Source organism: Hyaena hyaena, unplaced genomic scaffold, assembly GCF_003009895.1.
Source record: "Hyaena hyaena isolate Hyena2069 unplaced genomic scaffold, ASM300989v1 scaffold_1065, whole genome shotgun sequence".
NCBI lineage: Eukaryota > Metazoa > Chordata > Mammalia > Carnivora > Hyaenidae > Hyaena > Hyaena hyaena.
Window position 1 is genome coordinate 396991 of NW_024081698.1, and position 72089 is coordinate 469079.

At 37.1% G+C, this 72089-nt stretch overlaps 1 protein-coding gene across 2 annotated transcripts; it reads left to right on the forward strand.

The window, feature by feature from the left end:
• The first annotated feature begins 12856 nt into the window (after positions 1–12856).
• On the forward strand, positions 12857–26461 carry PCDH18 (protocadherin 18). 2 transcript variants are annotated; one of them, XM_039222133.1, is made up of 4 exons: positions 12857–15782; positions 16625–16713; positions 16804–16967; positions 24502–26461. In XM_039222133.1, exons 1-4 carry the CDS (start codon positions 13305–13307, stop codon positions 25167–25169), a joined length of 3399 nt encoding a protein of 1132 aa, XP_039078064.1. In that variant the 5' UTR covers positions 12857–13304; the 3' UTR covers positions 25170–26461. The 2 variants fall into 2 exon arrangements, with proteins under 2 accessions (XP_039078064.1, XP_039078065.1); XM_039222134.1 differs by having other exon boundaries at positions 16628–16713.
• The last annotated feature ends 45628 nt before the right edge of the window (positions 26462–72089 follow it).

A 72089-nucleotide genomic window follows, 5' to 3' on the forward strand; every position in this document is an offset into this window, starting at 1 on the left:
CAGAAATATTATAATTTCTTCCCAACTGTCATCACTGGAACAAAGATTTATTTATTGCAGAAAGATAGCTTTGTAAACTTTCTCTTTCACAACTTATTTCTTTCATAAAAGTACAAATAGAACTTCACAATGTTCACCACATAACACAGCCTCCCCAGCTTTTACCAGCCTAATCATTCTTTTGTTGTTTCAAACAAAGCAGCCTCACTCCATTTGAGCCAGATTGGTTCAATGCTTCTTCTTCAAAATTAAGTTTTATCTTTAAGAGAAGGTACAGTTTTTATATCGCTTAGTAACAAGGAAGGAGGTTTTCTTTTAACCTCTTTGTAGTCTATGTGTCAATAGATGACAGATCTGTGCTGATATTCAAGCTAGAAAAAGTCATACATTATCACCTCGATCTGGCCCAACATAAACTTGTTAATAACTGCAGTTTATGAATATTTATCATGAAACAAGTCGTTAAAGAGACAGTACAGTTTTCATTTTCAGGTAGCATGCCTGATAATTATACAATTTAACACTGATTAATCAGACTGAGTGAGGCTTTGCAAATATGGACATGCCTGATTTTGTCCTATCTTTTGTGCATCTTTCCTTCCTCGCATTTCAAAACACTCTGTCTGATCTCTACTGAAAATGCCTCAAAACCCTTTTGGAGATAGAGTTTTCGTCTTGACCAAAGCTTCTCCAGAATGCAAAATTGGAGCTGGGATCAATGAGAATAGTTGAAACAACTGTTGTTAACTAATCATAGTTCCTTAACAGAAAATATTAGATCAAACATAGGCCTTTGAAATAGGATGCAGTCTTCAAAGATGTGACATGCCATTAGGATGTGAAATAAAAGTCCACATTCCAGAACCTCACTTCCTTCCAGGTGTCAGTTTAAGTCCTCAGACATTTTTCTCTCCTTCGCTCTCCATTCCTAACGCTTTCCTGTGTGTGATCTATTTTTCTGAGAAAGCCTTCCAGTGAGCTGAAAGCCTGAGAACTCTTAAGTTCAGATGAATGATAATGAGCATCGTCAAAGAGGCGGTAAAATTGAGTCCTTGGTTCTGGCTGCTGAGCCGAGAGCCACAGGAGTTAATTGTGTGAATGGTAATGAGACCAGGGAGGCAGCAGATGCTTGCGCGTGCCTTTACAATCCAAATCCCACCAACAAATTCCTCCCACAGAAACTTTGAGGGACATCTTGGCACCCTGGAGATGGAGAGAGACCCAGCCATAGCCACATGCCACCTGCTAGACCTATTGTTAAAAAAAAAAAAAAAAAAAAAAAAAGAGCCCATTACAATAACCAAGTTGTTTGCTGTCTTTTGCAATGACTTTATGGCCCTGGTTTTACCATGCTAGAGGAATGGAAGGAAAAGGAGCATCTGATTCTTTACAGAGAAACATTTGCACCCAAAACAGTTCACGACTTACACAGAAAGACTGATGTTCAGTATATGGTGCATATTCTTCTGATACACCGTGACCTACCTTCCCTTGTAACTCCTTACCTAGGATGTTTCTTCTATGGCAGATTTATAAGGCCACGTGGTTTTGGATGACATGAAGGAAAGGAGCTATTTTTGTCCCTACAGAAAAATCAAAAGAAAACAAAAAAGCTTAGGATGTAGAATTTTTATAAATATTCATTTCTTAATAAAATCGAAAGCTCCTGACCTCTTTGAACAGCCTTCGCCAAAATGTTCTGTTTCTGTCGAGTGCGAGTTGTCGCTCACCAATCATGCAGTAATTTTAATTTGTTAGATATCTAAGACCAGGAGGGCTAGTATGTCTTGGCTTGGGGAAGTAAATTATCAGAACGGAGGCAAGCACAATTAGAAGTGATTCTCACATCCTGAGCATTTTAGGGTTGTGTGGCAGTATTTTCCACGTGGCAGGTTAGAATTCCCCATGAGAAAAGCAGCACAGCATGTAACAGCAAGAAACTCTATTTTATGTTGGTTATTTTCAGTGTTGAGGATATATAGACTTGCTTTGTGAAAATATTGGTCGGATATTCCTTGTAGGAAAAAGTGGGCTGATTTTCAGTTGTGGGATATAGAGCCTCTTTCAATGGTGGTTGCATTTTGAGTAAGATTTGTCACGTTTACACGGCGGGAAGAGGGAGGCTCAAAGTCTCTGTGGAGGTTTAACAAAAGCTGCTTAGGTTCTCACTTTCTGTTCACTGGTTGACCCTCACTATTATGAAAGCAGTTAGTTAGGCTGGAATTTCTGAATTCACTGTGGACAACCTTTGATGGTCTTGCATTAGCAATACAGATTTTAGATTGAAATATTTACATGCCCTGTACATTCGTATCATTATTATCGGTTCAAGATTTGGCCATATAAACTCCATGCTGTTGGATTGTTCTGTTTGTAAAAACCCAAGATTCTATAGTAAATAATAAAAAAAACCTGTGTTCTTTTCATAATAATAAAATATGTGCTTCTGACTTACTGAGAAGTCAGATATGGAAGCATGTGGGAACAATATGTAAATGCCAAGCAAGCTGTTTATACTGGGATATGCTCCTGCATAATAATCATAATCCAATTCCAGCAGAAACCTTTTGAATTTAAAACATTGTAGAGTTACAGCAAAACACAAAGAACCACAGCAAATGGTGTAGTTGCTGGCTATTTGTGAAAAAGCTCAAATATGTTTACTGTTTTTGCACATCAGGGGTTTCAGTAAGTTTAACGCTATCCAGAAAAATCACTTTCAAACAATTTCATTGTGCTTTGGTAAACTAGGCTGGATAAACATGGGGGGAGGCGAGATTTGGTTTTCCATATTCCTATTGCTAGAAGAATCCATTAAACCAGAAATGAACAGCCATTTTGTCTAAGAGTTTGTATTGGGGGTCGTGAAGAAAGTGTATATTATTTTATTATTTCATTAAGTTAATGTTGGAAGTTCAGAAATTTGATGTGCAGGCTTGATGTGCAGACTGTATTTGCTTCTTAAAATGTAAAGACAGATTTTTTTATTGTTATTTATTTGGATGGTTAAATGCAATACTTTTGGCAAAGCAATATACAGCACATTTGCTTGTTTTAAATTATGTTATTTTCTTTGCCAGGAATGTTAGTGTCTTTCATTTACCCTCACAACAGAAAGCAGAGTTTCTAGAAAAGTTTGTCAAAATAAATAATATACTCTTGAGTACTCAATGTGAGCAGGATATCCAGGTGCGCTGTTTATGTCTTCCTCCCAAATTCAGGATTCATTACTTTATACAAAAAAGTATGTTTGTGGAGGGTGACTTATCATGGGAAGGCTGGAGATAGTATGAACAATGATGGAACATCAAAGAGCTGTTGAGTGGGAAGTGGGTTTCTTTGATCTCAGGTCAGTATCTCTTGCACTGCATTATGCTACTCCCTTGTGTCAGTCCTCCGGTTAGCTTTTGCTCAAACACTGGAATGTTTCTGATTATAACATACGTATAAATCTGAATGTCTACTCTCCTTTTCTCAGTGTCCCGGGCTATTTAATTTGCACTTTTTAATGTACAGATAATTCACTTATGTTTCCTTCTAGATGAGCCTTAGAGAAATACCACATGGTAGATGAAGATGTCTTATGGGATCTGAGATTTTTAGAATCAGGAAAATATCACCTTCACCTTTGCCTCCTCTGTTTTCCCCAGCCCTGCCTGAGAATCACTTCAATTCATCTTGTAGCATTGATAATTTCCAAGAATACTATCCAAAGGACAAAGTAGTTGATAATATTTTTCGTTGGATGGGTTGCAATACTTTTCCATGAGACAATTTACCTTGATGTGTACTGGTATCTTTTCCCATAGCTCCATAGTTTTGAAAACAAAGAATTTAAAAATGGGACAGGCTTTTTCAATTAGTACCTAATAAAACAAGTAGTTATGAGTTTATGGGAAGATTTTAGAGGCAAGTATAGATATACAACTCAATATCAACTTTATATTAATTGTGTGAAAGTTTATGTAAACTTGTGAGCCTTAGTTTCTTTACCATAAAATTGTTCTAGGATTAATGTGGCAAAAATACTTGCTCCACTCTCCACTCAATGTCCACTGTCCACTGTACTTTGTTAACTGAGCCTTGATATTTTAGCACTTTGTAGGAAGTGCAGGAGCTATTTCTATAACCCAGGTCTAAAACCTTATTAATCTAGGCTAATCACAGCAATTCCACTCTCCTTGCTAGAAATGAAAGAAGGGTCATGTGACCTAAATCTGACCAACGAGATTTAAAAGGGTATCAGTGGAAGATTCCTGGAATATTTTTTTCTTATTTTTAAATTTGAGTATATTGACAAATAATGTTATGTTAGTTTCAAGTGTACAACTTAATGATTTGACAAATTTATACATTATGGTATGTTCACCACAAGTCTAGCTACCATCGCTATTACAGTATCATTGACTATATTCCTTACACTATGCCTTTACAATAAGTATTCTCGTGACTTATTCATTCCATAACTTGAATCCTGTATTTCCCTTTCCCCTTTACCCATTTTGCCCAACCATCCATCTCCCTCCCCTCTGGCAACCATCAGTTTGTTCTCTGTATTTATAGGTCTGGTTCTGCTTTTTGTTTATCGTTTTTTTTTTAAAAATTCCATTTATGAGTGAAATCCTATGCTATTTGCCTTTCTCAGTCTGACTTATTTCATTTAACATAATACCTTCTAGGTCTATACTTTTCTCTGGATGAAAGAGGATCTAGAAAAGAAATACTGCCTTTTCATGACTCTATTCAGCTGAGTGGGGAGATATTTCCTGGAATTATAATGACCATCTTGGAAAAAGGTAAAGGAACCCATGCAAGAAGGCTAAGAAGGATGAGGCAGCACAATGAAGATGAACAAGCAGAAGGTAAGGAGAAACCCGATTCATGATGGCATCACTGAGCCGCTTAATTATCCCACGTCAGGAATGTCCAATCTCTGTGTATTTTGTGTTTTGAGATAATAAACTCCCTGTTGACACTTTGGGTCCTATTACTTGTATTACATACATTTCTAGTAATTATAAGCATTTCATTATTCAGATTATAGTGAAAATTAAATACGGAAATATAAGCAAAGCACTTGGCACATAATGGTGTTCAGTAACTATTGCCTTTACTGTTACTGTGTTCCAAGATACTAACACTTAATTACTATGTGAAATGTGACTTTTTTTCTATGGTACTTTTTATGAGTAACTCAACCTAAATGCATACTCTTAAATTTTCCCTCTCAATTACATTTTGGAGTAGATTTTTCTAAAATGTTTTATTGCCTTGGTGGCAGTTTTTTTCTAAAATGCTTTCTTTTTTAAATGAGAATCTTGTTTGGAAATTAAAGTCCTGTAAATAGAGAATATCCACCATAATTGATTAGTTTATTATAAATAATTAACTCCTCTAAATTCAAAACAGGTATTAGTTGATAATAAATGCACTATGTTGTCACAAATGGTAGTCCGCTATGTGCCTTATAGGAAATAGACGTTATTTTCAAAGAAGACTTCACAACTCCCCTCGGTTTTATTCCAATGGAAACATTTTCTGTAGTATAATTAATACACATTCAGACATTTATTATGGGAAAACTGCATGAAGGCTGTTCATTTTCTTCCTAGGTTGGTAATGGAGTAGGAAGTATACACATTTCAGAGGCCAGCTAGGTATCTAGATATCTATGCTCCAAATCTATAAATCATGTGTTTCCTTGATCTTGTAAAATCTGAATTATTCTTTATTAAAGTTGCTATTTAAGAGAATACCTTTAATCTTTTCTTTTCCTTGTAATACAAAGCAGCCCACGATGTGATAACATTGCTCTTACTGCACTACAAATCCTAGATTCCTCCTCATTGAAAGTGGTTCACCTGGTGGATAATAACCATGAACTAAATTTCCCACAACTTCTAAGTAAACAAGTAGTTGAATGATGAAGTCACATTTAACCTAGCTGAATTTACTAGTAGTAAATTTTTGCACATAACTGATACTAATACTCAATAGACATTTATTTAAGCTTGTTATGCTATATTAAAGCCTCCTTTCAAAAAGTTGTCATCTAATCTATTTAAATAATCCAAAATAGCATTCATTTGGTTTACGGCACTTAAATGAGTGCTCATTGTTCTATGTCATATTACTTACCCTTTATACTTACAGAAGTGTTATCTCAAGAGTAGAAATCAGTCTATAGACAGTAGGATGCTCCTAGTTGGAAAAAAGAAATTAGATACATTAGGTATTTATTGGAGATATCCAGAATTATTGTACATGAAATGGAAGCATTGAAAAGAAATTTTTGTCATGCTTCAATTTCTTTTCTTAATCCTTAGCTGGATATACTCAAGGATAAATAAGCAGTGTACCAAGATTTACTTTCCCACACCATTGAATGGTGAAGAAATACTGGCATGATGAAAACATAAGGTAAACTTATCATTTATATATACTTGGTAGATGCAGAAACACACAGCCAGGGGTTCCTAAGCATATACAGGTATACAAATACACATGTATGTAATGACATTGGAAATATTTTTACCTTCAGGAACAACTCTTCACAAAAAATTGCATCTTTTTTCCTAAGTATTTCTCTCCCTAATGCAAAGTGTACTGCCTAAATGGTTGTGGACAGGGTGCTAAGTGGTACAAAACGTTGGATCCAGAGGAAAGTTTTATTTCCCTACTCTATGAATTTAGCCAAATCAAGAAGTTTTCTTCTATCACCTCTAAGCATATTCTTGAATGAATGGTATCTAACCCCTGGCCCTCTCTGTGGCAATTTTTACCATATGTCAAGGGTTTAAATTCCTTGGAGCAGCCAAATCTCACAACACATAACATGTGAGTACCATCTTGTACTTCAGGATTTCTACCGCTTCAGACAATGGAGCACTCTTTGAAACAATGTGTCTCGAAATTTAATGTGCATAGGGATCAATGGAGGATCTTATTAAGATGCAGAATCTGTGTGAGTAGGTCTGGGGTGCTGTCTGAGATTCTGCATTTCTAACAAACTTCCAAATAATGCCCACGCTGCTGCTCTCTGGACCCTACACTTGTGTTACAATGCTTTAAACTAAGAACTGAGACTCAGCTCAGTGAAGGGCCCTGCAAAGTCCCTCACATCCCCTCAGCAGCAGATTTTGGAGAAAAAAAACTAATAGGCTTAGTTTTCTGCCTCAGGATTCTACCTTGAAGAGAAGGCATTTAAGGGACTATAGTAGGTCACAGGATTAATTCTAAAATCAACCTTGATGCCATCTAGTTTAACTTTGTGATCTAGTCTCGGTTTTGACTTGGCTCCCAGTACGTGCTCATTTTCAGAATACTGGCTCTGAGGTGCCTGTCTTATTCTTTCATTTTAATCTCTAATTTCATAACCTGTCTGGCTGGGAAGACCTAAAGTCCTGAAATAAGCCGCAGCTCACCTCCATGGCTCACACCTGCTGCCAGACCCTAAGTCACTCGCTGGAACTTGGCATGCTACCTTTGGCAGGACCTCCCAAGTACTGATTGTCCACTCAGACAAAATTGACCTAGCATCTGTCACTGCATTTCATGGGCTCCAGCTCTTCCTGGTCCTCTATTGATGGCTCGCTCTTGGCACTTGCAGAGCTCTGCCTCCAGGTATGTGGCCCTCCCGTGGGCATTTAATCTCTTCAGTTTTCATTAGAAACTACAAAGTCCACTTCTATTCTACAAGTCTAATCTTAGCTTAGGACCCATTTTCATTTACCAACCCTTGATCTTAGGTTGATAACTTTGTTCCAATAAAGAGTTTATATTGTTTGGTGATTTTTCTTATATTATTGAATAGATTAATAAATGGAATACAGGGAATGACATAAAGAGATGTAATATGATTGAGAGAAGGTCTAATAGTGCCTTCTAAATGAAAATCTTGGGGTGCCTGGGTGGCTTAGTCGGTTAAGCGTCTGACTTTCGCTTAGGTCATGATCCCGCGGTTCGTGGGTTTGAGCCCCGCGTCCGGCTCTGTGCTGACTGCCAGCTCAGAGCCTAGAGCCTGTTTCAGTCTGTGACTCCCTCTATCTCTGACCCTCCCCTGCTCACGCTGTCTCTCTCTCTCTCCTAGAAATAAATAAAACATTAAAAAAATTAAAAAAAATAAAATAAATGAAAATCTTATTTGACAAGTTTTATCTTTCCTTGTCATTTCCAAGATATCATATCCAATTATATATTTTTGCCTTCTCACTAGAGTGTGACGTGATTCTTTTTTAAACTGTTCATTTCAAACTCTTTGAGAACAGGCAAATATTAGATGTGTGTCCTACCAAATAAAAGAGATAATTAAGCACCTGATGGACTTCTGTTAACTGTATTAGATATATTTCTATAGTCAGCGTCTGGAGGTATACTTAGATATATTTGATAGATCTTTTAGAATTTTCATCAGTGAGCCAGCACGTTTTCAAAAACGTCATAGATCAGTACTATTAGTTTTGTCGATTATGTTTCAAAGGTGACATTCATAAATCAAAAATGGAGAGACTTTCATCTTTCCAGCATAAAATTATACAAACATCTAAACCAAAAGTTTGAAAAGCAACAAGGATGGCAAATATAATCAATTTTTTTTTCTTCAATACATGTTAGGAAGAAAACAGACACAGGGTCTAAGAAAAGAAGCTAATCTTGGTTGTATTTTACTCTTGGCCAGCCTCTGTGGGAAGCTCTAGTTATTTAATTCTTACAAGAATTCTTTATGGTATCTTATTATTACTCCCAGAGGATTAGACAGACTCAGGGAAGTTAATAATTTGTTCAGGGTCACACAGCTACCCACTGGTAGTACCTGCATTCGTACTTACATTCGGCTCATATAAAAGACAAACTCTTTATCTTAAGCAGTTCCAAGGTATTGTAGTTCTTTAATTATACCAACTTTTTTCCGGTAAAACTTTTGCTTTTATCTAATTTCCCAAGATACACAGTAGAGTAATTATTTAGGCTTGTTATGGACATGTGGTATCATGCAGGACCTCAGGAATTCCTCCTACAAAACATTTCACAACAAATGCTAGCAGGAAAGATTATAATGTTATCTTAATCTTCAAGAAAATTGTGAGATTTGCATTATGCTTTTGATGATGGGGAAGATATGATATGCTCAGATGGCAGTGAATATTTATTTCTCTACCCATTCTTTTGCATTTTACATGCTCTAGTAAAATACAAATAACAAGATTTTTTTTTTTTTTAAACTCCACGTCTCCTGGGCGCCTGGGTGGCTCTGTCAGTCAAGCATCTGACTGTTGATTTTTGTTCAGGTCACGATCTCACAATTCATGAGACTGAGCCCATGGCTATGCTGGCAGCACAGAGCATGCTTGAGATTCTCTCTCTCTCTCTCTCTCTCTCTCTCTCTCTGCCCCTCCCCCCTCAAATGAATAAACATTTAGAAAGAAACCCTCCACATCTGCTCATAAGAAATTTTAGTGACTTTAATTGTGTGTTTATTACCAGGAAATACACTATCCATGTAATGGAGAGACGTCTGAGTCTTACATTCCCCTTCCTCTTCAGTAGCAAAGAAAACATTACAGATTTAGAATTATAAAAGCTTCATTTTCTTTAAAGCAAAAGTAATCAAAAATAAATGACATGATAAAACTGTTATTCAAAATGACAGAATGTATTGCAAATGTCAGCTGATATCTTTTCTCTAGCTTAGCAATTTTCAGCAAACTTGGGCTGAAGTGGTGAAAGGAACATTGGAGACAAGCTATACGCAAGAGGATGGAAATAACCAACATTCTCCAGGAGTTAGGAGCCCTTTGCCCTCATGCCTGACATCACTCAGAATTTCTCCAGAAGTGGAGCAGTCTCTTTCCTTTGTCAACGAAGGCTACCATGGGGAAAGTGGATGGACCTCAAGGAACAGTCAATCTCCCTCCGGTGGGTATCTGAGATGTGAGTTTAGAGGGTCTCAACTTCACGACTACTTATCCATGACTTCGTGAAATGCTAGAAGACAGAGAAAGTTCAATCGAATTGCCATTAGATGACAACCAGCAGACGTTTATCAATGTTTCTCCCTAATACAAACTGTTTCACAAATAGCAAATGACATGAGACCAGGGTTTTTGTTGTTGTTGTTGTTTTGTTTGTTTGTTTTGGTACTTTCTTTTTTTTTAATTTTTAATGTTTTTATTTATTTCTGAGAGAGAGAGACACAGAGTGAGCAGAGGAGGGTCAGAGAGAGAGAGAGAGAAACAGAATCAGAAGCAGGCTCCAGGCTCTGAGCTGGCAGTCAGCACAGATGCCCATGCAGGGCTCGAACCCATGAACTGCGAGATCAGGACCTGAGCCGAAGTCGGACGCTTAACAGACTGAGCCACCCAGGCGCCCCTGTTTGGGTACTTTCTTCTCTGAGCTACCCAATAAGGACATTTTGGACTGCTGGAGCTAATAAAAAGCGCTAGATTTATCTTCTATTTTGTACTTTTTGCAAACAGGTTTAAAAACAGACTAGTATGTACTAAGGGGACTTAGCCCAGGACTATCAAGTAGGTATATATGCCTTCTCAGGAACAGATTGACAGACTGAAAATGAAATGGTGCTCGATGAGGTGCACAAGTGGAAAAAAAAAAACAAAAACCATCCTCCATGAAAGAAAACCATGACTTGCTCATAGAACAAGCACAGTCTTTATGAGTACAGTATATATTAATTTACAACCTATTCTAGCTATTTCAGCGTGGTAATCTGAAGCTGTTTTGACCATGATTAATTCTGTTCAAACTCTTTGCCAGAAATAAAAAAAAAAAAAAAAAGATTTTTAAATTTATTTTTCCTTGTTAAGTGTTAGGAAAAAATATCTTCTACGTTAAGGTAATCAAATCCATTGCTCTTAGACGTTTTGGGGGTAGACTTACCAAATCCACAAAGAAAACTCTCCTAGAACTAATGGAATTAGATTACCTTTGAATTTTCACCCCAACTTTAAATAGTCACTAATTCCTTTCTTTGCTCTTTTGGTGTTTGCAAAGGGGTTCGCTAAAGCCTGAATTGATATAATTATTGGCTCAGATTGTTAGAGATCTAGGCCAGATGGCTATGGGTTTCTAAAGTCCCAGTTGCTTGTGGTAGTTTTCCTAGTTTGCCTATAGGGTTTGGGGATCAGCAATTTGAAAGGGCTACAACCTTGTAAAACAGTATTATTCATGGGGGCAGAATGTTCATCAGCGTGACCCAGTACTAAATACATTCATTATAGGCATTCCTATTCTGCACAATTTGCCACACAGCGCTGGTTTCTGGAGGGGGAAAAGACAATGGCTTATAAAATGCTTTTGAATGCCTAAAAAGAAGGAGAGTTCACGCTGAGAGTCCTCTGCTTTCTTTCTTGGAAGGAACCTTCTTAGTGACTTTAGTTGAGCTCTGCTGAGAGTAAGCAAAGTGGAAAAATCAGAAAATTACCTTTTTTATATGTTTCTGGGGGGCAAAATAGAGAGTGGGAGAAAATAAATGGAAAAAGTGACAGTGAGATTATGCGAAACAGCAAATATGCAAGTGGATGAAGACAGCTGAGGAATAATGTAAGAGGCACACAAAAAAAAAAAAAAAAAGAAAAAGAAAGAAAGAAGCAGCAATAGAGCCGTGATGATAAACTTAAAAGAAATTGTGGAGCAGAAAGAATATCATAAATAATCATATTTTCAAATAAGAATACCGTATCAGTTTCTGTGACCTGGATAAAGCACAACCCTCCCATGATATTCTTAGCATTTTGATGCACACAAAATGGAATTTTCAGCTCAGGCATTTTATTCCTCAGTGTAAACAAGCTTTGGGTTCTTAAAATACATATCTGAAAAGTGCTTTCATAAATAATGCATATATTATAAAAATTTGACTTGTAAACTATTGAGTCCATGTGCCCCTAGTCCTCATTGTGAAGACTCACCATGTACAGAGAAAACCTTTTGGTAGAAACTGGCATGCTAAAGCATGAAATGTGTTTTTACTGGCGGCAAATAGGATTTTTTGAAGTACAAGACAAAGAAATATCATAGCCCATTTTGCCCCAACTCAAAGAAAGAAGTGATAGATGGTAGAACTAGATTGGTAATTAGTTTCAAATCCTAAGGTGTTCCTTTAAATCTTGCTAATTAAGAGAATTCAAGAGTGGAAAATAGCCCTTTTCTTATCTTCAAAGAATAAAGATGAAAGAAAAACAGAAAATGAAACCTCCTTACTTGTTCTGTTCTTTAAAACAGAGCCCCAAGAAAATCTGCCTGTGCTCACAGGAGAAAAGACCTAAGTATTTACAGAGGGGGAGGGGAAGGGGGCGGTCAGAGAAGCATAATTAGAAGCAAGTTTTCAAATTTTATTAAATTCCTTCACCAACAAAATGCACTTAGAGGTATTTCAAGTTAAACCAGTACTTAAAGACTATGAAAAGCACGATGATTACATGTTTGTGGAAGAAGAAAGGGCAATTAAGAAAACCAGAACAATTTAAGATGCCATCTAAATAAAGGCGACCAGAAGTTGATTTAAAGTTTTTCTTCTGTAATTTGTCTCCCCTTTGTCGTGGCACGCTCAGAGAAAGTGAATGCAGTAGACTGGAAGGAGGAGGGGGAGTGGGGAGCAGGAAGGGAGGAGCAGAGTGAAGGAGCGGCTTCCACCCTCCTCCCGCAGCCCCCAAGCGGCCCTCCTCCCTGCTCTCCCCGTCGCGCCCCCAGCCACCGCCTTCCTCCCCGCCGGTCTCTCTCCCTCTCCACCCGCCACTCCCGACTACCGCCCTCGCTTTGGGGACACCATCAGCTTTTGATTTGGAAGCGCGGTGATTGGCTGGAAGCGATTCAACACACGCCGGGCAAGAGAGCTTTGTCTGAGTTGAAGTGAAGTTGTACAGATTTTAGACTGGAGTCAGCAATCACGGGTGTTTAGTCTGCAGCCGCGCGCAGAGAAAGGGAGAAAGAATCGCTGGAGAAAGATTCACTGCAGGCTCTGCCGGCACCCTGCAATCGATGGATTCCGACTACACTCGGGGGGAAGCGCGGAGGTGACACTCTTCTGCCTGCAGAGAGGACACACGGCCAGACAAATGCAAGGATCAGACTCCGCGCCGATGATAAGAGCTGGAAGTCGTGACACGGTGTGTATAACCCAAAAGTTTGCGAGCTGTTAATTGCTGTGCTGTGTGATTAAGAGACGCTTTCAAGTGGCAAGTACCAAATGTAGCTTAGCTTTAAGTTGCCAAAGGAAGTTGAGGGAATTGCTTTGCTGTTTTAACTTGGTCTGGGTGAGGAATCTCCTAAACTGACCGAGGTGCCAAATGAATGCTAAAATGCACTTTAGATTTGTTTTTGCACTCCTGACGGTATCTTTCAACTGCGATGTGCTGGGCAAGAATTTGAAATACAGGATTTATGAGGAGCAGAGGGTTGGATCCGTGATTGCAAGACTATCAGAGGATGTGGCTGATGTTTTAGTTAAGCTACCTAATCCTTCCACCGTGCGTTTCCGAGCCATGCAAAGGGGGAATTCTCCTCTCCTTGTAGTAAATGAGGATAATGGAGAAATCAGCATAGGGGCTAAAATCGACCGCGAGCAACTATGCCAGAAAAACTTGAACTGTTCCATAGAGTTTGACGTGATCACTCTACCCACTGAGCATCTGCAGCTTTTCCATATTGAAGTTGAAGTGCTGGATATTAATGACAATGCTCCCCAGTTCTCAAGATCTGTCATTCCTATAGAGATATCTGAGAGTGCGGCGGTGGGGACGCGCATCCCCCTGGACAGTGCATTTGATCCAGATGTTGGGGAAAATTCCCTAAACACCTACTCTCTCTCTGCCAATGATTTTTTTAACATTGAGGTTCGGACCAGGACGGATGGAGCCAAGTATGCAGAACTCATAGTGGTCAGAGAGCTGGATCGGGAGCTGAAGTCAAGCTATGAGCTTCAGCTCACTGCCTCAGACATGGGGGTGCCTCAGAGGTCTGGCTCATCCATACTAAAAATAAGCATTTCCGACTCCAATGACAACAGCCCTGCTTTTGAGCAGCAGTCTTATATAATACAACTCTTAGAAAACTCCCCCATTGGCACTTTGCTCCTTGATCTGAATGCCACAGATCCAGATGAGGGCGCTAATGGGAAAATTGTATATTCCTTCAGCAGTCATGTGTCTCCCAAAATTATAGAGACTTTTAAAATTGACTCAGAAAAAGGACATTTGACTCTTTTCAAGCAAGTGGATTATGAAATCACCAAATCCTACGAGATTGAAGTTCAGGCTCAAGATTTGGGTCCAAATTCAATCCCAGCTCACTGCAAAATTATAATCAAGGTTGTGGATGTTAATGACAATAAACCTGAAATTAACATAAACCTCATGTCCCCTGGAAAAGAAGAAATTTCTTATATTTTTGAGGGGGATCCTATTGACACATTTGTTGCCTTGGTCAGGGTTCAGGACAAGGATTCTGGGCTGAATGGAGAAATAGTTTGTAAGCTTCATGGACATGGTCACTTTAAACTTCAGAAGACTTATGAAAACAATTATTTAATCTTGACGAATGCCACACTGGATAGAGAAAAGAGATCTGAATACAGTTTGACTGTAATCGCTGAGGACAAGGGGACACCCAGTCTTTCTACAGTAAAACATTTTACTGTTCAGATCAATGATATAAATGACAATCCACCCCACTTCCAGAGAAGTCGATATGAATTTGCAATCTCAGAGAATAACTCGCCAGGGGCCTATATTACCACCGTTACGGCCACAGATCCTGATCTTGGAGAAAATGGGCAAGTTACATACACCATTTTGGAGAGTTTTATCCTGGGTAGTTCCATAACTACATATGTCACCATTGACCCATCTAATGGAGCCATTTATGCCCTCAGAATCTTTGATCATGAGGAAGTGAGTCAGATCACTTTTGTGGTTGAAGCAAGAGACGGAGGAAGCCCAAAGCAACTAGTAAGCAATACCACAGTTGTGCTCACCATCATTGATGAAAATGACAACGTCCCTGTGGTTATAGGGCCTGCTCTGCGCAATAATACTGCAGAAATCTCCATACCCAAAGGGGCTGAAAGTGGCTTTCATGTTACAAGAATAAGGGCAATTGACAGAGACTCTGGTGTGAATGCCGAACTCAGCTGCTCCATAATAGCGGGCAACGAGGAGAATATCTTTATAATCGATCCACGATCATGTGACATACATACCAACGTAAGCATGGAGTCTGTTTCCTACACAGAGTGGGAGCTCTCAGTCATCATCCAGGACAAAGGCAATCCTCAGCTGCATACCAAAGTCCTTCTGAAGTGTACGATCTTTGAATATGCAGAGTCCGTGACAAGTACAGCAATGACCTCAGTAAGCCAGGCCTCTTTGGACGTCTCCATGGTTATAATTATTTCCTTAGGAGCCATTTGTGCAGTGTTGTTGGTTATTATGGTGCTGTTTGCAACTAGGTGTAACCGAGAAAAGAAAGACACGAGATCCTACAACTGCAGGGTAGCAGAGTCAACTTACCAGCACCACCCAAAAAGGCCGTCCAGGCAGATTCACAAAGGGGACATTACCTTGGTGCCTACGATGAATGGCACTCTGCCCATCAGATCTCATCACAGGTCGTCTCCGTCTTCATCCCCCACCTTGGAAAGAGGGCAGATGGGCAGCCGGCAGAGTCACCACAGTCACCAGTCCCTCAACAGTTTGGTGACAATCTCATCCAACCACGTGCCAGAGAATTTCTCATTAGAACTCACCCATGCCACCCCTGCTGTTGAGGTAAGATCGTACTCTGCGCCAACTCACTGACACAGTCAGCTGCTAGTGTGCAGAAGTTGTGTCTGTGCTAGTTCTTAAGTGTTTCCTTTAAGAAGTAAACAATACTAACAATATCCAAATTAAATTGGATACCAGGTACATTGCCTGTATGCAGCAAGTGTACATACCTTAGCATGCTGTTTCGTTTTTTTTTTTTTTTTTTAAAGAATGGGCTTGCATGTATGATGTGTAGTATTAAAAAATAAATGTGAAGCTCTTCAAGGACTATCTGATTGGAATACCCTTACTTCCCAGATTAAGATATTGGAAGCCAAAAACAAAAGGGCTTGTTTTATTCTCACAGTTGTGGCTACTATTAAAAAAAAAAAAAAAAAGGCAAAAAATAACAACAGTAACAACAGCAAAAACCCGAGGCCTCCAGAATCCCATCTGAATGCATGTTGTATTGGTTCAACTTTCAAAATTTTTCTGACATTATTTTAACTGCATGTGCTAGATTGCTGCATCTTACAGCATTTTCCATGTATTTGTATAGCTGATTGCTTTAATCTGAACTAAAACATAAAGGAAATCAGTCTGTTATTTCTAAAGGAGTTCTCAGTGTATGAGAAAGAGAAAGGCAGTGTATGAGATCATGCAAGCCTCTCCGGGATGGATCCAGTTATGTGTGGAGCCTGGCTGCATCGTCTGCCACAGTCCAGCATGTGTAAATCTTTAAAACAGAGATAACAGGTTCATTTAATTAGGATGAAAAGCAGTGAGCAACTGTTTTTCCTTGCTTAAAGCTCACGAGTATTTGGGAGTTTGTTTCCAGAAATCAGTTCTGTGTGTTTGGTTTCCAGCAGGTCTCTCAGCTTCTTTCAATGCTTCACCAGGGGCAATATCAGCCAAGGCCAAGTTTTCGAGGAAACAAATATTCCAGGAGCTATAGGTATGAATTATCCCCCTGTTACCTATTGAGTCTCTAATGCCATGAATGCTGAAGAGTAAAAACCATACTTTCCCTGATTTATTCTTCTAGATATGCCCTCCAAGACATGGACAAATTTAGCTTGAAAGACAGTGGCCGTGGTGACAGTGAAGCAGGAGACAGTGATTATGATTTGGGGCGAGATTCACCAATAGACAGGCTGCTGGGTGAAGGATTCAGTGACCTGTTCCTTACAGATGGAAGAATTCCAGCAGGTAAGAGGGTGGTGATGGATGATAAAAATCCTTATTTTCAGATCTGCTACACACCCACAGAGTGCAGAGTTTCTCCCATGCTTAAACATTTTTCTTTGTCCTTTGCACCGACGTTATCTGTAGTCTGTACACGATTGGCAAGGAACATGACCCGGAACACCTCAGAGTTATTTTCTTAAAATGCATATAAGGCAGTTGGTGGAGAAGGGGTGAGCACGAGAGCTGAGCAGGACAAGAAGGAAGGAGTGGGGAGAGGGGGATAGAGAGCCACACTATTTCTTTCCTCTCTCTGCCCCATCCAGTGCTGCCACGGGACATCGTGAGCAACTCTTTATGAAATTACTGGGTGGTTGTTGTTTTGGTGCATAGTGGCGAGCTGGACTATAATTTGGAGGACACAAATTTCCTGTGATGGGAACCAACTCACAGAATCAGAGATTAAAATACACCAGGGAATGGTACACTTCAGTCACCCAAAATAGGACAAAGAATGCAGCTTTGTAGGTGGTAAGCACAGAATATTTTTGCCACCCTTCATTTTCTATCTGCACTGTAGTGGAAGACACAGGCATTTAAGAGTGAAATGTTAAGTACCTAGCCAGATGGAGGAGATCCTGGTAAGTTATGAGCCACGTTTTCCTGAGAGTCCCCCCACTCTCTGTGCAGTGGAACATCTCTGAACCAACTGGGTAAATACATCATTGTAGCAACCCGGTGACTAGAGACTGTCATATTAAATTGACTCTTGGGAACATATAAAAATGGTGCCTTGGCTACTTATGTCTCTAAATCCCACTGAATTTAGTCAACTAAATGTTGACCCAATGCCTGCCATTTGATAAATAAAAGAAAGACAGAGCAAAACTACTTCCTGTCTGACTTCCATCCAAGATCTATTTTCTAAGTATAGAAATAAGTAAGAGAGTTTAATAGTCGTAAGGGAGCCTCAGAGAGCCACAGAAATGCAGGCGAAATCGCCACACAGAAAGGTGTAGTGGTGGTGGTGGTAGTTGCACCAAGAGTAACCAATGATGTCCCGGCACTTACCTGGGGCCCCCGAGGACTTCCGTACCTGCTTTCTGTCTCCTAACACTTCCACACAGGAATGTGGAAGGAAGTGGGGTGGGATTGTGGCAAGAGTAGTGCTCCTATTTTTTCTTTTTTCTTTTTTTTTTTTTTAAATGTTTTATTTATTTCTAGGAGAGAGAGAGAGAGAGACAGCGTGAGCAGGGGAGGGTCAGAGAGAGAGGGAGTCACAGACTGAAACAGGCTCCAGGCTCTGAGCTGGCAGTCAGCACAGAGCCCGACGCGGGGCTCGAACCCACGAACCGCGAGATCATGACCCGAGCGAAAGTCGGACGCTTAACCAACTACGCCACCCGGGCGCCCCTATTTTTTCTTTTTTCTTTTGAAAATCGAAGCTTATAAAGGTTAAAACAATGTATCCCAAATCAGGCAATTTGTCCATGTTAGAGGTGAGATTTGAATCAATCCCATACTCATAAATACCAACCTATCAAGAGTAATATGAAGTAACAGGCTTTAAAAAATAAGGTTAGTAATGCATTTGTCCTTATATTCTTAAGTCTTACTACCCTCGATGAAGTGATTTAATGCTCCCCATTTCATTATGTTATTACAGTCCTATAGATACTGCATCTGTGGCAGGATGAATGTGTGGAAAGGACTTCTGCTGGCATTAGAGCCACAATGTACATAAGAACCAATATTTGCACAGTCATGTCTTTGTTTCTTTGTTTTAGTCAGAGACTCCCTATTTAAAGGAAGAAAATAAATCTCTGAAAATCCGGTAGAACACATACAGCCTCAGAAAACCTGCTCAAAGAGAACCAGTTTTACTATTTTGATCAATGAAAGGAAAGAGCTGGTCTATGGTTCAACATGCTGATGGAACCCCAATTTTGAATATCGGTCCCCAATTTTGAATAATGTGATTTCCCAAACAGAAAAGTAGTAAAGTGGGCATAGCATAAGTATTTCATTATGTAAGTTCTTTTTAAATTGTGTGAAGTCTGTTCATTGAAATTAAAAAAAAAAAAAATTTAACGGTTTATTTATTTGAGAGACAGAGAGAGGCAAAGAGAGAGGGAGACACAGAATCTGAAGTAGGCTCCAGGACTGATGTGGGGCTCGAACCCACAAACCGTGGGATCATGACCTGAGCCGAAGTCAGATACTTACCCAACTGAGACCCCAGGTGCCCCTGGAGTTTTAATTTATTGGCACAGTTAAAAGGAAAATAACTTTCTCTACTGAGATAACTTTTCTATTTGTGGGCCTAAACAGATACCTAAAGTCCTTTTTAATTCTGAAATTGTATAATCGCATTAGCCGACCTGTTTTAGAAAAAGACAAGACTTCTCTTTCATTCTTTCAAAGTTACCAACACCAGATATGTTCATGGCAGGAGAATTATCTAATGCTTGCATTAAAAAGTAAAAATGCATGTTAATAAAGACATTAAGGAAACAATGGGTAGATACAGTCTAGGTAATAGTGAGTCTTATTTAGTGAGTGGCCTTAGGCTCCTTCTAAGTTCACATTTCTTTCAAAGATAGAGTTTCACTTTTATTTTATCAGTAATGATACCACTTAATATACAGACAGTCCTTTCCAACAGTTCCACATTTACACAGTCATACTGACTCAAGGTGTGTGTGGGGAGACCTATATTGCTGGTGTTGGTGTTGTTTCACAGTAGATAAATGCTTTTCTTACTAGCTACCTGCCCCATGTGGTGAAAGAATGCTGGTGGCAGAGAGCACCAGGATATTCCCAAGGGCTTATAAAATATTTTAAGCTTTATTCATGTCTGGCTGGTGTAGGAAGTTATGTGTCTACTGAGTATCTATGCAGAGATACTTTAATTATGACCATCCTTCTGATGGTACTTCGCCCGTTTTCTGGTTTATTATTCATTTTGGCAGCTCATGCTTTGTAAACTTATATTCCCAGGAAATAGGCCAAGTTAGGGGGAAAAAAAAAAGTAAGTCCACATCTGAATGCCATTAACAGAAATCAGTGCAGTTTTTGAAAGCATGTATATTTTTAGGACTTAAGTGTCTTATTCCAACTGTTTTTCTGCATTAAACTGTGATCAAATATAGATTATGTTATGTTGCATTGCCTGCCAACAAGGTCATTTCTGGTCATTCATTCTATTAATTCCCACAGAAATATCCTGCATTCTGAGCAGTAAAATCACCAAGCATTCTTGTCCGTTAGCTCATGTTTGTCAACATGCTTTCTTCCTTACTCATTTAACTTTGAACTACAGCACAAAATCTTGAACTACTTGCAAAATCTCCATTTTCCCAGCGTATCAGCGGCACCAGCGTGATTTACAAAGGCTTTTGATTTTGTTTCTTGTGAAACTCCTTTACTGAGCTCATTCCACTTTTCATTAATCGCCACTGGTGATTACTTACCCCCAACATTTCTTTTTAATTCCAACTTCTGTCCATTGTCATGCTGGTATCCGGGTCCTGGCCTTTCTTCCCGGGTCCCTTTACTGTCCTAGTGTACAAGCTGAGGTTCACTCTCTAGCACCTCCTCCCCTTGTCAAATATTTCTTTTATGCAGCTTGAACAACTTTCTCAGAACGTTTTAATTGAAAATTATTTGGTTTAAAATCAGTAATTGACTTTTGTTGCCCAGCAACACCTAATAAAACTACTTCCCTCAGCATTCCAAGGCCAATAAAATCCACTCCTAACTTATTAACTCTCATTTTGGGCATTTTTGTGTGTTTTGCAATAGGCAATACCATCTCTCCACACCAATCCTTTGTTTATGTGGCCTTTCTACCTGAGAACACTGGCTTCCCTTCACTGTGTCTATCTGAATCCTGTACATCTCTCGTGATTTGTTTAACTACTTCGGCCTCCGCTTTGCCTCTTTTTTCTTTTCTTGACCTGCCTTCAGTCTCACATACCCTGGCACTTAAACTGGGCATTTAGGGCCTCATTGTTACACTTGACTCAGAACTAGATCTGAAGCCATTTGAGGACAGGGATCTATCCTGGCACTTCACATATGGTAGGCTCTGAATAGATAACTGGTTACTCAGTACCTCATGGCTTGATGGAAGTTAGACACATACTTTTCATTTCTTCTTCTTACATTAGGTCCTATCTAAAAAGCATAGTAAGTCACAAAATTGATAGTCATATAGTGGGAAAGAAGAGTTCTCTGCTCCTTCATGTCTTCCCTTTCCCAGAGGAAATTTAACCACCTGGCAGCTTTCAAGGAGAGACAGAAAGATTAGCCACATGCACCACTTGCCAATAAGTTCTAACTTACTAGATGTGGTATGAAACATCTGTGGCCCTGACGTATATGTACACTGAGCATGTTTTTAAATAGTTGAGTCTCCAGGGAAAAGGTTGAGAATATCAATGAAACAGAAATGACCTATCCTGTGCCACTGCCTTCTCACCTCTATTATTTTTGCCCATCTTCTCTCCATTAGCCTTTCTTCATCAATTCTACCTATTTTCTGAATTAAAATTTTATGTTAATTTATTATTTAATAGTTAGGGTTCCACTTATTTAATGTGCAGTTGTAAAATAGCATTCTCTGTTTTAAAAATTCCTGTAACCAAAATTACCTGTGAACATGCACCATCATTTGAATCATCCAGATTGTATTTCTGGTTGCATGTTCATTAGATTCGGGTCTCTAGAAAGTTGATCGGACTCGGGATTCTTAGAAGCCTATGTAATTTTTCCATTCCCAGTGCCCCCCGGTCTCATTAAATATTAAAGGAAAACAAAGCAAATCCAATGATCAATCAGTTAAGTCCTTCCCCCAGAGTCCAAGGCCAGAAAACAAATGAAAGATGTCATCAGGCCTGTTTCCCGTCCTTCCAACAGGATGTGCGTAAGACAAGAGACACAGAGCTCCCTCCCATTTTCAGAGGCCCAGGGAATTCTGGAAAACACTTCAATACCACTTCGATAGCTGTTTCACTGCTGAGAAAACCTCATTACTATTAAGACATTCCAGTTACTTTCAACTCCTTTTGCTTTTGTCCACAATAAATGAATGATGAGCAATAGTCAGTAAATATGTCGCCGCAGTAAAAATGCACGAAGTCAGTACATCCAAACTTGCTGTTATTCTTAAGTCATCTATCTTTATTTAAATTTAACCTTTCTTCATAGCAAAATTACACAAGGACTCTCAGTGTTTGCCCTTCCTCTTACCCATACTTCTGCTATTTCTGCATTTTCCCTACTTTCTTTGTATTTCTAGTTTTCTTACCAATCAGAATTTTTTTCTCCCTCAGAACACTTTTTTTTTTTCCATTTTTGTCCCACAGATTATCCCTTCTCTATTAAGCACTGAGGTCAAGAATTGATGAGGTATAAGATGGAATTATCTCAAAGGTTTTAGTGATGAGGAGAAGTGACTTCCACCCCTGTTAACAAAGTCCTTTATTTCTCTTTTTTTCTGAGAGGAAAAATTTACCCTTCACCTTTCTTTTTCTGCATATACATCTTTTTGAAAATTTTATTTTATTGCATAAGAACAGTTAACATGAGATATATCCTCTTAAAAATGTTTAATTGTAGAATACAGCATTGTTAACTATAGGTACAATGTTGTATAGCAGATCTCTAGAAGTTTTTCATTAAGGTTAACCCAAATGTTATGCCCATGGTTTGCCAGTTGCCCATTTTCTCACCCCCTGCATATACACCTTTTAGCAGATACCATTCCACTCTTGGATTCTGTAAATTTGTTCATTTTAGATACCCTATATTCATGGAATCATGCACTATTTGTCCTATAACCGGCTTCTTTCGCTAAGTAGAATGTCCTCAAGGTTCATCCATGATTTTGTATATTGTAGAAATGTCCTTCTTTTTTCAAGGCTTAATAATATTCTATTGTATGCATACACATTTTCTTTATCCATTCATTTGCTGGTAGGCATCCAGGTAGGTATTCAGGCTGTCTTCCCACCTTGGTTATTGTGAATAGTGTTGCAGTGAACAAGGGAGTTCAATGTATGAACAAGGGAGTTCATAGCACTTTGAGATCCCGAGTTCAATTCTTTTGGAATCCAGAAGTGGGTCTTCTGGATAATACAATAGTTATATTTTTAATTTTTTGAAGAACTTCCATATTGTTTTCTGTAGTGACTGTATCATTTTGTGTTCTTAGCAACGATGTACAAGTATTCTAATTTCTCCACATCCTTGCCAACACTTGTTATATTTTTTATAGCAGTTATCCTGACAGATTTCAAGTGATATCTTTTTGTGGTTTGGATTGGTATTTCCCTGATGATTAGAAAAAACATATTGAATTCTTATTCTATGCCTACACTTTACCTGGTGCTGGGGATACAACAATAAGCACAAGAGACTACTTGCTTCTCCTGATAAGGGATTTGACACTGTTCAAGAGTCATCCTTTTTAGCAAAAATTTGGAAAGAAGAGAACCTTGCTTAAGTAGCCAGGTTCAAAGAATAAATTCTGAATAGATAGCTAAGGTTGATTATCAATCCACTTTTCATTCAATTATAAGATAATTACTTTGCATTTTCTGCATTCTGTCACTTGCTCTAAAGTAAAATCATGACATAAGTGTCACTGAGAGATGATTTATGATGTATACTTTATATTTTTACATTCCTTCATTATTATTATTATTGTTGTAGTTTAGTTATTGCATTTGTCAAATTTAGAAATTTTTTCTCCTCTTTATTTTCTGCTTTTCTAATACCATCTTTTATTTTCTATGAGTGTGGCTATTCAAATTCCAATCAGACATTATAACAACTGGAAGAGCTAACCAATAGATTTTTTTTATATTCTTCAGCTTTTGATGACTTTTCCATCTATTTGAATTCTAAAGCTTTAGAAGAAAACTTCTGAACAGAATAACTACAGTTGTTGGGTAGTTGAGGATAATTTGCATTGCTATTTTAAGTAACAAATCAATAAATAATCCAGAATACCTTCAGGAGAAATTACTATATATAATGGCCCGATAGCTTATTATATTCCCAATGCCTCCATTAAAAGTAAAGTTGGTCAAAGAGACCCCAATATCCAGAAAGCTACTCATAGGTAGTACTCAAAAATTAATCGGGGGGGGGGGGAGCATTCTAAAATTATAGATTTCACCTTACAGCTCTGGGTTTCTTAGAATTTATGTTCAGCAAATATCCCATCACCCATACATACCTTTGCTCCTTTTCAGTCATGCTCATGTGTAAGCTATAAATCCATTTTCTCACTTGAGTAGCAGAAATAATATTCCTGAGAAGTATTTAAATCATAATCGTCTTTTCCTTCTTTGATAAACAAGGAAGAAAAAAAGAGGTCCACTAAACTGATATTCAAATTAAAGACGTAATTGTCGCCCATTTAATGTGTAAAATATGGTAGTAGTTTAAAACTGTGTCCTATTTTTTAAGACTAAAATTACAATTTTTCCTATCATTTTGAGTTATGCTAAGCATGACGATGAATCCCCATTGTCTTCCTTGAGTGTAGCTATGAGGCTTTGCACGGAGGAATGCAGGGTCCTGGGCCACTCTGACCAGTGCTGGATGCCACCGCTGCCCTCGCCGTCCTCTGACTATAGGAGTAACATGTTCATTCCGGGGGAGGAATTCCCAGCGCAACCTCAGCAGCAGCACCCGCATCCGAGTCTTGAGGACGATGCACAGCCTGCAGATTCTGGTGAGAAGAAGAAGAGCTTTTCCACCTTTGGGAAGGACTCCCCAAACGACGAGGACTCTGGAGACACAAGCACATCCTCCCTGCTCTCGGAAATGAGCAGTGTGTTCCAACGCCTCTTACCCCCTTCCCTGGACACCTACCCTGAGTGCCCGGAGGTGGATCGGTCCAACTCTCTGGAACGCCGGAAGGCGCCGTTGCCAGCCAAGACTGCGGGTTACCCGCAAGGCGTGGCCGCCTGGGCAGCTAGTACACACTTCCAGAATCCCACCAACAACTCTGGGCCTCCACTTGGGACTCACTCCAGTGTGCAGCCTTCTTCCAAGTGGCTGCCGGCCATGGAGGAGATCCCCGAAAACTATGAAGAAGATGATTTTGATAATGTGCTCAACCATCTCAACGACGGGAAACACGAACTCATGGATGCCAGTGAGCTGGTGGCTGAGATTAACAAACTGCTTCAGGATGTTCGCCAGAGCTAGGAGAGGTCAGCGAAGCATTTTTGTTTCCATGTGTATGGAAAGCGGGGACAGAGAAAACCCTGAAGGAACTGGCATTGCCAAATAGTTGCATTTATCATAAATGTGTCTGTGTATATTGAATATTAAATACTGTATTTTCGTATGTACACAATGCAAGTGTGATTATTTTAATCTGTATTTTAAAAATACATTTGTACCTTATATTTATGTGTAATTTAACAGACAAATTTTATTTTTTTACTCCCATGACAAACATGTCTTTCCTAATCATGTAGAAAGTAGCCACTGTTCAAATATGATATACTCTTCAACCACAAAGTGTAAAGGCACTGTGTAGATTAGTTCTGTTGGGGAAGAACTTGCTCTTGCTGTAAAAACAACCCCACTGAAGCGTTATACGATTCTTAGTTTTGTTAAGTGATCCAGCCTCTTTTTTCGATACTTTTTAAAAAATGAAGCATCAGTAATAACGGTAAACCATTTTATTATTATCTTTATTTTTACTGCTCTTTGCTAGTTCTGATGGTTCAGGTTCAGCAAAATTGAGGCATAAGGTAAAACATCATTTTAGGACTACAAAGTATCTTTCACAGACCATGATGAAAAAACATAGGGCTAGAGTCAATGCTTCCTAGCCCCCTTGGCCCCCTACTATTACTCGGCCTCACACTGGCCGGTACTTGAGAATATTTCTCCTGAAGTATTAGTGTCTATTTGTAATCAAGGGAAACAATGAATTTCATTCCATCCTTGTAACAGTAGACATGCTCCAGGGAAATGGAATTTGTCCCTTAAATGGGTAACGGTATGTATTCTAACAGCCTAAAGTATTCGTGGACAAAGACCCCGATGTCAGTGTCCCTCCTATGCTAGTAAATATAATTGATTTAGTCTGAAACTCTTGTTTGAATCTTCCCCTGTCCTCTCACAATACTTGAACATTTTTATGTTTTGCAATGTTTTTGCTATTAACTATTCACTTTTAGCTTTTGTCTCCAGTGCATGATCTCATATTTTTTGCTTTTATTTTTAGTATAAGAACATTTTTAAAAGTTATGATTTTGTTATTGCAATTCTTTTGTATCTGTTGTGTGAGAAACGACAAATTCTTTAATTATTGTGCTGTTATCTCTCTGTGTGGAATGCCTTGGTAAAGGAGATTGTTATTATGACTGTTCTCATTTATGACCAACCTTCTGTTGATGTTATTTCTATGAATACACTATCTTGATTGTACTCTCCAGAAAATTTTGCTGTCAATGAAAATAAAAGGAAAATTAAAGTAAAGCTTACGAACTGTCCATAAATCAGAATCCTGTTCCTACATATACGTTCAAAAGTTTTGCGTGAAGCATGTCCTTCATGAGAAGATAATTCAGTGTTGAGTTTTGAATGATAAAGAGGGTACATTCAGCTGGCTTGGCGAACAAGAGAAATACAATGCAAAAGGAATGATTTGAGACCTGTGATGGGAATGAAAGTAGTCTACCACTTTCCCAGTAGATTAAAGAATTTAAATGCATTTGAAGCACAAAGAAAAGAGAATAATCAAATAGTAACTGCATGAACATTTTTCAAGTGGAAAAAAAAACCTTTCTCAGAACATTTTGTATAAAGTTGCATCCAAGGAAAAAAAAAAGTACCTTACATAAATGTTTCCAAGAGGTGAAAATATTATCCTCCTTGGTTTACTAGCAGGAAATTGAAATACGAAGAAAGTCAAATAGCCTAAAAGAGGCTAAACTCAGATATTTTAAATCTCAAATGAGTACCACATCAAATAGATGTGTTATGTCTTCTGAAAGGCACATTTTCCTTTATAGGAGGGATTGCAGTTACAAGGGAAATTTCAGTTTATTTTCAGTAGATTACACACACAAATGCTAACCGCATTTAAAACTTATTTTTTTTCAAATTCATTTCCTTTCAATATGTATTATCCTTAAGATTTTCATAACTTCGGTGTTCTTAATTTAAAGCAGCAAGCGTAATTTAGGAAGCAGTGCTGGAAATCAATGTTTAAATAATGTGAAGTAAATAAAATGTGATATTATATTAAACACAAAACCTTTGCATATTGTCTGTATAGCAAGCATTCCGTGTTTCAGACTCTTTGCTTCTCCAGTCTTCTCCACTTATTGTGGCTTTCCAGATCCACAGGTAAAGGGGATATTAGTGCAAGATTGTCACTTTTCACTCCTGTTCCTTTTACAGGTAATATAATCTCAGTGAAGCACGATTGTCTAGTGCTGTCATAGCAATTTAACATCTCAAGTTTATATTTCCTCTTCTCTGATACCATGCCCCTCTTCAGACTGAAGCAACCAAAAGCTCTTAAACCAAGGAGGTTCTTATAAACAATCATGATTTCTTAATCCCTTTGTCCCTATTTGATTCCTTTAATGTTCTTCAGTGATAACCTTTTATTAATGGAATCATCTTCCAAAAATTTCATTCAAAACTAAATTTGTGGCTTAATAAATCTTCCTTTTAAATGCTTATTTATAGGAAGATTAGCATTGGCTTTCTTCAAATTCTTACAGGTTATTCACATTCTTACTCATTTATCGTTTACTTCTTTCTTGGTATATGGCAGAGGAGACTTATAACTGTATTGGTCATTTAAATTCTGTCTCTTCCTGTCGCACAAGTATCCAATTTGCCACTTACCAATAGATAACTAGTCAGGTAAAACATGGTGAAGTTATTCTTATTGGAGTCCCTAAAGAAGTTTCATTTCTGAAAGTCAACTTAACATCCTTGTTTCATTCTTTTGGTGCTTACTAAAATGTCATAAAATACTCAAAACGGAGTTTGAGGATTGACGCATTAAAATTCAAACAGTTATGAGTTTGTTTAAAAATTAGTTGTATGGGTGAAAAGGTATTGCCTGGCATAGTAACTTCCAGTCATACGTGAACTCAGAACTGGTCCAACAGAATTCAAGCAATTTGCCAAACCATCGAAAAGGTTTTGATGTTCCTGTTTGAATTCAATATATCTTGAATGTATCATCACAGTATCAAAGGTTGGGAATGTGCTCAACTCTGAAAAGCAATAAATATTGCTATGTAAAATTAAATTCAAACCACATGAAAGCCTTGAAGATTTATGTTGAGTTTTAAGAAGAATAAAAAGAGAGGCGCTTGGGTGGCTTAGTCAGTTAAGCATCCGACTTTCGCTTAGGTCATGACCTCGCCGTTCGTGGGTTCGAGACCCGCATCGGGCTCTGTGCTGACTGCCAGCTCAGAGCCTGGAGCCTGTTTCAGTCTGTGACTCCCTCTCTCTCTGACCCTCCCCTGCTCACGCTGTCTCTCTCTCTTTCTCCTAGAAATAAATAAAAAAGCATTAAAAAAAAAAGGAGAATAAAAACAGTATAGGCATGTTAAAAGTCCCAGCATATTAACTTCCTTTATTGCAGTTTAGATTCATAAAACAAAGCTATCTTATGTTTAAGAAGCTACCTTCCATATTGTGAAAATATTAATCGCTTTATTGATTGTAACCATTTTTAATGTATTTGGATGTCTCCAACTGTGAATGATAGACACAATTTGATGTGGTTATATAATGTTTTAATTTGAGAAATTAAGCTATTTGAGTCATGGAAGATTCATCTTACCCAGTTTTGTCACCAGAACAAATAATAAATCACTTTTTTGAAATAAGTAAATGATACCTAAAGTACTACATTGCAACTGAAACCGCCCAAGTTGAAGTTCAGTGTTCATCTGTGTGAGTAGAGCCATAGTCAAGTATGTACATTCTGTATACTAGATCAAGCATATATAATCTGTACACCAGAAACAATAGGACCTTTAATATACTCCAAACCAAAAAAAAAACAAAACAAAAACAAAAACAACAAAAAAACTACTGCATAGGTCGACACTGTATAACAGACCTGAAAGTGACCGTATATGCTTCTCATTAATTTATATTTTTATTATACTCTAACCTATACGACTTGTGGAACCGTTAAAATAATTTTATGAGGAGCTGGCATTGCAAAAATTGCTGCCAAAATTTACATACTTCTTGACTTTTAAAATTGCAATAACATCCTTGTCTGGCACTTTAAAATAATAGTTTTCTATTTCCTTTTATGACTTCTGTAAGTTGGTCCTAATTCTTGTTTGCTTTTTCAGACTTTATCTTTTCAATGTATTTATTTTATGGTTCTCTTCCTTGATAATTTATCCTACTGTCCACGTTTTATAGCAATCTTCTCCAGATTTTTGCATGTATATAGTTCTTTATATAACCACTTAGATTTTATCATTTTTCTCACATCTTTTCTTTGTTATTCATACAATAGGGATCATATTTTTGAGATATGAAACTAATTCCTTTTCATTCCCAATAAACCTTGCTCCTTTGATTCACTAGTCTAATGGAAGGGTAAATGTATACAGTTAAGAACAAAGGGTCATTTCTGTTGTTCTGTTTTATTTATTTTATTTTATTTTATTTTTTTATTTTTTAATGCTTATTTATTTTTGAGACCGAGAGAGACAGAGCATGAGCTGGGGAGGGGCAGAGAGAAAGGGAGACACAGAATCTGAAACAGGCTCCAGGTTTTGAGCTGCGCTGTCAGCACAGAGCCTGACTCGGGGCTTGAACCCATGAACTATGAGATCATGACCTGAGCCGAAGTTGGACGCTTAACCGACTGAGCCACCGAGGTGCTCCTGTTGTTCTATTTTAAATTAAATGTTTTTGAGTGCCCAGGGACACATAGTGTGTGTCACTATGTGTCATAGTGTGTGTCACTATAAAAACAACTTATTGAGGGGAGACTTTTTTTTTCTAAAAATAAAACACTTCTCTTTATGTATTCAGGATAGGGCTAGGAAAGATATGCTTGAAATTTTAGTTTAAGTCACAGTTAAGTGCAAGGAAATACATGTTAAAGTAAAAAAGATTGATTGTCACAGAAGAGAAAGGTACCTTAGGCAATTGTTGACATTATAGACCCTAAACGTGAATAAATTCAGAAGGGTAAAATCTCAGATATTAGTATCTTCTTTATTCTCACCTTCCATGATCTTTAGAAGAAACTGTAGAACAAAAGCACTGCTTCTGGGGAAGATGTTTGTTGTTTCCCTGACTCTCCATGCATAGGAGTGCAGACATGAAAAAAGCCCCGGCACCGAGGTGTGTGTGCCTCTGGCATAGCCTCTTACCTTCTCCCTGCCTATGGATGGCCAGTAGGAGATGCAAATTTTCTTTCCTGTCCAAAGGGGGGAGGGGCTGATAGTATAAACTGTAATCTGTTATAAAATGCTTTTATCTAAATGAAGGGAAGCTTTCTAAAAGCCCAGGTACCTTCTTGCTTTATTAAAAGGCACAATCTGCAGCTTAAAATAACTAACCACAAAATATTCTAAACAGAAGAAGCATAGCCTTCTTCTTTGGAAGTACATCTTTGTGTTAGCCAGAGTCTTAGGTTCCAAATAATCAACACGACTTTCCAGTAAATCTTGTTACATAAGATGCAACATCCCAAAAAATGCAAGTGAGAATATTTTGTGAATTCTAATCAGAGAAATATTTTGCCAGTCCCTGACTTGTGATTTGGGTCTCTTCTGCAAATTTATGCGTGGCGGATGTCTGTGTGGGTTGCATGAACTGATTTCGATCTTCACTGCATTTCTTTCATTTTTTTCCTCCTCACTTTCTCCTTGGATGGCAACTGAGTAGAGGGGTCGCATATAAATCATCCCTTTAATCAGCAGGTATTCATTGTGCATGTACTATGTATCAGACACTGTTTTAGGTGTTTGAAATATGTTGATAAAAAAAAAAAAGACGAGAGAGAGAGACAGAGAGAGAGAAACTGCTACACAGCTACTAGAAAGGCCAAAATCCAGAACATTGACAATACCAAATGTTGGCAAGGATGTGGACCTACAGGAACTCTTCATACACTACTGATGAGAATGCAAAATGGTGCAGCCACTTCGGAAGAGAGTTTGGAGATTTAAAAAAATAAAATAAACGTATTTGTACCATATGATCCAGCAACCATGCTTCTTGGTTTTTACCCAAGGGCTTTAAAAACATGTCCACACAAAAACCTGCACAGAGATGTTTACAATAGCTTTAAGGGCATCAGGGTGGCTCAGTCGGTTAAGCCTCTGACTTCAGCTCAGGTCATGATCTCATGGTCCATGAGTTGGAGCCCTGCATCAGGCTCTGTGTTTACAGTTCAGAGCCTGGAGCCTGCTTCGGATTCTGTGTTTTCCTCTCTCTCTTCCCCTCCTTTGCTTTTCCCCTCTGTCTCTCTCTCTCTCACTCTCTCTCTCTCTCAAAAATAAACATTAAAAAATTTTTAAATGTTAAATGGCTACTGCCATTTATTTAAAACATAGATTTATTTATAGTTGGCAATACTTGGAAACAACTGAAATGTCTCAGTCAGTGAATGAATAAACATGTACTGTGTGCCATCTAGATAATGGGATATTATTTAGCACTAAGAGAAATGAGCTATCAAGCTATAGAAAGATACAGAGGAATCTTAAATGCATATTACTAAGTGAAAGAAGCCAATCTGGAAAGGCTACATACTGTATGATTCCAACTGTAGCACATTTTGTGCTACAGAAATGGCAAAATAATGAAGAAAATAAGAAAGATCAGTAGTAGTCAGGGATCAGGCAGTGATGGGGAGAGGGGAGAATAGGCAGAGCACAGAGAATTTTTAGGGCAGAGAAAATCATACTCTGTATGATACCTAATGATGCACATTACACATTTGTCTATATCCTTAGACTGTAAAACACAGAGAGTGAGCAATAATGTAAACAATAGGCGTTGGGTAATTACGATGTGTCAGTGTGGGTTCATTAGTTACAATAAATGTACCCCTCTGGTGAAGGCTATTGCTAATGGGGGAGATTTTGCATGTATGAGTTCAGGGAGTATATGGGAAATCTCTGTGTTTTCCTCTCATTTTTGCTGTCAATCTAAAATTGCTCTAAAATAATCAAGTCTTTAAAAGAGGGAGGGAGGGAGAGAGGGAGATATGAAGAGCAGAGGCTGTAGGCTGATAGTTCACATCCGGTGAATAAGCAAGAGGAGGGGGAACCCACCAGAGGATCTGCTTTGTTTACCCTACATCTCCAGGGCCTAAAACAGTGCCTGGCCCATTACAGATGCTCAATAAATAGGGTTGATTGTTTCTTCTGAACCCAAATGCTACCCAGAGAGAAAGACTGAAAAAATGTTGCATTATTGCCATAAAGATCTGAGTTATTACCCCAAAATGCTTAGGCATTAAGCCTTAAAAACTTAGCATAAAATAAAATAAAATCTAGTGCTTTCTGCCAGCAGCAGAAACTGGAAATCAAGAAAAATTGACACTATGTATGACTGTATATGTCTATTTATTTTGCACTTTTCTCAAGTACCATTTAGGTACTTTGGAATATTTTTCCCTTTTCTTTGGGCATTTTTTTCTGGATCAGGTGGTACAGTCAAAAGCTCAAAGTTGATGTTCCAGAATGACATCTTTCTGGAAGAATGACTTAAAGTAAGTCACATAGCAAGTGAATTATTGGTTTATCAGGCTTGTACTACAATGTTAATAATAATAACAACACTATTCACCTCAAATGAAACAAATAATAATGAACTTTAGATGAGAAAAACACAGAAGAATTTAAACCAGGAACAATTTTCGTGAGTCATTTTTCTATAGAAAAGCTGGTCACCTCAGGGGCAGATAAGGAGAATTAAGTAAGTTTCTTCCCTATAGATAATTTTACTGGATGGATTTAAAGGAAAAATAATTTCATATGAGAAAGAGAAACTATAGTTTACATTGTAACTTTCTGTTGAAGAAGGCTAACAGTTATAAAAATAAAGTCAAAGTGAATAACCTTTCAAGTATAATAGAAGTTTCTTCTTATAAAACAGTCTTAAGTGAAGTTGATTTGAACACCAGTCTCATGGAGGCTCTATCATTAACCCATTATTTTCAGGGTTACTTTGGGAAGGATCTCCTTTCCAGCCAGAAACAAAGGAAATAGCCATGGAATAGTACAATGAGGAGGTCTAGGGACCAAGCCCGAAAGGGTCACATATCCATTCTACTGATAGACCATTGGCTAGAAACAGTTATATGGCCACATATTAAGGCTACTAAATGATGCCTACTATATTAGGTGAGCAGCAAAGTCCCTACCACACAATCTTTAGGAATCCCTGAACTCTCAAAATGTTACTTCTAGCCATTCATATAATTTTTACTGTAATTTTCAGTTTATTCCTCCAGTGCCTGCACTGTAATCTTGACACTTTGACATAGGGAGTGTAGATTTTTATTTCTTATTTTTGTGTTTCCAGAGACTAGTATAGTTACCAGTTATCAAGGTAATCAATCTAAGAATCAGTAATAAAATGAAATAAAATAAAGATAGCTTTTAAAATATTACACAGTAATGCTTAATAGGTAGGGATGGGGGAGGGCAGGGAGTATGATGGGTAGGGTTAGTGGTTATAGTTATTAACAGAATCAACCTCCAAAATTATTTCTTCAGAATAAATAGGAACTCATCCTCAAATTTTGATAGAGATCAAAAAACTACTTCACTGATTGTGGGGGTAGGAGGTGGAGTGGGTGGATATTGCCTACAAAGCAAAGTGAGGGAAATCTTTGTAGTAATGAAAATGTTCTCTATCCTGAAAGGGGGTGGTAGATTACATTTGTCAACACTCATCTAAATGTATATTTAACATCTGTGCATTTTATTGTTTTCAAATTATACCTCAATAAAACTGAAAAAAATTACAATTAAAAATATGGCTAAGAAGCAAAAATTAAGAAGAATGAATCCAATCAAATCTTCTCCAATTCAGTAAGTCAATTTGGAGAAAGTCTGCAGCTAGAAATGCTATACAGTTTTGCCTTGGCAGGGACTCAGTTCTATGACCTAGCTGCTTGTGTTTTGTTATAACCTAAGGCTTCTTAGGGTAGAGAGGATCTACTTAGAGCTAATCATCTTAATCTCTCTCCTATCAGCTGTGACAAGGGAGCAGTGCTGAAGAAACAATCAGGAACATTGAAGATCAAACTTCATTTCAGGGCCCTCCCATATTTAGGAAAAACCTATACTTTTGTATTGCTTTGTTTGGACAGAAACCCAGATTGTGACACAAGGAGAAATCTATGTGCATCACCAGGGTAGCATGTTGAAGAAAAGTAGATATTTTTTCCCCAAAGTATATCACGTATGTGTGTGTATAGTATAATATGCACAATGTATTTAACAGATAGGATTCTTACCAAGTTCTCTGAAAGTACATTTGGAACATTTCATGTCAGCTATAATATAAGAGAAACTGGAGACTTACCCAGAACTATCACATGAAGATTGTAGCAGCAAGCAACAAGATTGTTGCTCCAAAATTATAACAATGAAGCAGCCGGAAAAGCTGTCAGAATGAGCAGTAGACCCAGCCTGTCAGTTTAGAGCTCACACCATGTATTAGGCATCCAACCAGCCCACATCATATTAGGGGATACACATGAAATTAACGATGATGCCATTCACCACAGAACGGTATTTGCAGAGTCCTTCCTCTCCTATTGAGTAAGTCAGTGTTGAAGGTTTGTGATTCACAGCGTTAGCTCTTTTATGACAACAAACAAGCAAATAACAAATGGCAAAACAAAATAAAAGCACAATCTTTCCCATATTCCTCATTTTTATCATAATGCATGCATTCTGATAAAAGCAAAGACATGCCATCCATTAAACTAATGTTCAGGATGAAGGAACATATACTGTGACAGATTTACAGAGTGTCTGGCCTTCAATAGAAAGAATCTCTCAATTACATGATTTCTTTTAATGTGAAGGAATGCTTTCTGCTCACTTAGCGTGAAAAATCTCCACTGGTATTTAACTCTGAATCTCAGTGAAAATATCCAAATTCATTAATTGCACATATTTCTGATGGTGGTTTTGAATATAACTCAGAATAATCCAGGTTAGTCCAGGATAGAACAACTTTTCTTAAATTAATTTTTATTCTGAGTGCTTTTCAATTTTCTTTTTCTGCTCACATGCCTTCAGAAAGTTACCCATCATTCAAGATGTCATAGCCTGAATATCACCCCCTTCTAGGAAAAGAAAATTTGATTTAATCCTATCTCTCCTTGACTCTTCATACTTTCCTCATTTTATTTGGTTCTAGTTCAGGCAAAAAGCTACTGCTGATAAATATTCTCTTCAGTTTGTATAGTATATTTTTTTTTAGCATGCTCTCAACTGTAGTTTTCATTTAAACAATTTTTTGACTAAAAACTCATAGAAAATGAATCATATGATGGTGAGCAGTTGATTAATTTCAGAATTAAAAAAATAGTAACAATAACATAAAAATATCAATACTTGTAGGGCTTAACCATACAGAAATTGCCTTTCTATTCAGTATCATGTTGTTTTCATTATTGTGGGTTTAAAATGATAGAGATAGAGAAGTAGAATCTCTCTCTGCTCTTTCTCTTTCTGTCTCACTATTTTTAGGACATTTCTGACAATTTTATTCCTATTTTAAATCTGGGATCAATTTGTCTAGTTTCTGGAAATATGCTGTTGGTATTCTCACTAGGATAGCATTAAATGCATAGGTTAATTTCAGGGACAACTGATGTTTTTGTGATGTCCCATAATCTTCTCTGAGAATGTGTCTTTTCTTATGCTAAAGCCTTCATTTCTGTATAAAAAAGATTTTATGTTTCTTGTCAAGTTTCATATTTTATCATCTTATGGTGTTTTGCTCTTATACCTAGTTATTGTCCATGAGAGAATCCCATTTATTCCTATGTATCAATTTTGTACTGACCCCTGTAACTGCTTTGTCTTATTATTTGTAATAGTATAAGACAATTATTATATACATTAGTGTTCCAATTGATCCTTTTAGATTTTTCAAGGAAAAAATATATTATTCTCAAGTAATTATAATTTGATATTCTACTTCCAGTTTTGTTTCTAAATTTATCCCTCAGTGTATTCTCCAGTATCATTGGCTAATGCCTCCAGAAAAATTTATAATAAAAATATTGATAACAAATTTTGTTGCTTTAATATTAATTTTAAAGAGAATGTTTCCTCAATTAGCACATATATTGCTATTTTTGCATATACATATAAACAGCATCATAAAGAAATTATCCTATATTATTATGATTTTTAAATCAGCACTAAATGTTGGATTTTACTAAAAAGCTTTACATCTTCTGAGATTCGTATGACTCTTTTGACTTACTAAATATGTTGATTTATATTTATAGCTATCCTAATAATTAACCACAAGAACATTCCAGGAATAAACTGGATTTGCTTTACTATTTATTAAGCAAACAGCTGAATTTTGCTACTTATTTTTAAAATGTTTTTATTTTAACATGTTCAAATGTTCTGTGGTTTTCTTCTGTGTATCTTTAATGAGATTTTGGTATCAATGTGATGCACACATTCTAAAAGAAATTTTCTTTTCTCCTCCTATGTTCAGAACAATTGAAGTTTAACTGCAATTATTTATTACTTGAAGTTTTGGGGAAATTGCCTTGTGAAACCATGTGGATAATGGCGATTAGGCAACTGCATTTCCTGAGTGGTAAATTATGTATGGACTTATCCAGAGCCATTTTCTCTGGTCAGTTTTGGTAGGTTATATTCTCCCCCCCCCCAAAAAAAAGCGTTCATTTCACTCATGTTGTTGAATAAATGTGAAGAGATTTGAAAATAATTGTTGTTTAGAATCCTACTTATTTCTACAATGTCTGTTGTTATCTTTTTATTGTCACTGATAGGTAAGGCTAGAAAACTGCTCATTTTATTCACGAGAAGGGGCAGTAAGCTTTATTTATTGGTTCTAACATTTAACTACTTAAACTTAATTTTTGCTCTTATTTTATTATTCACTTCTTTCCTTAAATTGTTTTGTCTTTTTTCAAACATTCAAAATTGATTGCATGTTATTTTTGATATTATATGTTTCTTCAGTGCGCTATTTTACCTGTCTTTCATAGTTTTAGAAATAATGTATTTTAGGGGCACCTGGGTGGCTCAGTTGGTTAAGTGTCTGACTTCAGCTCAGGTTATGATCTCACATTTCATTAGTTTGAGCCCTGCGACCAGCTCTGTTCTGACAGCTCAGAGCCTGGAGCCTGCTTCAGATTCTGTGTCTTCCTCTCTCTCTGCCCCTCTTCCCCCTTAAAAATAAATAAACATTAAAAACATTTTAGAAATAATGTATTTTAATTTACATAATTTTCTAAATCATTTCCTTCTTTTAAACATTTAAAAAAATGTTTAATGTTTATTTATTTTTGAAGGAGAGAGACAGAGCACAAGTGGGAGAGGAGTCAAGAGACAGAGGAAGAGGCAGAACTGGAAGCAGGATTCAGGTTCTGAGCTGTCAGCACAGAGACTGATGCGTGGCTGAAACTCTCAAGCTGTGAGATCATGACCTGAGCCCAAGTCGGCTGCTTAACCAACTGAGCCACCCAGGTGCCCCTTAATCGTTTTGTATTTTAGTTTGATTCCCATTTTATATTAGAAAAATGTAAGAAAAATTTTACATTTTCTGGTAGATCATTCCTCCGTTCCAGCTGTTGTTTGCTATTTTATAGTATTGTGATTATGTTATTTTTATTCTTTGGAATTTATTAAGGGGGTCAATAAATGATAAATTTATGAATATTATTTAGGAATTTGGAAAGAATATATATTCTTATCTTTTGGAAATATGCATACACGTACAGATATATTTACACATAATTTAGTAAAGTTATACTAATGTTTCTAATACAGAGATGTGACTCTTAAGGTTTACTACTATTGGGGCACCTGAGTGGCGCAGTGGGTTAAGTATCCGACTTCAGCTCACATCATAATCTCACGGTTCATGTGATCGAGCTCTACATTGACATGCTGACAGCATGGAGCCTGTTTGGGATTATCTCTCTTTCCCTCTCTGTCCCGCTCCTATTCATGCTTTCTCTCTCTCTCTCTCTCAAAAAAAAAAAAAAAAAAAAAAGGTTTACAACTACTACTTGTGTCTATCTTTATCTTATTGTTTTTCTTTGTTTTTCTCTGTAAACTCTGCTCCATCAATGCTGAAACTATGTTTTTTGTAGTTGATTGTGGTTTTTATTTTGTTTTGTTTTGTTTTGTTTTTGGTGCATAGGTAATTGGTGAGTGTGTCTTTACCTATTTATTAATTTTTACTCAATATAAATGTCTTTGTGTTGAGAATGCTTATTACAGCATATTGTGCATATTGTATTTTGTAGGCCAACACAAAATGTTATTCCTTTAAATTTATTTATTTTTTGAAAGAGAAAGAGACAGGGGAGCCTGGGTGGCTTAGTCGGTTAAGCGTCCGACTTTTGCTTAGGTCATGATCTCACGGTACGTGGGTTCGAGCCCCGCGTCGGGCTCTGTGCTGACTGCCAGCTCAGAGCCTGGGGCCTGTTTCAGTCTGTGACTCCCTCTCTCTCTGACCCTCCCCTGTTCACGCTGTCTCTCTCTCTCTCTCTCCTAGAAATAAATAAAAAACATTTAAAAAAAAAAAAAAGAAAGAAAGAGAAAGAGACAGACAGACAGACAGACAGACAATCACAAAAAGGCTCCACACTGTAAGCACAGAGCCTAATATGGGACTTGAAATCATGAACCATGAGATCATGACCAAAGCTGAAACCAAGAGTCTGATGCTGAACCAATTGAGCCATCCAGGCACCCCTAAGAATATTATTCTTTTAATAAGTAAGTATAGTCCATTTACATTTAGGTCTGACATATGTTTTTGCTGTGGCTTTTCAAATTATATGTTTAGATTATCCTATTTATATTTCCTTTTGTGATTTTGGTATTGAGTTTCATTTTTTTCTTATTGCTTTCTGTTTTTTTTCTTTTTTTCATAATTTTAATCTCCTTTTTAGACAATGTCTATTGACTTCCTTCTATGGGCAATGACAATATTCAGATTTTCTATTGCATTTACTCTCTCTTTTGACTCCATATCTTTCCCTATCTTGTCATTGATCTTTATACATTAAAATATACACATAACTTTATTTATATCACTAAATGCTTCCATTTAATTTGTATTTATGAAAGATGAAACATTCATGCTATTTACCATAGTTCTCATTGTTTTCCTTCTACTATAATTTTAGCCATGCCATTCCTACATTTTCAGGGCATATAATGTTTTCATTTTATGTATAATCATATTCTCTCCAATTGTTTTTATCCTAGTTGGTCAGGTGAATTAATTTATTGCACATTGTTAGTTCTTTTGCCATAGCACACTTGATGCTTAAATGTATTGACATAGAATATTTAGATTATCCAATCCAACTCTGAAAGCTATGTACACATTGCTCTCCTGATTCCAGTATTAGATGAGGAAGCAAGGAATCAGAACCCAGAATAATGTTGTTCCCCTTCTAGCTGACTTGATGACTTTTGCTTGGATCTCTATAAGATTTTTTTTTGTTGATTCAAAGTGCAGTAAAATTTTCAGGATTTATGTGATGATTGTTCTTTGTCAGTTTCTCTTGTGATAAGTGTCTTTTCTTAGTCTATATATTCACGTCTTTGATTTTTGGGAAGTTTATATTATTTAATTTTATTTCAGAAAGTTTTGCTTTATTTTATCTTAGAATAATTTTACTGATTTCTTGTCTAATGATTATTTCATATCCTTTTAGGACACCAATTTTGAAAATGAAATACCATTTGCTTTTCTTTCTTATCATTCATTGTTCTCTATTGTTTTAAAACTTTTGTCTTAATTTTATCATTCATCTACATTTTTTGTTCCAATGCTATGTTGGTTATTGTGTTTTCAGCAGTGTCTGATTCATTAGTTGCTATATACAATGAGGATTTGTTTCCTTGATGGTTTTTGTATGCCTGTGGACCTATGCTCATAGACTTCCTTACTGTACTTTCCCTGTTCATACGTTATTTCCTTCTGAATTCTCACTATAAGTCCTTGAACTTTCCAAACTATACTTTATGGTTTTCTTTTTTATGAGTTTATTGAAGTTTGAGAATGCTTCATTGCAGACACAGCTTGTCTGTGACTCTTCTTTCAGGCCTGTCTTGCATGAATCCCAAGGTCTTTTTCCCAAAGCAGTTCCTCTAAGGTTTAGCTGTTGAACCAAGTCTCTAAACTATTGTTTGATTGGTCAGTTGTTTACAGAGCAGGCCATTCTTTGGCTTTGGTTCTTTCCTGAATTCTAAAATTGAGAGAATTTGTATTGGTCTCTTGAGGCTGCATGACAATTCCTACAAACTGGCTGACGTAAAACAACCAAAATGTATTATTTCAGAGCACAGTGGGTGAGAAGTGTGAAATCCAAGTGTCAGCAGGGCCATGCTTCCTCTGGTGGCTTTTGAGGAGAACCTTTTTTTGCCTCTTCCAGCTTCAGTGGGTCCTGCAAAGGGAGGGAACTTCTCCTTTTTGTCTTTTCTCCTTCATTAGATTTACATATCGTTTGAGATCCTGAATTTAATTACATCTTCAAAGATTCTTCTAAATAAGGTCAAATTTACGGGATCTGAATGAACATATTGTTTTGAGGCCCACTATTCAATCAACCATAAGATCTTAGTGTGTTTCTATCTGCTTCTCTGATTTTGCCAAAGGTGGTCATTCTCTCTTCATAATTTATGGTTTGAGGATATAAACATTTCTACATTTTCTCAAAACATGAGTTTTACTTTACTACTTTTTTCAAGTTTTACTGTTATAATCGACATATAACAATGTTTAAGTTTAAGGTATACAAGGTGTTGATTTGTTGTAAGTATATATTGCAAAACGATTACCACCACAACATAAACACCTCCATTTCATTATATAATTACCATTTATTTTCTGAGTTGTGAACACTTAAGATATACTCTCAGCAACAGTCAGGTATTCACTATGCTATGGTTACCTATAATCACTATTCTGTACATTAGACCACCAGTTAAAATAATTATTGATAGGTAGGGATTTATTAATGCCATTTTTGGATTGTTTTCCAGCTGTTCTGTAGTTCCTTTGTTCCTTTTTTTCTTCTTTTGCTATCTTTCTTTGTGACTTGATGATTCCGTAATGATATGCCTAGATTTTTTAATCTTTTGTGTATCTACTGTAGATTGTGTGTGTGTGGGGGGGGGGGGTTACCATGAGGCTTACATAAAACATAGAAATACAGTTTACTTTAAGCTGGTAACAACTTAAATTTATTATATGTAAAGCTGTACCCTTTCATTCCCTCCCCTCCACATTTTATGCTATTGATATCACAAATTGCCTCCTTTTATATCGGATATCCATTAACATTATTGTATCTATAGCTATGTTTAATACATTTGTCCTTTAACCTTTACATTAGAGTTAGGTTGATTAACATACAGTACTGGGATAGTCTGAATTTGATATATCCTTATCTTTACCATATATTTTCATGTTACTAATTAGCCTCCTTTCATTTCGCCTTGAAGAACTCCTTTCAGCACTTCTTGTAAGGCATGTGCAGTGGCGGTGAATGCCCTCAGTTTCTGTTTCTCCAGGAAAATATTTATCTCTTCATTTCTGAAGGACAAATTTGCAGGGGAGGTATTCATGGTTGGCAGTTTGTTTCTTTTAGCACTTTGAATATATCAACCCAGGCTTTCCTGATCAGCAAGATTTCTGCGGAGAAAACTAATGATAGCCTTATAGGGGTTCCTTCATAAATGATCAACTTCTTTTATCTTTCTGCTCTCAAGATTTTCACTTTATCTTTGATTTTTTACAGTTTTGTTATCATATGCCTTGAGGAAAATCTCTTTGCATTGAATTTGGGGGACACATGAGCTTCATGAACTTGGCTGTAAGGGCTGTTAATGTACTCATTGGTGCCTCAGGTCAGGGCGAGGGGCCAGAGTGGGCAGCAGCGGTGGTTGGAGCTGATGGAATTACACACTCTGTTGTGGATGCTGGCTGCAGGTGCCTGTGTGGTGGCAGCGAGGCCACTGCGGGCACAAGTTCATCAGTAAGGGATGGGGCCAGCAGCAGAGACAGAGACCAGCTGGGGGTATGACAGCAGCCGTGGGAGCCTTAGATGTCAGTGTGAACTTGCATGATTACAGGAGCTAGCTACAGGTGCAGATATGTTAGTGGGGGCAGGGATAGGAGTCAGGGTGAGCAGCATGCAAGTTTGTAGCTCTGGGGGCTAGCTGCTGGTGCATGTGCTGGTTGCAGGCTAGTGACAGGAACTAGTGCTAGGTAGCTGTGTGGGCCTGAGTTGTTGACATATGCATCTATAGCAGTGGGTATTAGCCATGGGTGTGCACATGGCCGTGGGGGCCAGTGATAGGACACGGGGCTAGATCCACACCCACAGCAGCCATTGGGGCCTTGGCCATAGACATGCAATCACACAACTGTAAGTGCTGGCCTTGGGTGCACGCATGACAATGGAGGTCAGTTGTTAGGTGCCCCGAGCTGGCATCTTGCATGCTCAGTTGCAGAGGCTGGGGCTGGCTGCTGGTGCTGATTCCAGACTCTGTGTGAGGCAGCAGAGGGAACAGGAAGGGACAAAGGCAGGTGGTGTTTGCAAACAAAAGGAAACTCCTGAAGCAAAAATCTCAGTGGTGAAATCTGCAAAGGTCTGGGGTGGCTGCGGTAGCCATTGTTTGCTCAGTGGGGAAAGCTGCTGGGGTCCTCTGTGGAACTGTCAGCTGTGGTCCACAGCAAGATCCTCAGTGAGGAAAGGGGAAGGGGGGAGGTCTACAGTGTTGGCAAAGGCTGTTAAGGTCCGCAGCAGGGTAGACTGTTGGGGTCATCTGCCGAGCAGGCCTGTGGCTCCTGCTCCAGAGCTGATAGGGGTCGTCTGCCCTTCTTTGTTAGGGGCTGTGTCTAGAGGGCTCAGCTTTTCTGGCCTCTGGGATGTGGTGAAAGTGAATTGGGGTTTAGTGCAGTGTCCTGAAAGACTGGGAAGGCTGGTTGCTTGTGAGGTTCTCCTTCTCCCAGTCAAGGGAAGTCTCTTGTGCCAGAACTACTTCCATCTTGCTTCTGGGGAGTGCTGGCTTGGGGGATGGGATAATGCAGGCATCTTTAAACTATTCTTCTGACCTTGTTGCTGCAGCTCCTCTTGGGTTTTTGCTCCGCTATGTTGCCAAAGCTTCTGAGATGGACTCCTGAGCTCTCTCAGAGCTGTTTTCATTTGTGGATCATTGTCTAATTGCTCTTTGTGGGACAGTGGAGGCTAGGGTCTCCCACCCTACCATCTTGGTGACACTACTATTTTGCCTATTGTTTTTTGATGCTTTTGAGGTCATAGGCAGAAAAGGGAAAGACTTCTGTTGTTAAGCCACTATTTAAAAATTCCTAGTCTCTTTTTTTTTAAACATGTAGTTCAACTTTACGGAGGTAATATCAATCAGAGAGACACACTTTAACTTTTTGCATGCAAATCTATCTCTAGCTGCGACAGTAATCTATATTCCCTTTATATTAAGAATGAATAAATGTATATAGATGGGTCACTGCCACTTTTCTACAATATTCCCTTCCCAGGAATATTGCCACATTTTCCTCCTGGTGTTTTCAGACCCTTATTTTTCCTCTTATTTTCCACATGTCAAACCCTACATTAATAGCATATTCTCTTGTGTGTGTTTCATCTTATTTTTTCAATGCTTATTTATCTTTGAGAGAAAGAGAAGCAGAGTGTGAGTGGGGGAGGGGCAGAGAGAGAGGGAGACACAGAATCCGAAGCAGGATCCGGGCTCCAAGTCATCAGCACAGAGCCCAATGCACAGCTCGAACCCATGAGCAGCAAGATCATGACCTGACTGAGCCACCAAGTCACTGCTCTCTTGTGTATTTAATCTTAAATAACCTCCTCTGGAACACAGGCACTACTCCAATTATCACACCTTTTTTCCCTTCTCCCCCCTATATTCTGTAACCAAATTTCTTAAATACATTTTTTGACTCACTAGCCAGTTTCTAATTCCTAGTTCTCGATGGTCTTCTACCTTCCATTCCCTTTTTTTTTCATCAAACAGCTCTGACCTAAGCTATAAATAGCTTCCAACCTGATAAAGTCAGTGGACATTTTGGTCCTCCTTTTATATGACCTTATACTACATTTCTTATTGTCTAGTATACTATCTCTCTTTAAATCTTGTTATTCCCTCAGTTTTTATGTTAATTATATATGTCACAACTTACATGAAAACTTAGTGACTTAGAGCTACAAACATTTATAATCTCACAGTTTCTATGGGTTGTGAACTTGGGAGTGGAACAGACATTGTTTCTGACTCGGCATCATTCATGAAGTTGCAGTCAGGATGTTAGTTAGCAGGGGTCACCGTCATCTGAAAGCGTAATTAGGGCTAGATGATTTGCTTCCAAGATGGCTTACTTCCATGGTTATTGGATGGAGGCCACACTTCCTTACTCTGTGGACATCTTCTTATAATATGGCAGGCTGCCTTCAGAGTGAGTGGCCCAGGAAAGGCTGATGGACTAGGGAGCCATAGTACCTTTTATGATCTAGTCTCTCAAATCATAGTGCTTTATTCTAGTCATTAGAAGTGAATCATTGATTCCAGCTACTTATGAGGAAGGTAATTAGGTTCTACCTCTTCCATCAGAGAATTTTTGGGACTTATTTTAAAATCACTGCAATCTTCTAAGCATAAGGTTCTAAGAACTCTTTTACAGATTCTCTGGGTGTTCCTTTTCCACATGCAACTTTTCCTCACTTCTTCTTTTCTACGTACTAGTGGAGGCTGAAGTACCTCAGAGCTTTGCTCCAGGTTCTCGTTGACTATCTGTCCGTTCCACAGAATCCATCCAGGTATTACAATATATAGACATCTAAATGGAAGAAAACGTGAATTATCACTGTGGTTTAGATGTGTCTACCTAAAATGAGAAACCCAGCCGAACAGTGTCGTTAAAGTAACACTCATCTTGGGCATCAGATTGGAATGGACAGGGAGACTAGGAGGAACACAACATGTCTTTGATTTAACAAAAAAACATGTGTAGGTGTGAAAGCTTCCTCCCACCATTCATTTCCTTTGTCTGTCTGTTTGTTTGTTTGTAGTCACAGTATTTATTCTAATTAGAAATCTCAAAGCATTATAAGAGACAACTAAGTTTTCTTTCTAATTTCTTTTGACTGTTTTTCAAAATGAGACATGGACTAGAACAGTTTGAAAAGCACACACTTAAAGAATGTTGCTTGCTGAGGCTAATTGCTTTTTGAGAATGCTACACATTATTTAACCGGCAATATTTGGAAGGAAATAATAACAAAACATAATGCATATTCCTATTTTTTGCTTAAAGAAAATGGGTAGACCTTAATGAATTTACCCTTTAGAATGGGCCAGGAAACATCTGAAGAATACAAATTGTCTAACAGTAGAGAAAAGGGTAGTTAGCAATTATTGTTAGAACCTTTGCCTCCATGCTCTCGTACTTTAATGTTAAGGCATCTGAGAAATTTAACCTTTTCCCCTCAGGCAATATTTTGTCTTGCTATTCTAGATCCCTGAAACTTTGTGAAAAGATCACTATCCATTTATCTCTTTTCAATGCATTTTCAAAGGACACAAGCCTCAAATTTATACTCCAAACCAGCCCTGGGTCATCAGTTCTCTGGGTTTCACACTTCTAATCTGCTATACTTCAACACTCAAACCAAAGATTCTGCATTACTTACTTGAAAATTTCTTTGTTTTCTAAGTGGGTTTCTTTTTTTCTGGCACATACCAAGGCAATCATGTTGACGCTGTGCACTGATGGTTATTTTTAACTTTCTCCAGTTAAAAGAAATAGTATAAATATATGCCAAAGTAACTCTAGCAAAAAAAACCCATAAACTCTCCTTCAGTCAGCTTAGTAATGTATGTTTAATGCATTTTCTTTCCATTTGCAAGATCCTCCATGGGAATTTTTTATTTTCTTCCAGGTATAGAGCAAAAATGGCAAGAGGTTATTTCAGGGCAAATTTTTGGAGAATAATTTGAATTAACATAAAGTTAACATTTCCTAAATGGTTATTTCAGAAACTAGACCATTAACCTTTAGAAAAGACAAAAAAAAAAAAAAAGAAATATATTGTAACTTTGTTCTAGTATTATTGGCTTCAGACAGAACTTGGAATAAGAAGCATAGCTCTTGGACCAACTAAAAACAGTGTTATTCATCAGAAACTAATACAACTTCATACAAAATACTCCTACCTATAACATAACCCCATTCAATAGAATGCCTTAAAAAGTGTTATCTGAAGCTATGAAATAAAATGCCATGAAAAAGTAAAGATAGGTATTTTTCAAGTTAAGTTAGAACATTGCTTTTAGAAGAAATTGAGAAGTCTGACAGAAGGAATAGAACTTAAAGAAAAAGTATGATATTTGGGTGATTAACAATTTTATAGAAGAATGATAAAAATGAAAATAAAATATTCTTCTGTAAAAATAATAGATAGAAGAATATAGATCACATGGAGCCTTCTACACATGAACCAAATAACCCGTATTTTAAACTGAACTCAGACTCCGGTGCGTCAGTGAGAATACCAACACTGAGTTTTAACGAACATGGGTTGAAGAGGTAAGGGTTGCAGATAGGGTAAGGAAACACAGTGGCCATCCTTTAGAATCCGGAGTGTTGTCTAAATGTTAAGAATGAACTTGTTCAAGGGGGAATTTGCCTCGTGCAGAATATCTGGGCACTGAAATCTATTCCATAGATGGTGAAGCCAGCTCTAGACTTAAGTGCTAAGATAACAGATTCTAACAAAGTGCTGAAGTGATCACTTACAGCTGGAAGCCACTGGGACAGCCATTCACACAGCTGCAAGTTCAAGGCTTGGATGCCGCTCCTGAGCAAGCTGGTGGAAGTCTTTGTGCTTCCTCAATCTGAAGCCAGAGAAGCCTTCAGCCCCGAGGACTGGGTCTGCCTTCCAGAATCTGAATCCTTGCTTCACCATGTACAGACTTGGAGTGTGATCAGCAACAAGGTAACTGTGTACTTGCTGCTTCTGTCCCTTTCTTTCCCCAGTAATATTGTTTCAGGTCCAATGTGCTTATTTGCTAGCCAATCAGCCTTCTTTGCTTAATAGTCTTTTTGGATAAGTAAGGTGATATGCTTGTACTGTTCACCTCTTCAAAAATTATATCCATTAGGTGTAGCCCAAGAATGAAACGAGACTGTGTTAATATAGAAGATACAATTATTAAGAAATTACAACACTTACTACTTATTGTCATATTTTCATTAGTAGATTTTGAACTCTTAGAACAATGAAATTATTCATTTTTACATTATGCCACCACATAAACTTTTGGAGTATACAGATTCTAAGGTGGTCCCCAATTATTCCTACTTTCTGTTGTTCTTGCTTTTGTATGATCCCCTCTCCTTGAGTGTAAGACCTGTGATCTGTCACTAAACAATAGAATATGATAAAGATCTGGGGTGCCTGGGTGGCTCAGTCGGTTAAGCATCTGACTTCAGCTCAGGTCATGAGCTGATCTCACAATCTGTGGGTTTGAGCCCCACACTGGGTTCTGTGCTGACAGCTGAGAGCCTGTAGCCTGCTTCAGATTCTATCTTCCTCTCTCTCTGTCCCTCCTCCAATCACACTCTGTCACTCTCTCTCTCTTTCTCAAAAATAAATTAACACTAAAATAAAAAATATATATATATAATAAAGATCATGGGATGTTATTTCCATGATTATGTTCCCTAAGGTTATGTCTTTCATTTTGCTAGAAGGCACTTTCTCTTGGCTCTTGTTGTGGAGTAATCCGCCTAATTGTCAAGCCCAAGTGTCAAAAAACTGAGGGAACCTCTAGGTGGCAGCAAGAAGGGAGATGAAGTACTCGATTGGACAGAATGCAACAGAATCCTGCCAAAAACCACTTAAGCTTAGAAATCAACCGTTCCTCACGTGAGCCTTGGATGAGGCCCCAGCCCTGGGGGGTACTTCGACTGCAGCTTTGTGAGAGAACCTGAATGAAGCAAAGGACCCAGGCAAGCCATGCCTAGATTCTGGACTCACAAGACAGGTGCTGATTTATAATGTAGCAATGGATAACTAATACACGTATATTTATTTAGTCACACTTAGCTCTATGTGCTTAGTTTTATGAAATGACTGATTTTTTTTTAAATATTTTTATTTATTTCTAGGAGAGAGAGAGAGAGAGACAGTGTGAGCAGGGGAGGGTCAGAGAGAGAGGGAGATACAGACTCTGAAATAGGCTCCAGGCTCTGAGCTGGCGTCAGCACAGAGCCCGATGCGGGGCTCGAACCCACAAACCACGAGATCATGACCTAAGTGAAAGTTGGACGCTCAACCAACTAAGCCACCCAGGCGCCCCTGAAATGACTGATTTTTATTAATACCACCTTTTAAACTTATTATATGGAAATAATAGGCAAATAAGAATATTGGTTATTCAACAAGATCTGACATGAAGACTTTTTCATTCATTTAAACCTAATGAAGAGCAAAGAACATGGGTTCAGCCCTTTGTTGGAAAATAAAATGGAAATGAATTACCTAATATTAGCACTAAGCCTGGTTCTTTTTACCATACTACCGGAACTGTTTGAAGTCTGTGAAAATCACTATATGTACCTTTTCAATGTTCTATAATTAATCATTACCTCTCAGTTCAAACCTGTGTTGACATTTAGAAACTATTCTCCATCAAAATAAGTACATAAATGCATAAAATACAGTTTTGGATCCCTGTCTCCTTTACCCAGGTGGGCAGATGTAAAAGAGGAAGTCATTGGCTCTGCCTGCAGTGGATAGAGACGTAAATCATTCCTCCTCTGCCTGCCCCATGTCTCTCTGACTGTAGGCAGGTAAGGGAGGAACTGTATTTTCACCAAATTAGAATGAAAAACTCTTTAATAGAAGGGATTTTGACTGTCTCCTTTATCACCATATCATAAAAGGCTATTAAAGTCCTGTTATATAAGAGATGCTAAATAAGTATTTCTTGAATGCATTAAAGACTATCCATTTGAAAACTTGACACATGAAAAAAAATAAGTTAAAAAACAAGCTAATATGTAATATAGAAAAAGGGAAGGGGAACCAGGGCGGCTCAGTCAGTTAAGAGTCTGACTTTTGCTCAGGTCATGATCTTGTGGTCTGTGAGTTTGAGCCTGGCTTTGGGCTCTGTGCTGATAGCTCAGAACCTGGAGCCTATTTTGGATTCTCTATCTCTCTCTCTCTCTCTTTCCTTCCTGTCTCTCTCTCTCAAAAATAAATAAACATTTAAAAAATTTTTTAAAAAGGAAAAGGTCATGATGACATATTCTTCTACATTATCTAATGCTGTGTAAAAAATGACTCCAAAACTTAGTAGTATAAATAATTATTTTTATTACTTCTCATGGTTCTGTGGCTTAGCAACTTAGAGTGTGTGTCTGGGGCTTCAGTGAGAAAATGCAGACTTGGAGCTGGTGTTATCTAAACGTTAACACACTACCATGGCTGACAGTTGATGGAGGCTGCCAGCTAAGGACCGGGCAGGGGCTATCAATTTGAACGAACACACAGAGTCCCTATATGTGGCTGGGGCTACCTCAAATATAGTGTGTGTACCCCAACAGCAAATATCTCAAGAGAGACAACCAGGGTGGGGGGAGAGAGTGCTAGTGGAAGCTATGTTGGCTTTTATGATTTAGTCTCAAAAACCACATGGCATCACTTCAGCCACATTGGTTGAGACAGGTGCAAGTTCCACTTAGGTTCAGGGAAGTTAACATAGAACCTCAGCTCTCGATGGGAAATATTAATGTCACATTGTACATTTAAGAGCATGGAATGAGATACATATTGGTGCCCCAATCTCTGGGGCAAAAATGACCTGCCACATTCCCTCTAACTATAAAAAGTAATTTTACATATTTGTTTCTTTAGCAAATATAGGGAGAAAAAAAATGCTGGCTTGTAAGTCACACAAGAGATTAGCTTCCTCTTCTCATATTCCTAATTTACTCTGTAAAGTTAATTAACTTAGGGTGCTACTTTTGTTAAACTTTTTTTCTCTATCTGTGATAAAATGATGCCTGGAGCTCTGAATTCTAATATTTTTCATTATAAGTGGTTGAAATATACTAGCTAATTCTCAAAGTAAAGTTAAATAAACACTTTTATGGCTTTTGGAAATATGGGTATTGTAGTCTCACACTTTTATGGCTTTTGGAAATATAGGTATAGAAAGTTTCTTAAAGAGGGATAAGGTTGTTTTTTCTGGATAATCTTCAAATTATATTCCATGAGAGGTTGCAAAATACAGATGTTAATTTATAAATAAGGCTTCTGAAGTCATCCTGCTTGGATTCAAATCCCAGTTTCTTCACCTCTGTAAACTGGAGAAATCACTTTGCCTTCTTTTTTTTTTAAATATTTATTCATTTAGTTTTAGAGAGAGATAGTGCATAAATGGGGCTAACAGCAGAGGGAGAGAGAGAGGGAGAGAGAGAGAGAGAGAGAGAATCCCAAGGAGGCTTCACACTCAGCATAGAGTCTGTTGCAGGGTTTGATCTCATGACCATGGGATCATGACCTGAGCTGATATCAAGATTCAGACATTTAAATGACTGAGCCACCCAGGTGCCCCTCACTTTGCATTTCTATGTTTTTGCTTTCTGTTCTGTAAAATTAGCATAATGATACTTTATGAAGCTGATGTGAGAAGTAAATAAGTTAAAAAGCAATGTCTTGAGCATAATAAAATTCAATATGCATTAACTGTCATAGTTATGATGACTATCATTGAATAGTTTAGTTTGTTGCATACCACTGTATTGGAAAAGACAGGTAGGTAGTCATTACAAAGGAAAATAGAACATAACCATTATTAATAAATAGCATAACATAGCAGCATAACCAGTGATAGTTGAATTGGGTTGAATTGTGGTTCCCCAAAAGATATAGCCATGTGAATGTTACCTTGTTAATCGGTCTTTGCCCATGTAATTAAGGATTTTGTTATGAGATCATCTTGGATTACTTAGGCAGACCCTAAATCCAATGAGAAGTGTCCTTATAAGACATAAGAAAGAAGACACTTAGAAGACCAGAAAGCCATGTGAAGACAGAGGCAGAGATTGGCGTGCTACATCTAAAAGCTAGTGAACACCTGGAGGCACCAGAAGCCAGAAGATGCAAGGAAGAATCTTCGGCCAGAGCTTTTGGAGGGAGGACAGCCTTGTGGACACCTTGATTCTGGACTCCTGGTCTTCAAAACTATAAGAGAACAAATTTTTGTGGATTTAAGCCACTAAGATAGCTACAGCTGCCTTAAGAAACTAATACAGTTGCAGATCTGATGGTTCTTCATCTTAGTACACAGGGTATGTTCCTTTTTGTTAAGTTTTCTTGAGAACAGGCTACAGCTAACAGTCAATTTCACAGACTAACGTCTGCTAAATGTTTGTGATTAAACTGCCATGTTTCGCTATTATTGGCCCCAACTTAAAAACTAGAACTTGGGATGTCTGTTCAGCCCACAACACAATCTCTAAGTTGTTATTGGTTTACTAAGTCAACCATAACTGGGTGTGGGTGTCCACATGTTAGTGACAAAGGCAGGTCACTATGAATGTGATCTACTTAAGACAATTTAATACCTCTGAGAGAAATGCTGCTTTGGTTAACAGATTTTTATTTTCCCATAAGAAAGCCAAACGTTTGTAAATATATGTCCAAACGCTTTCCTTCCCAAAATAAATTGTTCTGCTAAAAATGCACGACATCTTTAGTTTGAAATTAGCTACTAATGTTGCTAGAAAATGTGTTTCAGGAGCCCAACTGAATGGATGTTATGAATTAGATGTTTTTAACTCATCATCATTCATATTAATACTCTTAATACATGTATACATATATATATGAATATTCACATTTAGAGGAAAAATCGATATATACCTCTTCTTTTCTACACTCATACAAGTTGTAGTTGAATTTACCTAGATGCATTATTTACAGAGGTTATTAGTAGAGTTAGGAACTCTGTTTCCTACAGACCTGATCAATTTGCCTTTACATAAAAATAAAGGTAGAATGTCAACATGACTACAGAAAGCCAATCTGTAAAAATGGATGCCAAGGCATTACGGTAGTTCCCAATGCCATCTTATATCTTAAAAGCTACTTTCTGGAACAGACTGTAGAAGAGAAATTTTCCAACTCATGTCTCTGACTGACCAATGTTATTGGAGAAAGTGTCTACATGTAATCCTGTGAAAGCATCCTAAATCATATTTAGAAATATATGTGCTGCCATAAAGTCCTTAGGGTTGCTTTCAATTCATTACCATAAATTGTAAACTAATGCTCAATCCATTCTATTTACATCCATATTTTGTGTGCTATATAAACAATAAAGAGAATGGAAATGTTATTTTGCAATAATTACAGTACAAAGACACATCATATGTTTCCATAAATATTTCTTAAATAAATGTTAAAAAGAATCCCTGTATCTGTAGAGCTTTAAGTAATTCAACATAAGTATATAAATATTAATTGTAATCTTTGGCTTAACCTATGAGGTTACCAGAAAAGTTGAGATACAATTTTTATGTAGGACATAATATTTTTTAATCATAACAACATCCCCTGAAAGTAAGCATAATTTTAGATGGTATGGATAAGCTATGTTTTTCTTTTCTTCCCACTTGCATTCATTTGGTATAATTATATTCTATAATTATTTTTATTAATGAAGATTTTTTTGTTTGTTTTTAAATAAGAATCCATTCTGTAATTCAATTAGATTGGATAGTAAATATATATACAACTTTACAAAGTAAAGAAGTAGGATAACAACTTTTTAATCATATCAATGGAATATTCATGTTAATCGCTTAGGCTTTTCAAATTAGTATACTCTCACCTTTCTTAAAAAAATTTCTTTTTAATGCTTACTTATTTTGAGAAAGAAAGAGACAGACAGAGTGTGAGCAGGGGAGGGACAGAAAGCAAGAGAGACACAGAATCCAAAGCGGGTCAAGGCTCTGAGCTGTCAGCACAGAGCTTGACGTGGGGCTAGAACTCACAAACTGTCAGATTATGACCTGAACTGAAGTCGGAAACTCACCTGATTGAGCCACCCGGGTGCCCCTCTCACCTTTGTTTTTTAATCAAAGGATTACATTCTCTTAAGACCATAGTCATATTTCTGGAATGCCTGGGTGGCTCAGTCAGTTAAGCATCTGGCTCAGGTCATGATCTCACATCTTTGTGGATCTGAGCCATACATTGGGCTCTGCACTGTCAGTGTAGAACCTGCTTGAGATTCTCTCTCTTTTTTTCTTTCTCTCTTTCTCTCCCCTTTTTTTCTCTCTCTCTCTCTGCCTTTCTCCACTCATGCTGTCTCTGTCTCTCTCAAAATAAATACCTAAACAAAAAAACCCCACAACATGGTCATATTTCTTACTTAACGTAACCCTCCAAAATTTATGTTTATCATTAAATTATTTTGAATTGAAGTAAAGTTAAAAGTTTTTTAATAAGTGTTCATGTTGAGCCAACTCATAACACAGTTTCAGATGTAATTCATGCCCAGGAATACATTTTTATTTGGAGAGAAGATGTACAGTCAAATGAGTTAGGAAGGCACTGCCTTAACTAAAACAATAGAGTCCATTTTTTTTCCATACATAAAATTGGGAATGTAACCAACGTGTTTTGGACAAAAAGTTTTAAACATGGAGAGTGGTGACAGTTGTAGAACAGTGTGAGTGTGCTTAGTGTCACGGAACTGTAGACTTAAAAATGATTAAAATAGTAAAATATTATGTATATGTTATAGTATAAAAAAGCATATCTCTCTCCTTTTATTCATCAGTAAGAAGAAAAATCACTATCAATAGTAGCTGCAGTTTCTTCTTAATGGACCACTGTTAGATTGCCCTCAGGGTGTTATATTGTATTAACAACATAGAATGAATGGAAAAGAGCAGAGTCTTACAAAATTACCACAATTAGGTTTCCTTGCTTTGTTGAAACATACGTTCTCTGGAATTATGATGCAATTTAAGATCATATTCTCAGAAAACTGCACAAGTTCATAAACTCTTAACTTAATATTCAAATTCAATATTCAACTTTAATTAACAGATGACCTAATATGTGACAGATCTATGAGCAAAGGAGGCACTTTGAGACCTAACTGTGAATGTTTGTGCTAAGAATTCCCTCCAAAGGAGACAAAATATATCTAGTCCAGTAAAATGTGATTGCTATATGATTGTGTATGTTGTATTTGGAACCCTACAGCAAAGGTGCTAATCAACCTGAGATTGTAATGAAAAGTGAATCACCTAGGAAATATTAACCAAAGCAAGGAAATCACCAAAAGAAACTACTGTAACTAAAAAATTCCATCTCCCTTTCATGGTGATGTATGCATGAGGTATTCTTAAACTGATATCATAAAACATTTTATTGTGTAAACAACTTCACTTTTGCTCTGGGGATCTATATTCAACAAGAAAATTCCCAATTTTGAGCAGGTTTTTCATGAAGGCTGTTTGCATACCACTAATGTTCTTGCCGGATGATGTAACCAATTTCATTCTCTTGGAAATTTATTGTTCTGGAAGTCTTATGGATAGTTCTTGCCAGCCTTGTAACACAGAGATTAAACAAGATTTATTTCAGATTACAGGTTAAAGTGATGTTTTTTCCAAACCACCTTTAAGCTTCTTTGTCACCCAAGGTTACAATCTGTTCTTGAACCAGTGGTTCTAGAATGTTCCAGGAGAGGAGAAAAGTATTAAATTTTCTTTAAAATTGTTATGAGGAGGGGCGCCTGGGTGGCTCAGTCAATTAAGTGTCTGACTTCAGCTCAGGTCATGATCTCACGGTTTGTGACTTCAGGCCCCTCATGAAGTTCTCTGCTGTCAGTGCAGAGCCTGCTTCAGATTCTTCGTCTCCCTCTCTCGGCCCCTCCCTTGTGCTTTTTCTTTCAAAAATAAGTAAACATTTAAAAATAAAATAAAATAAAATAAAATAAAATAAAATAGTTATTAGAAAACAGTATAATATAGTATAGTATGAACTCCCTAACAGGATTTTATTACATATAATGAACTATAGACTCTATATAAAGTCATGTGGGAAACATAATTGGCTGAAGAAATTCACTTCTTACATACCTTGCTTTGGTATTATTATATTTATTTAAAGGTTAAAAAAAATTTTTTTTTCTTTTAATGCTTATTTGTTTTTGAGAGAGAGACAGAGTGTGAGCCAGGGAGGGGCAGACAGAAAGAGACACAGAGATAGAGACAGAGAATCAGAAGCAGGCTTGGTCCCATCAGTGTGAAACCTGAAGTGGGGCTCAAACTCATGAACCCTGAGCCCATAACCTCAGCTGAAGTCAGATGTTCAACTGACTGAGCCATCCAGGTGGCCATTAATTTGCTGTTTTTCTTCTTCTTCTTCTTTTTCTCCTTCTCCTTCTTCTTCTTCTTCTTCTTCTTCTTCTTCTTCTTCTTCTTCTTCTTCTTCTTCTATTTCTTCTTCTTCTTTTTTGAATTCTGGATTGCAAAAAAAACTATGTACATAGTGAACAATTTGAGAACAAAGGATTTAATAAGTTCCTCTCTAGAAAAGTGCTATGGACGGGCACAAGGCTCTGGAGATAGGTCTGTGTTTAAATCCAGCCTAGTCACTATATTACCTAGAACAAACTACTTATCTTCTCTGTGCTTATGTTTCCTTATGGGGATAATAATATTATTTGCCACATACAGTTATAAGTCCTGGGCACCTAAAGTGCTTAAAATAATTTCCAGGGCATGATTAGCATTCTATAATTATGTATTAACTAGTTGGCATGTAATTATGGAATGTATCCCAAAGTATACTACCATACAGAAGAAAAATCATGAAGTCTACTACAGAGTTTACACCAGTAATTTCACTTACAGTTTCAACTTAAATTTTACCACATTGATGACTGTTCACTTAACAAATCTAACAAAGTTCCAAAATAAGAAATTAAGACTGCCTTTCTGTAAGGTGTCAGACTGACCATACATTTGGGATTTTTCAAGTTTCAAATTATTTTTCCAAATTTAGTCACACTTACAAATAATAAAGTTTCTAATGAAACACTATCTTTAAGATTGTTTATGTCCCTGGACATTTTTTACAATATTTCTGTTATTACTGAATTTTGAAGTGAGAGTGCTATAAAGGCTGTGTTTCTCTTCCTCCTTCCCTTTCCTATCGCAACATCACACAATTTGTTTATCCTGTTTTAAAATCTTTTAAAAACTAAAATCCTCTTGGCAAGTCAAGTGTGCCAATGGTCTTTAACATTCTAAACTTGCTATGGTTGCTGAAATACTTTACCATGAAAAGAAAAGAAATGCCTTTGGCATATTGGGAAAATAAATAAAAGAAGAAGAAGATGATGATGAAAGAAAAGATAAGAATAAAAAAGGAAGGAGAAAAATCCTTAGCTCACAAATAGAGCATTGTCGAGTGGGAGCTCATGGAGTCACTGCTATTAGGGATATTTCATAATATGAAAAGACAGGCCGATTTGGGTCCCCTCGCCTGATGGGATCAGTCCTGTCAGTGCCATTTATTTGCAATCCCTTGTGATTTTGGTATCCCACAACCCTTTTGCATGAAAATGAACCATAAAGGCAATCAAAACACCTGTTTTACTGACAAGACCGATTAATGCTTTGATTTACCCCTGTAAGTGTGAGCTAGTCTGCTGCTACAAGGGCCCTGGTTTGGCATATGATTCATCAGACTTTGAACGTCTTCTTTTCTATGTCCCAGAGTTTCAGCGTGAACGTCTTTTGTATACGCTAGAAAGTTCTGTTAAGCCCCAGAACATTTAGCACAGCTGGAAGCCAAAGTTTTTAATCAATATTGGTTCAGTATCTCAAGTGATTAAGTGACTGTAAATTATTGGACTAATTTGAAAGGCGTCCAGTATACTTAGGTCTGCATTTCTCAGCACCACACTTACCCCCAAGAGCCCAGAAAAAGAAAATGGACAGACTTTACTTCAAATTCATTCCTCTTATAGTCTTTCAAAGTGGATGTTTGTCATTTTTAAAATTTGTATTATAAGCAGGCAAGTTTGGAATGGCATTCCCATCACTGAAGCAGGACATGATACTATATTTTTGGACATAGTGTGAATGACCATCCCTTTCAGCCTAATCATCATGCTTTTCTGAGGAGAGGGAATACATCCCCGATGCTATAAAACCTGGACTGCATATTGATATTACAGGATATAGTTGCAGAATTCAGTAAGCTAAGCTAATCTTGAAAAAAATAAAATCAATAAATGTGCCTGAATTCAGAAGACACTACTTGCCAAAATGCCTGTTTCTCTTGTCACACTTAAAAGAGCACATCTATTTTGTCTTAACTGAAGTGTCTCTATACATTTCTTTTGATCTTGGGAAGCACTTTTTCACCCCACTTAACTCCAAAACTTTTCAAGCCTTTTTAGAATCTAGGTACTTGAGGCCAAATCATTTCAGCTTAAGTAAATCTGAAAGATTATTTTATGAGTACTCAGCAAGTCTGAGCGCCTTATTTGCAGTAAAAGATGCGTCTTCCATACCCTGATGGTGCAAGATGATGCGGTCGTTAGCAAGACAGCTATGGTGGAAAGCTGTTTCTCAGAAAAACGAAAGAAAGCTACAAATGTTGAAAGATGTTTTAACACTTCGTAAAGAAATGAAGATCCAGAAGGAGGCTTCTGAATACCAGTAATTCAAAGTGGTCAGTTTCAACATCACAACGATAAAACGATTTGCTGGTATTCTGTTCTAGTCCCAGAACCCGTGACCCCCCACATTAAGGTGTGATAAAACTTCGACATCTTGCCAACTAAATAGCAGACCAGGACTGTAAAACCAGTCAAGCTTCAAACCTAATTCTTTTCCCCCATCACACCCTAATGAATAGTTGACACATAGACAATAGGGGGTTTCTATACGCGCCTTCAGAGAAGTCAAGTCATTAAAGTTCAGAGATGGTCTGTATTTTTCAACCTTTAGAAAACGCTAGCGCTCATAGCTTCAAACCCCTCTGCGGCTGGTCCTATTCCCACAAATGTATGTTTCTGCTGAGAATCTGGCTCTATTCCAAGCACATGCATAGATAAAACCAAAGGTCTGGATACAGTCTAAGTTTCAAGTCAGTTCAGAGCCTGAGGGGACATGCAATTTGTGCTGTATTTATGTTTAGTTAAAATAACCTGGTTTAAAGTAGCCTGCGGCTTCCTAGCAGGATGCACTTTTTGGGGATTAATAAGTCAAAAAAAGAAAAACAAAGAAAACCCTTTCCTTCTATTTTGCTTTGTTTCAAATTAAATTATCGATGCACAATAGAGGTTTGGTACAAAATCATTTGTGGGATATCTTTGTAATCAAGTCAAGGAGAAGTACTTATAACTAAAAGCCGAATATTCGCTGAATTTATTCATTCCTTTGCACCTGGAATCCTATAAACATGTGTTGAAAATGAAAAGAAACTGGAGTTAATCAAAATCTGCTGACATCAGTGAAACCAATGTATTCGTATTAGCATATCAGTTTTCCAGGTTCTTTGAGAAGAGGAAGATGTATCCATGATTGTTATAAGCTTGAACTCAACAGTAGATTGTCTAGTGTGGTTCTTATTTGTGCCCCTACTATTTGTAAGACCTTAACCTGGTTATTGGGTCCTCAATGTTCTTGTCCTCCAAGGTTCTCATCTGTAAATGAAGATTCTAATAAGATCTGCTTTAATTAGATAATTGTAAGATAGTCAAGGTTCTTGTCTCACAGAAAATACACAAATGTTAGCTATTGTTGTTAAAAATGAGTACTTAGTGAAGTAAAAGATTGTAACCCCAGTTTGAAAGATGAAGACACTGGGGTGCCTGCCTAACTCAGTTGGTAGAGTATGTGACTCTTGATCTCAGGATCATGAGTTCGAGTCCCATCCATGTTTGGGAGTGTAGCCTACTTAAATAGCAAAAATACAATGAGAATGCTAAAGTTTACAAATTAGGAATAATATGACAAAAATTAAAAGATCCGGTTGACTCCAAATCTCTCTGTGAGGGTATTCTTTCTAAGATAATTTAATACCTTACATAAGAAACAAATAATGAAAGACACTGCTTTTTCATGAACACATTTCATGCTCATTACTATGCCTAACAATGCCATTTGTCACCAATTAGCTGAGTGTGATTTAAGTAGTATTCGTTTATAATTAAGTGAAGTTTACAATAGTATGCTCTATTGTTTTTTTAATGTTTTATTTATTAATTTTGAGAGTAAGAGAAAGGGGAAGGGAGGAGACAGAGAGAGATAGAGAGAGAGAGAGAGAGAGAGAGAGAGGAAGAGAGAGAATAGCAAGTAGGCTCTGCACTGTCAGTGCAGAGCCCAATGTGGGGTTTGATCCCACAAAACATGAAATCATGACCTGAGATGAAATCTAGAGTCAGACACTTAACGGACTGAGTAACTCAGGTACCCCAACTATACTCTATTATTAAAGGACGTTGGTATCAATGGGTCCATGGCTTCAAAATCAAAAGATCTGGGTTCTGTTAATGTGTTTTGCCTCTAGTTGCTAGCCTTGACAGTGTATTTTTTTCATAATTTACCAATTGACCATTTTATTTTCTATTACTATCATAGCCATGTAATGGAGGTTAAATTTAATGTGCACACATCTTTGGAAAAATTTAGTAATATTTTACCAAGTTAGAGACTAGCTTGAATTTTGCCTTTGTTTTTTTTTTCTCTAATCCAGGCAGCAGGATTACAGTGAAACCTCGGATCATGAGTCACATGTTCTGTGAGTGCTCTGCAAGATGAACAAAACATTTCTAATAAATTTTGGCTTGATGCATGAGCAATGTCTTGCAAGACGAGTAGTACGTGATGCCGAATGTCACATGGTCACAACTGAGGCAAAGGTTTTTGAAATTCACTTTGATAAACGAGTTCTTTGGATTACAAGCATGTTTCTGGAACCAATTATGCTCACAAACCACTTTTGCTGTATTTAGATTTCATGTGTAGATTTAGATTACTACTTCTTTGTAGTATCTGCTCCATCTGCCACCAATGATTTCCACTGCCTTCTCAGTAGGATACATTCCTCACTGTAGTTGAGTCAGTGTTCCTTGACTTCTTTGGTCACATTGAATTTTCATCTGTACTTTTCCTCTGCAGCAATTGTAAAAGGACAATTGGCATTTATTTCAGAGGAGATTTAATTGGTTGGTTTTTTTTTTTTTTTAATCACTTGACTCAGTGCTATCTGGTATAGGCAATGTTGGGTTTTGTTCTCTGTTGTATCCCCATAGCCCAGTAGAGCACCAGAAAAATAGCACATGCTTAGTAAATATTTGTTGAAAAAGATTAGGCAATAAAAGAATGGCCTCTAGCTTCCCCAATTAAACTATAAATGAAAAAATTCAGAATGAGAGGATATGGAAAAAGGAAGTGTAAGACAGAGAAAAGTGAACAAAATGTATCCCAAATGTAATTTTTAGCAACTGATACAGCAGGTGTTTCTCTCCTTTCATTATATATTTTTTATCACCAAATGGAATACATTGTACTATGTTGCTATGCCCTGTACAAATATGAAAAAAAATAATATGGCCTCAAAATTTTGCTGTTTATTGGTATTGGATAATTACATTGATATTGTGTTGCTGTTCCATTTCTAATGATACAGGTTCTACATCTATGGGTGTGAATATTAGCATATACTTTCACATGAGGACAGATTTAATATGCCCTGGCACTTAGATTTCAGTGCTTTATAAATTAAACTTCAAAAGAGCTCTGCTCGGGCCTTTGCAAGTATCACTAACCTAGGAACTCCCTTGTAAGAACGTGTTAAGTTTGAGTTCACGTCTGCCACATAATATGTGACAACTTCTTTGGAACAATAACAGCAACGACAACAAAAGCACAAGTTTCTGCAAAGCTTGAAAAGTTGGTGAGGAGAAACATCATAAGACCGGAAAGAAGAGCAGCACTTTTATAAATATCATTGTGTTCATGAGGAATGAGACAGTTTAGGTCCTCAAGGCACTAAAATGTCTGACGGATTAAGTTTATGTCCTCTTTTGTTGTTTCCTTTCTACTTTAGCAGTTTATTCTCTCCTAGGTGCCATTATATAGAGTATACAAGGTCAAGCTAGTAGAAAATTGGAAATCCATTACTACACAGTTCAGCATATCTTTATTTACTCAGAAATCCTACTAATTACCACCTGCCTGTGGAAGATTACCAGCTATGAGAATATATTCAAAAGGTTACAAGTACAATTCAGATAGTAAGATGATTTCTTCCAAAGGAAATATGAATTCGCTACTGATTGAGGGGTTACTTTCTTGAGAGAATTGAAATGGGTCCGGAGGATGCCCTGGTTTTGTTAAGAAATTGTACAAACAAGGGGCGCCTGGGTGGCACAGTCGGTATAGCATCCAACTTCAGCTCAGGTCATGATCTCATGGCTTGTGAGTTTGAGCCCTGCGTCCGGCTCTGAGCTGTCAGCACAGAGCCTGGAGACTGCTTCAGGTTCTGTGTCTCTCTCTCTTGCTCTGCCCCTCCCCCACTCGTGTTGTGTGTGTGTGTGTGTCTCTCTCTCTCAAGAATAAATAAGACATTTTTAAAAACTTAAAAAAAAAAGAAATTATACAAACAAGAGAATACGATTTAAAGATTCACAAAAAGCTAGTAACTCCTAGAGTATAGATAAAAGTGATATTCTCTATAGATAACAAGTATGGGATTTCTTTTCAGAAAAAAAAAAATATTTCTTGGGACCAAACGATAGAATCAAGTAGAAGTTATAAAACCTTTTAAGGATTGGAATTCCCAGAAAACATGGATCTCAGTTTGAATTCAACTTTATCCATTTGGTCATTGGACTGCATTTTGTATCATGAGCTACAAAATAATCTTGAGAGCCAATTTAGAAAACTAAATGAGACAAAGCAAACTACACTTTTCCAAACCCTGCAGCCCCTCAAGCTATAGCTATTCCAATAATTTTCTTGCCCTGCTTCTATATGTTCTCTGTAAACAAAAGCCCCTAACTCCTGTCATTAGGTTGTTCCTAACCACTTCCAAAGGGGCGCTGCCCCACAGGAATCAATGTTTGCTCAAATACACTCTTAAAATTTTTAATAGGCCTTAGTTTATCTTTTAACAGAACCAAAATTAATCCCTGAGAAAAATAAAAACAAAGAAGTCACTTTCCATTAAAATGAGTTCCTTGTTCCTAAATCCAATGGCACATTTTATTTCCAAATCTAGACGACATTTAAATTGCACTGGGTGGTTATTTGTTTTAAAGTTTGTTTATTTATTTTGAGACAGAGTGTGAGTGGGGAGGGGCAGAGAGAGAGAATCCCAAGCAGGCTTTGCACTGTTAGCGTGGAGGCTGACTCTGGGCTCGAGGTCACGAACTGAGGTCATGGCCCAAGCTGAAACCAAGAGTGGGATGCTGAACCAACTGAACCATCCCAACCGCCCCCACACTTGCAGTATTGACCACTTCTTCCTTGAAATTCTGCCCTTTGCTTCATTCCACTGCCTAGCATAGATTTTCCTTCGCCTCTCCAGCTGCTCTTTGTCAAGGGGATTGTTGGGTTCATTTTCCTCCATGAAACATTTAAATGCTGGAGATTGTCAGTGGTTAGCCTTAGTCCAAACTACCTGTATATCTTCCTTCTCTTTCTGCATTTATTTGCTAATTTGTCTCCTTATATCCATTTATTACAAACCTCTCTCACAGTTCCTCAGTTCTTTTTAAACCTGATCTGATTAGGTCCCCTGATCTACCCAGTGACTTATCATTACTCTTTGTTGATGAAAAGATCAACATCGTTTAAAGGGTCTAAAGGACTCTATTATCTAGCTCTTGCTTCTCTCTCCACTGTCATTTTATGCAACTTCTTAGCTTCTGGAGTAAAATGTCACTTATCTGCCTTACTTTTATTCCTCAAGCACACTTCTTTATACATGCTGTTCTCTGTCAGAAAGTTTCCCTCACACTTTCTGTGTATTAATTCTCTACTTATCGTTCATATTCCAGATGATATTCATTTCCTCAGGGAGGATTTATCCACAGCCTGAACCAGACTGTTCCCCTCCCCCCCACCCAGTCGTTATTTTTCTTTCATGGTACTTAACACATTCGGTCATCATAATTGATTCACATAAGTATTTTAATTAATGTTTTCGTCCTTTTTTAAAAAATTAATGTTTATTTTTGAAAGAGAGAGACAGAGCATGAGCAGGGGAGGGGCAGAGAGAGAGGGAGACACAGAACCCAAAGTAGGCTCCATTCAGGCTCTGAGCTGTCAGCACAGAGCCCGGTGCAGGGCTCAAACCCACAAACTGCAAGATCATGATCTGAGCCTTAACTAACTGAGCCACCCAGACACCCCTATCCTTCTCTCTTCCTACACAGACTCTTCATATCTCTGGGCCTTCCCTGAAGACTTGGAACAAAGTATCTGTTCCAGTGACTACTGGCAGAATGAATGGAAGAAATGACAAGTTTAAAATTTTTAAACCGCACAACAAACTTTTTGGGAAAAAAAGGTATTACTATTATTTTCATTTTACCAAAGGAAATTTGAAACTGGCAAAAATAAAATGCCTTGCCTATGCTCGCAAAGAGAAACTTGGCCCTGACGATGAAACTTACACTGAGAACCACTAAGGTTCTCCATCTCTGAATAGATCCAGGTTTTCTGTGGAGACAGAAACCAGATCATTTTCCTGTTGAGACACTTCAGTACAGGGATCAGGGATTAAAGTCAATGGCTCTTGGGCCAAACAGTAAACTGGCTTTAGAATCGATTAGGCCATTTGCTTGCTCTGCGATTTCAGGCAAGTCATTTCATTTCTTTAAGAATTGGTGTCTTTATCTGTAAAGTACAATTGATAATAATAGCCATCATATAACATAATTGTAGCAACTAAGTGACATGATAAATATAAGGCATAGTGGAGGGCACCTACAGGCCTAAGAATAGTATTTATATTTTTTACCTCAGCTCTTCTGGCTCAGTTGTGAATAGAATGTCATGGTTTATGTATGTATAGATGTTTTCTTCTATATATATAGCCATAGATCTCATTTCATAGTCTATATTGTATAATATTTATCTAGAAGAGAGTAAAGACAAATCTATATGACTCTTATCATTATTTTTAAAGTTTTTATTTATTTTTGAGAGAGAGACAGAACATGAGTGGGGGAGGATCAGACAGAGAGAGAGTCACAGGATCTGAAACAGGCTCCAGGCTCTGAGCTGTCAGCACAGAGCCAGATGCGGGGCTCGAACTCACAAACTGCGAGACCATGACCTGAACCGAAGTCGGAGCTCAATTGACTGAGCCATCCAGGTGCCCGACTCTTACCATTTTAATTAGACATGCTCAGAACATGTACAGTTTTCTGATAGAACTAGGATTCTGCCATTTCTTTTCTATTGCAAATCAGATGATTGGACTGACTTTATTTTATGCAATGTAAAATCATATACATATATGTATGCATTTGTAACAATACCATTAGTAGAGAGCATTTTTAAAGAAAAAAAATCACCTATTGACAATTCCAAAAATCTTTTTGAGATGAAGTCCACTTGTCCTTCCACCATTTTCACGTTCATATTTATTTCTTATATCATTAAAATCATACTGTACTCTTCCCAGTTTATATTATTTCATTAACATCTTCATAAGTATCATCAAATTATCTTCATAACTGTATATAACTTTATAACTAAAAATATTTATCTGAAACAATGTTCAAAAATATTTAGCTATTTCTCTGTTGCTGGACATTTAGGATATTTTCAAGGGTTTGTAATTACAAATAATGCTGTAATTAATATTTATAAATTTAATTTTCCTCTGTTGATTTAAGATAAATCTCCTCTAGTGAATAATTACTGGTATTCTTACCATTATGGATTTGTTAGGCGTTAGCACTCTCTATCATAAGTTAAATAAGAGCTTATACAAAATTCTAGTGTCTTAATGCATATGTATATATAAAAGTTACAAAATACATGTTCACACAATGATCAAATATGGGTTCCCAGGACAGGTTTCGGGGCTTTATTTATTTTATTCATGAGGGCAACATCAAATGACCTTGAAAGACAGTTTTTTATTGAATAAGAACAGCAAAAGCTAGATTGTACTTCTCCTCAAAGTACCAAATATAGTGTCATTATACTCAAGTCAGCTGGGGTAACATACTAAATAGACATGGCTAGGAAAGAATTCTCAATTCAGTATGGGAGAGAGTGTTACATTTAAAAAGATACATTTATTTGTTGAGTCAATTGTACCTTTCTAGAGTATAAGAGCTTTACACTTTAATTCCACGATATGCAATTATATTATTTACCTTCTTCTAGGTGCCCAGACACAAGCTGAAATCAAAATCTCTCCCAGGACTCACAAAAATCCTAGACTAAATCCTTGGATTGTTTTCAAATTGCATGTGATAGTTGCCTTAAGTATAGTACTTGACCGTCTTTGATTTAGTAACATCAAAGCTTGCCTATTTCACTTGGAAATTGATGCCAATTTGATGCAAATGATGTCACAGCCCTCATTAGAGCTTTGGTTTTAACTAAACATCTTTACCAGCCTTGCCTAAACTGTTGCAGAATGTGTTAGATAAATGTAACACAGGAAAGAGCTCAGGATTTCTGGTCAAATATTATATAAAAAGCCAACATTTTATCATTAATGCAAGTTGTAAAATACCTCTCAGTAAAATGTACATTTTTCCCTTTAAGTTTCAAAGTGGAAGAGAAGATTGTTTCCTGATGCTAAATAGGGTTTAGTTATGAATTTTAAATCACTTTTCTGTGGTATATAATAAAACAGGAAAATGAAACACAACTGGTTTGAATAAAATGTTTGCTTTATCTCTCACTCTTTAATATATTACTTAATTTATGGTGCATTTTCATAAATGCATAAAACATGTACTTCAACATGCAAAATTATTGAAGTGCCTATTTCTCTTCCCATAATTTATTATTCACCTACATTAATTTTATTCAATCACAATATGTCCTCCTCCCAACCCCCACTAGCTCCATTGCTAATAATAGCAATTCAGCAATTTCATACCCATTACATTCTTATGTTTCCATGTGAGTTTTGTAAAAATGAACTTGACTACACCATGACTTATTTCACATTCCAAAAAGATATGTTTCTTTTTCTTTTTTTCTCTTGGTTATAATTGTTTTTCAACATCTGCCTCTATCCCCCATTTATAGATGAGAAGCCCCCATTATTATGCTGCCCCATATATAACACAAGCACCTGAAATCCTAAGTGGAACAATTTTTGCATCATTCTCTCCTAAATACCTATCTGTATAGTTATGCAATCTATAGGGGGATTCCATTAAGCATGGATAAAGATACAGATACTCACCTACCCATTCAGAGATGAATTGTTAAGGGATTATTTGTCTTCTTATTATCCTTGAGTAGATATGTGCCTAATTTCTCACAATTTGGAAAGGAGAGAATCATTGTATGTTTAATAGTCATTCGCAACTTTGAGCAATATGTTTAAGTTTATTTCATATTTCTTAATATTATAATTAAGGCATAACATAACACTTCCACTGTTTGTTTTGCTTTGCTGTTTAGAATGGATTTGTTCAATAACACAAAACTTGGAGAAATTAATTTTAATCACAAATAAAAATAGACAAGTAGTAGACTGGACTTCAAAACCAATAACATAGTGTTTGATGATAATATGGAAAGCAAAGAGATTCATGGCATTCTTTAGACTTGATGATACATAAAACAGGCCATTCTCATTTTTACATTAAATATATATTTGTATTGATACTATTTTCTAAGGAAACTGCTGAAGAAGCGAAATAAAAATTGTAAATAAATGAAGAAGAAAAATAGTTTTGTCTTTTGAGTTGTAACTCTGCGCTTTATTAAATTGCAATTTATATGTTTTATGTCTGAAATGAAACAAGAAAAAATTTTGCAATTGCCCAAGATTTTCTTTTTTTTTTTTAATTTTTTAATGTTTTATTTATTTCTAAGAGAGAGAGAGAGCAAGCAGAGGAGGGTCAGAGAGAGAGGGAGTCACAGACTGAAACAGGCTCCAGGCTCTGAGCTGGCAGTCAGCATAGAGCCCGACGCGGAGCTCGAACCCGCGAACTGCGACATCATGACTTAAGCGAAAGTCGGACGCTTAACCACTAAGCCACGCAGGCGCCCCGCCCAAGATTTTCTAAGGGAAACTAGCAAAGATGAATATGATTAGAGAAGAAACATTAAGGTAGTTAAAAACTAGAAATCACACCATAAGAAATATCTTACAATGATGCATTCATTTCTTATTCTAGATGGTAGAAACAGGATTTGGGAGGGAAATGACATGGAGATGAGTTGACACAATTTGAATGTTTCAGAAATCCAAACCAGAGGGTGACTTATTAAACAATGAGCTCCTCAGCTCAGGTATTTTTGAGCAACGGTCAATGACTATTAGAAAAAAATGGATATTTGTAGCTTTTTGTTTTATTAGGTGGACAATTTGTCTACATGACATCTTAATTCTTTTCCAAATTTAAGATTGTATTTTTTTTTCTAAAACATTTCCCTTTGAGAAGGGGGTTTCTGAAACTGCTGTTGTAATAATGTTATTTGTTCTTTACAGGAAGCATATCAGAGTTATTATAAGCCAAGGAATATGTGTTTTTATTTTTAGCTTCTGTTTATACTTCAGGCTATGTAATATTATGTGCGCAATGAATTGAAATGAGAAGAAATTTCAGATCCACCCACATAGAATTTCATTATTGAAAAAGAAAACAATGAATTTTAATATTTTCTTCTTCCTAGAAATAACTGTTCAGCATAAGCAAGGCACATAGCAGTAATAATATAAAAAATAATGTGAGAATATACTTATTAATATAATTTTAAAGTGAAATCACATTATAAAATGTGTATATAAACAATAAAATTTTTAAAGTGTCTCATCTATATTATCTAAGAGGTTGTCTTGTGACCATGTGTAATTCAAGAATAAGGAAACTGTTAAGTATTCAAAATTGTAAATATTTTAAGAACAGCCTTGCTTCAGTTTGAACGATATAGTTATCCAAAGCAAATTCCTAAGTAGTTCATATTTGTAATGTTGGAAAAAATCTTGGATATAAGCTAGCAACTTTTTATCAAATATCAAAATATACCGAGAGAGCTTAAAATGCTTGTAAAATTATTCAGGAAGTAAAAGACTAATATCCAACTTTCTCCCATCAATACTCATCATAATAATACTAACAGTTAACACTTGCTATAGTGCTAAGTATGTGGCAGGCATTTTCCTGAGCACTTTACATGAATAAGGACATTTATTCTTCTTAATAATTCAAAGAGGAATATTGTTTCATCTTACAGAGGAGGAAATCGAGGCACAGAAAGGTAAAATGACTCTGTGAAGGTCATTTGGGCAGCAAGTAGCAGCCCTGAGATTGGAATCTGGGGCACCTCGGTTGTATTCTGCATTCTGAATTATTGCACTCTTCTGTCTCTCAACTTAAAGTATTTGGGGATGAAGCTTTTTAAAATTTTATGCACAAAATGTTTGAGGATAGCTGTATGTAAATAATAGTTGGCTAAGGAATTTACTGCATGTGGTCCAAATATCCTGGATAAGATGAGAACGATGTTTCAGGGTGGTGACCCTAGGTTACTTTTCTAGATAGGAATCCAGTGGAAATGCCTCTTGGTGTCCTGGGGTTGAGGACTCTGCTGTGGGTGGCAGAGGAGCCCCCTGGGCTTTTGTGAAGAGTTGTCTTCTGAAAGGCAGCCACTGAAAAGTTATGTCAGGTAGAAACACTGTGTTGGCTGTTCTGAGAGAGCTGAGAGAAGCAAGTAGAAGGGCTGAGAGAGCCAGGAAAGCAAAAGTAGAAGAATCCATCAGCGTGTAGTAGTATGACTGTGATGGGCTCAGTCAGAGCATTGCCAGTGAGAAAAAACTGCCCTGTGACCTCGCTGAGTCTCAGATTTTTCACCGTGTGCTCTGATGTCTCCTTGTTCAGGTCCAGGAGGGTCTGGAGGCATAGCACAGAATATGGCAAGAGAAGTAATTTGAGAGAGGCAGAATGTAATAAAACAGAAGGTTATAGAGAGGCCAAGGACAGCCTTGCAAGGTCAGCAAGAGCGGTCGCTGTAGTTTTAAGGAGAGGGTTGCAATTCCTTATTATAGTGGGCAAAGTAATAAACATAGAGAGATGAGGCTCCTTGGGTTAGTTCTGCACAATAAACAGGGCGTCCAAGAGGATCATACATGGTTCAGAGTAGAAAAAGAATAGGATGCTGGACAGGGCTCCAGGGAATTCGGTGGGTTAATTAAACCCTGTGATTTACATTTTATTTATTTGTTTGTTTTTTGGTTTTGTTACTTTTTTTAAGTTTCTTTATTTTGAGAAGGAGAGAGATCATGAGAGAGGGAGGAACAGAGAAAATCCGAAGCATGCTCAGTGCAGAGCCTCATACAGGGCTTGAACTCAGGAACCATGAGATCATGACTAATATCAAGAGTCTCAACTTGAACTGAGTGGGCCTCCCAAGTGTCCCAATTTTGTTACTGTAGGAATTTGAGTTTTGTTGTGTATTTGTGTCTTAACATTTCTTTAGTTCACTTATATACTGCTTACCTGTGGATATATTTTTAATCACCTCAACTAATTCTTCTGTGACCTTTTGAAAGAGCTCCTAAACATACTGGGCCTGAAATAGCACTGAGGATCATCAAGATTGCAAGCATTCAGCATTTGCTTTCATATCATACAGTTAAGGAATGGATAATAGGAAATGAAAAATAGGAGCATAAATTCAAATTGTGCTGTGACAAATTCAAATTTGTGAGCTTGCTGTCTAACACTGTTGCCAGAATGACTGATCCTAGAAAGGCCTCAATATTCTGAGGTATTTTTAATCCATACCCGTTTCCTCTCTCCCTTTCTCTATTGTTTTTCCAGAAAGTTGGCTTTATGTAGAGATTGCAGGAATTTTTTTGTTTTGTCTTGTTTGTTTGTTTTTCCTATTTTAACTGAAGACCTATATTTATGGTATTTGCTCAGAGGGTATTCATTTGAATTATCCCTGAAAAGGTTGCCGTCAGAGAGGGGAAAACATTCGAGAATGATTCAGTGCAGCTTGCCCTTTTGTCTAACAAGAATTTGCTTCTACATAACTCTAAAGTTTGATGCTCAGAGAGAGCAGCAGCCCGTTCAATTATTCATGCTTTCTAATTAAGCCCTGCTGACTGTGCCTAAATGGAAACTTTATTTTGTAGAGAATGTGTTCTTAATGTTTTCCACTACAACAATAATTTGTCTGATGGCGACATAAGTCTCTTTAGGATCCTGACTAACCTATTTGGTGGGTTTAAGGCTCAAAGATAGATATTAGCTGTCATGTGGAAGGTCTCCAAGTTGTTCATCTCATGTCTTGTTTAGAGATGACAATGATATCTTACTTTTTGCTAATGACCTTTTAGTTACTGTCTATGCTGGAAATATTGGGGATTTACAAGCCAGATTCGGCTGCTGTGCCAGTCACTCAGGGTTTGCTGTATAATACACTAAAGTTACATTTCTTTCAAGGCTGAGGGAAGTGATTAAAATGTTACATCTATGTACTTGTCTGTTCTTTTTGGTTGCTGTGTGGATGAAAATTGTGTCATACCTAAAAACCAGCCTGCCTTCATTACTTTGGTAATGTTCATCTTAAAAAAAAAAAAAAAAAGGTTGATTTTAAATATGAATATTTCCTCGCTATCTCTTCCCATTATACTCCCCTAAGGTAAATTTCCCAAAAGTGTAATTGATGTATGTTTCCTCAAAACACTGAAATTTAGGTTATTTTAGCTTCACGTCCATATCCATAAATCACTATTATTATACTTATTTCTTATAATTCCATTCTTGCCTTTTCTTAACTTTTATGATCTTTTTAGTTTACTGCCTTCAATTATTATATATCTTAGTTAATCAGTAAAATACAAAGTGAATCTGTTATGCTATATAAACCTATTTGAAGTACTTTCATTAATTTTTTTTATATCACCCATTGGCAAGTTTGAAATGAACTCTAGTTGGTCTGAACAATAAATCAGAGACACTAGGATAAAGCCCTGAATCATCCATTTTGGCTAATTAATCAGATTACATAGAGAAATTGGCTCTGCAACTTCATGGGAAAATATCCCAGCTTTCGTATTTTTAAAAAGTAAGTTATCATTTAGGGACTGTGTTTTTGCTATTAAAAACTATTTTTTTTATTTTTCTCTATAAGAAAAAAATTATGGTGATTAAAGATGTTTCTTAAATAAAGTAATAAACTTTTATTAAAAATAAAACTTGTAGATGTGCCTGGGTGGCTCAGTCAGTTAAGCGTCCGACTTCAGCTCAGGTCATTGATATCACGGTCCTTGGGTTCGAGCCCCACCTCGGGCTTTGTGCTGACAGCTAGCTCAGAGCCTGGGGCCTGGTTCAGATTCTGTATCTCCCTCTCTCTCTGACCTTCCCATGCTCACGCTGCCTCTCTCTCTCTCAGAAATAAATAAAACATTAAAAAAAATTAAAAATAAAACTTGTATATATATTTTTTCTTTCTATTATGGTTACTCTATTCTGTCAGATTTATATTTTTATTTATAGATACAATATAGGACACTAAAATATAATAGACAAAATGTATTTAAAAATCACACAGACTTTATCTATCCTGGGAACTGAA

Excerpts from the sequence above, each read along its gene's own strand:
- PCDH18 (XM_039222133.1), top strand. The coding sequence starts at position 13,305 with ATGAATGCTAAAATGCACTTTAGATTTGTTTTTGCACTCCTGACGGTA. Across the intron at positions 15,783-16,624 it reads ATGCCACCCCTGCTGTTGAG|CAGGTCTCTCAGCTTCTTTC; the intron begins GTAAGATCGTAC and ends TTTGGTTTCCAG. Across the intron at positions 16,714-16,803 it reads AAATATTCCAGGAGCTATAG|ATATGCCCTCCAAGACATGG; the intron begins GTATGAATTATC and ends TTATTCTTCTAG.